At 41.8% G+C, this 60,948-nt stretch overlaps 2 protein-coding genes and 1 pseudogene across 2 annotated transcripts; 2 read left to right on the forward strand and 1 right to left on the reverse strand.

Annotated features, from left to right (window-relative positions):
• Positions 1-19,699: 19,699 nt before the first annotated feature.
• LOC147302366 (uncharacterized) lies at positions 19,700-20,945 on the forward strand. Its single transcript, XM_086284078.1, has one exon. The coding sequence runs from the start codon at positions 19,779-19,781 to the stop codon at positions 20,943-20,945; it is 1,167 nt and encodes a 388-aa protein (XP_086140204.1). The 5' UTR covers positions 19,700-19,778.
• A 3,870-nt stretch (positions 20,946-24,815) lies between these two features.
• Positions 24,816-26,906, forward strand: LOC147302367 (uncharacterized; annotated as a pseudogene).
• Positions 26,907-39,353: 12,447 nt separating this feature from the next.
• slitrk6 (SLIT and NTRK-like family, member 6) lies at positions 39,354-60,651 on the reverse strand. The gene is made up of 2 exons (XM_086282998.1): positions 60,079-60,651; positions 39,354-42,778 (listed from the first exon to the last, which is right to left on the reverse strand). Exon 2 carries the CDS (start codon positions 42,761-42,763, stop codon positions 40,226-40,228), a length of 2,538 nt encoding a protein of 845 aa, XP_086139124.1. The 5' UTR covers positions 42,764-42,778; positions 60,079-60,651; the 3' UTR covers positions 39,354-40,225.
• Positions 60,652-60,948: the final 297 nt, after the last annotated feature.

Below are 60,948 nucleotides of genomic sequence, written 5' to 3' on the forward strand. Positions count from 1 at the left end.
TTCCAGTTGTGATCATGGCCTCAAGAAACTTCAGGCAGGAACACCTGTCAGTAATCTACAATCAGCGCAGTATTCTTCACACGTTTGACCTGGACATGTGGTATAGTTGCTCAGGCCTTTTGATGCTCATCTGTTCATTTGAGCTTAGCTCTGCTTTTAACTTACTCGATTCTCTTCCCCTTCTCCTCAGAGAACCAGCTGGACAGCCTGCCTGCAACTTGCTGGCTCACCTTCTTTGCCCACTCTCACCCCACATGCTGGAACGTTTACCTGCCTCACACAGCCAAGTGCTGCCACCATTAATCCTGTGGAGAGAAGGAGAAAGTGTTTGGTCTGGAAACTGGGCAGTTTAGAAGTGGTTTCCAGAAGGAGCAGATTGGATTCTTTGTGAGCGGGAAAACAGAATCTTGTACTTGTATACAGGTGAGAATTTAAAGAAAAGATATATACAATTTGGAACATGTATAATTGTTAGCTATTTACACCGATTATCATACATAACTTTTCTGTTATTTGTAAACTCTGATCTATCTGTAAATCATAAGCCTAAATAGCGTAATTTGTGCTAAATTACTTACTACTACAGTCACCTCCACAGATTGAAGCAATTATCTAAAAAGAGACCAAACATACAGTCATACATATGCTATGGCCATCATAGTACGATGAAGATGGTGATGATGACCTACATGATTTAAGATGACTAAGATGAGCCCATGCTCAAAGAGATTATTCATTTACATGTTGCTATGTGGTTTGGATTATGCCAAGAGCAAAACCTAAATTCCTATATGAAAATCTTCCTTTGGTCTGAGGGTGATTATGTTCTGATTTATTAAAATATTTGATGTGAAAGATACCAAAAACCCATGACCCTTCATGATCATCAATCATTTTCAAACACTTAGCATTAATAAGAGGCTGAAGAGGCCTAAAATGCCGAGTAATTCCTGTGAGAAATGAGAGGATCGAGCCAGAATTGGGGTCGTTATGCCATCACTTAACAAATGGGTAAGGAACTTGTACTAGCACAGACAACTGCTAATTAGCACTAGCTAGTTAGTACCATTAAACAACACAGTTTCACTCAGTAAAAATTTCAATGTACAATGAACTGGACACCAGCCTCTATTGGTTGTTAGATAATTGCATTAGAAAAGTCACCAGCATCACAAAGTCCAGAGTTCAGCATCTTGAATTAGCTAACATGAACCCGGTCAAAGCTAGCATACAGCTGTAACTGCTGGCTGTCCCTAAGACGCCATAACTAAGTACCAGAGTGTAAATATTTTTACAACAGTCGCCTAAAGGTGCTTTATCCTGTAAGCAAAATATTATAATAAACTTAAAACTTAAAAAGCTCAAAAGCTACAGCACGTCACTTTGGAATAAAGTAATTTCCCAAACAAAACATACAAGCCACTCTGTTCACTTTCATGTCGTTAATAATTCCAACTGCTGGAACATTCCAGATTCTTTGAGCCACTGTGTGCATATGTGCTTCCGCGCCATTAACACACAGCCTCCACCTGAGATACTGAGAGATTACGAAGGAAGACACCGTCCTGAAATATTTAATGAATTGCTCCTTTTGTTCCCTATCTCAGACTTATAGGAAAGGACAGGGAGCTTTAGTTGGCCTTCCTGAGCAGCCGTGACTAAACTGGAAAAGAAACAGTGGAGGAAGACAAAATGCTCCCTCCCACCTCCATAACCCGCTGTTCAGCCGAAAGGTACACAGTGTGAATAAGTCTTAAAATGGATTATGCACAGTGGACCTAGGAGCGGTTAAAGTTGGGAGTCAAAAACAAAATTATGTGCTTCCTTTGATCTGAGGCACATTTAGGAGGCAAAACGGATGTGTCACCCAGAATGTATTTCTACATTACAGTTGGTTGCTGCTCGCTTGCATGATCAAGCGACGACATCAAAGGAAATACAGAGGGCTACTGAACCCCCCCCCCCCCGTTAGTTGCTATTTTATGGTCCAGAGCTGTTACTCTGGAACTAATCCTAATTTTAATTTATGAAGTTGGAGAATTAACCCTCAGCACCACATCACTGGTGGTTATGTGAAGCAATCTGTGACAAAATCGTTAGAAAAGTGGAAACTGACAACGGGTTCAACCCCCCCACCGCCTTTACTTTATGCTAGTCTCCTCTTTATTCCTCTTGATCAGTGAAGCGGGAAATAGATCCCACAGAATCAGTGATGTAACCAAGTTATCTAATAGGCAATTGAAAATGGTCCAATTTACATCAAGCACAACTTGATGTAAATGACCTTCTCCATGGCACGCTCACCGCCGTCAAACATCCTGTTAGCGATACTGCCGCAATCAGCTCTGCACTTGGCTGTGTCACATTGATATGGCTCGCCACGTCTGAGGAAATCATGCGCACGCACATACATGTACAGACACAATTCGTGCCACTCAGACCAAGGGTTGTGACAAGGTGTCGAGACAGCGCTACTTGGCTGATGGCCCTCTGGTCCTCTGGGGATGACTGGGGGAAAATACTGTCACCGATGGTGTGTATGTGTGTGTGCGTGTACACATGTGTGTCCTTAACTTGTGAGAGACGGTGGCTTGAGGACCATTACTGATATAACCCGTGACAGCCATGTAACAACACAAGGTCATTATATCCAAAATGCAGGCTTAATGATAGCTGTGTGTACAGTAGAAGGAGTGAGGATCATAATAATGAGCTCTTTTAGAGTGTTATTCCACTACTTGAGCTAGTGTGCAGGAGTGTGTGTGTGTGTGTGTGTGTGTGTGTGTGTGTGTGTGTGTGTGTGTGTGTGTGTGTGTGTGTGTGTGTGTGTGTGTGTGTGTGTTGTGTTTTTCTTTTTTTCAGAGATCCTGAGTCATTAGTGGTTCGTCTCCAATGATAATTCAGTTCAGTTCAGCCAGATAATTTTGATTTAGATGAAAGCAATGAGCTGACAGAGGGCTCCTTTCCCCCCATGGTCGTGTATGTATTCAAAAGGAAAAGAAAATGAACCTCTAAGGTAGCTATAGCAATGCCCCATTTCTTTTCTTTTTTTTTGGTTCTCATCAAGAAAAGTTCTCAAATGAAGTTGTTGCTGTTTTCTCTGGCAACATCCAGATGATGGTGATGCAAAGGATCGGGTAATAACGTCTGGTGTCCTGGTGCAGCCACAACAACCTGGTGCTGAATGCCCAGAAGACAGTGGAGATTATTGTGGACTTCAGGAAGCACACAGCCCCACTCCCCCCCATCATCCTGACTGACACCCCCATCACCTCTGTGGACTCATTCCGCTTCCTGGGTACCACCATCACCCAGGACCTGAAGTGGGAGCCCACCATCACCTCCGTCATTAAGAAAGCCCAGCAGAGGATGTACTTCCTGAGGCAGCTGAAGAAATTCAACCTGCCAACACGGACGATGATGCAATTCTACACCGCAATCATCGAGTCCATCCTCACCTCCTCCATCACCGTGTGGTACGCTGGAGCCACTGTCAGGGACAAACAGAGACTGCAGCGTGTTGTGCGCTCTGCTGAGAAGGTGATTGGCTGCAGACTCCCATCTCTGCAGGACCTGTACACCTCCAGGACACTGCGGCGTGCAGCCCGGATCTCAGCTGACCCTTCCCACCCTGGACACAGTCTGTTTGACCTGCTCCCCTCAGGCAGGAGGCTCCGGTCCATTCGCACCAGAACCTCTCGCCACAAGAACAGTTTCTTCCCCTCTGCTGTTGGACACATGAACAATAACCACATGACTGTCCCCGCCACTCACACATGACCCTACGCTGTGTCACTGCATCATTTCATGTCTGGCACTGATCACCACCTGCACTCATGTATATATCCTTCTACGTAGCACTCTTAATTCTTATCCTCATGTATATATCTCATGTATATCTCATGCACATATCTTTCTTTCTACATAGCACTTTAATTCTTATTGTTTGCACTGAAGCACCGCAGCAAATTCCTAATGTTGTAAACCTCAACATCTGGCAATAAACCCATTCTGATTCTGATTCTGATTCTGATTCTGAATTGTTGGAGCCGTGTGGAGCTGCTGATGACAAAGGAAATGAAAATACAGGAGTTGTTTTCACACTGTAGACTGTACATAAAAGATGGATGCAACCACTCTAACAACACCCACTGGATTCTGTCAGTATTTGCTGATTGCTTAAAATCAGTTAACAGCATTGCACTTTATGGATACAGATGTTGGTTTCTTGAAAGGCCCAGTGTCAGCATTTTGGTTGTCAAAAACCAGAAGTTACAATGTAGAGGCTGAAATGGTCCATCAATAAATCCAAAGATATTTGCTAATTAGCGCTAAATAACCGATAAAAAGTGTATATTTAATAAGTCAGCAGTCGGAATTTCCAAGTTCAATCTGGAACAACCCATCAACTCGAATTTCCCTCTCAGAAAATCAGACTAGCACCAGCAACTCCCGAGTTAACATGCAGTCCATGATGACTACTGCACTGAATGTAAACAGTAGTAAAACTGTAAAACCTTTTATCTGTACTGCCACTGTTGTGTATTTGTGACTCACTAAATAAGCCATACACAAAGCACCAGGCTATGCTGCAGCTGTGTTAAGGATTTTTAAGTTATTATGCTGTATTGCGAGTGACACACAAATGTTTCTACCTTGCTAAGAACCCAAACAAATCCTGCTTTTCCTCACTTTTCCGGACGCTCTGATGTTGGAACTCAGGGTTGACGTCACTCCCAACTTCCGAAATCTGAGTGAAAATATTACGTTTATACAGCTTTGTCTTGTCATTTACATCCGAGTTCAGGGGTATCTGGAACGTGGCAAAGAGACACGAGGAGTTCTTGAAACCTCTTGCTGATTTTCACCATCTCCATCTTTGCTCATTGACCGAGATAAATGAGAACCATAACTTAGAAAATTATGTTCACTTGAAACTACCAAATGAGCCCATTAGGAAAGCGTTAATTGTAGTATTAAAGCAAGGGTGCAGAGAGATCATTTTCCCATAGACTTCTAGACAACCCGAAGTGGTTTTGCAGCTGCAAAAGTTGATTGTGGGGTGCTGGGCATTTAAAAGACAAATCAAAGGAAAGTCTATTTGGTAGTGGCCAGCTAGCAGTCTGGATGATTGGCAGTAGAATTTCCACTTATGGTACAATGACTTCAACAACTTCTGGTAAGATCTAAATAGAGGATCTTGGCTGTTTTATCGTTCAGACTGTTTTATTTATGTTCACCGGATATAACTGAACTACCCAAGTTTGCAGGAATGCCATTTAGTGTGTTTAGTTAAAGAATGGATTTAGTATGTAGCTGTGGGCCTACTAACAGCTTGAGAGTTGTTTTTTAAACAAGATGTACATGAACTCTGCACGGCAGCCCTCATCGCCCACATTTCTTCCCTTTCCCCCGAGGCTGTATTACTCTCTGCTCTGCACCGTACAGCAGATTGTGTGAATCACATGTTAACGGTCCACGGCCTGAGTCCGCACAATTCACACTTGCTTTCTCCCACTCATGACAGAAATCTTTAAAAATCAGTTGAGAAGTGACACATCATTGATATGATGCCATGGAACTTTCCTTTTCCCTTTTTGACTGTGCGTGACACTCAGTACAAACTGTTAAGTCACAATTGATTCACTGCAATGAGAAGATACATTTTAAAGTTTCACTGTTGAAATGATCACAGATTTTTAAACACACACCCACACATATTATTGTTAGCTAAAACATTATACACATATATACAATTTTAGCTAACAACCAAAAGCTTTGCTGCTGCAAGGTGTTACACTCGGTTACATGATGATGTTAAATCCTGATGCAGTTGGGGGGGTATAGTAAAATCATCTTTTCGATCTGCAAGAATAGTTCAAAAGGAAGAAAATGTCACAGGAGTCCAGTATTTCCCACATATTTCAGTTTTTCCTCACTGAAATATTAAGCTCACAGTGTGAACAGAAGGTCACTAGCACGAGGCAGATGTGAAATTGGTCAGATCAGTATCCCTTAAAATGCACATATGCGCTGATAATGACTTATCAATCACAGGAGAATAATCTAGGGTGTGCTCAGTGACCGAGTTTAACAGTGTGACGTAAATGACAAGATAAAGTTGTGCGAATTTCACACAACTTTATCTTGTGATTTCTTAGCAATAATGTTAGGGATGGAGATTGCTTAAAAAATGGTTTCTGACTGCAAGTCATAAAGTGGCTTTTTTGCTTTAAGATGGTGACAGACAGAGTCAGTAAGCTATTAGTCTGCTATTAATTTACAGTTGCTCAAGTTGTCAGTTATATAAATCTGTTTGTGATAATATAGCAAATAAGTTTTCCAACATGCCCACTCTGCAATATTATTGAGAGCATATCAAGATAATATGATGCACAGAATAGAAATTTATACTGAAAATTATTTGTTTCACTTGATGAAACTGATGATTATTATTTAAAATATTTTATAATAGTTTTGCAGATTAAGTGCACACTACCTTAATTTTATAAATTGTGAGTTTTTAAGTTGATTTGGGAAAAAAAAGTTTACACTGGTTGATCTGTTGAATTACTTTTGCATATTTCTTCAAAACTACAATATTTTAATACAACTTTAATTCCTTGTTGTATTTCCCATTATTTCTCACTTTCTACCTGATAAACTTGAAATAAATGTCTATTTGAAACTGAACCAGAACCTGAAAACCTGTTAGAGCAGCTTGCAGATACCCCTAGCCATTATGGCAGATGGGAAGCTACTAAACACTGTTATCTGTGAGGGCTGATCAATTCCTACAAATAAATGTTTACTTCAGAGTTGTAAGCCTTTCAGAACTCATTGTTACAAGACAGAAACTCCTGGTTTTACTTGTTCTTTACCAAAGTTTCTGTTCAGGAGTGATTTTATTGTTTGTGTTCATTAAAGACTAACACAGTGTTGGTCATGCCAAGCATGTTCTGAGCTCCGGTGAAGATATTTATCACCTAACTGCTCCCCTGAGGTTGCTTTATCTATTCGGTGCCTTATTATCAACAGATCTTTTTCAAATCAAGAATCCCCCTCCAGGGAGATCACGTTGTGTGGAGGGGGTTGGGTGTCCTCAGAAAACCCTCACTTGGTTCTCCACGAGTCTTTTAGGTAAATCTCGAGAGCAAAACTCTCTAACAAAGACGCTTGCTCGCTATAAGTGGTTCTTCTCCGTGAGGTCTTGATTCAAAGGGTAATCGTCGTCTAACTACCTACACTTAATCTCGAGGACGTCATTTAGGAGCCCATTAATAAATTTACCCTAATTTTTGTTTTCTTTAAACAGTTTTTTTCCACATTCAAAACTGTAAGCCCATGATTGTGGCACAGAGTCACTCTGAGTTGCAAAGCATGGAATTAATAAAAAAAAAAAAATCAATCATGGAGCTTGCAGGCTTAAAGGATTTTTCCCCTCCAGATATCCAGGCTTGTTTTCTTCCCTTCAGAATAAGCTATTTGCTGCCACTCAGTTCTTTACTCGAAACAACTTGAAAATTGCCTTGAAAATCCATCAAAGTAAACAGAAAGCCTTCATTTCTGTTTTGTCAGTTTGTTTAATCGGTGTTTCATTGTGCCACGGCTGAGTGTCTTCATATCAGCGCTGCATTACGTTACACTCTGCTTACTGCCAATCACCTGACACAAATGGGAAGGGATGAACGAACGTGTCTGTCTGGGAATAATCCAGAAAAATGTACAGCATGGTCACATCCTTGTTTTTCTATGGAAAATCTCTTTTAAAGCCAGGACAGTATTTCATTTGATCATAAATGGTGGGGGGAGATAATTAAATGAGGTCTTTGCACAGCATTTTTGCACAACAACTACCAGTATGAAGCAGACTTGGACAGTGACAAACTGCACCTCAACAATGTGGGCTCATGCTGTGATAGAAATGACTCAAATCTGGCACAATGCAACATTATAAAATTGTTGAGCTACCTGTGAGTGGGCATTTCCAGGTGCAGTTGTTCAGTGTTGCAGTACTTTAGATGATCTGTTCATGGGTTTGTTACAAATACTTTGTATTTCAGCCAGATAGCTTGGAACATATTTTTTCTCTAAAGAACACATGCTGTAATTATCCTTTAAAATCCATACAAGCAATTTGCAAGACTTGGACAAATATTCATGTTGCTGCACATCCAGCATCACATGGATAGATTTGCAGCATTACTACCTTTAAATTTCCTAGCAGGGCTGCAAGTTTTTTATTACAACATTCAAAGAAATCTAACATAGATTGCAGCTATATTACAATGCCAAGAGTACTGGAAGTGAATAAGGTGATGAAGCCATGCAAAATACCATTTAGAAACTAATGAGCAAGAAATGACACAAATAACAAAATAAGTTTGCAGGACAAATAATGTTTGGTAAAAAAAAAAAAAAAAAAAAAAAACAATAACATGAGGCATGTCATATGATAAAAATTTAGATTTCCATTTATTGTTGGATTTTTTTTATTTATTTATTTTTTATATTTTGCTCCAGTAGGAACTAAGCTGTGATAAGAAGAAACAAGCAATAGAAGAAAAGCTGTGACATGTATATAAATTCCACATATTTCATATCTTGCAATCTGTTTTGAAATCCTGGTCCCTAGAAGTTTAGGAATTTACATAACAAAGAACTACAGTAAAAGAAAACACTGAAAATTGGTTTCTGTTGATAAGTTTCTTTATTCTGTTTATTGGTTTGAAGCCTCGACATTTTGGCTGCAGTCAGAATAGCTGAAGTACCAGAACTACTGATATGTGGACAGGAGGGTGAATATATCAGCTAATGCTAACAGCGTTGATTGCTGCATCTGTACACAGTAGTGGAGCAACATGCAGAAACAAATTCGGGTTATGCAAAAGGTGATTAAAATAGAAGAATTTCACTCACCAGAACTCATGAGACGATGACTTGTGTCCTAGGGGATCTCCTCCAGTTCTGGACCAGGGCATCACTGAGCTCCTGGACTGTCTGATCCTCCTCCAGGAACTGGAACAGGTGGTCAGGCATTGTCCTGCATCAAGAAGACACCAGGACCCACTGCACCAGTATTGTGTGATAGTGGGTCCAGGGATTTCATCCCAATACCTAATGACAGTCAGGGTGTGGTTGCCTAGCCTGTAGAGGTCTAGTCATCTCTCTGTGGATTTGTCTCCACAAACCATCACTGATCCACCGCCAAACCGTTAATGCTGGAGGATGTTGCAGGCAGTACAACAATCTCCATGCTTCTCAGACCCTTTCACACTTGTCACATGTGCTCAGGGTGAACCTGCTCTCATCTGTGAAAAGCACAGTGATACATCTGGCATTCACCATAGAATACAAAAAATGCCAATCAGGCTCCACAGTGCTCATCCTGTTCCTCCTCACACAAAGGAGAGGATACCAGTTATGCTGATGGGTTTGGGCCTTATATGGCCCTGATTAGCTCTCCTAGACTAACTTCCTGTCTCTTGGAATCTCCTCCATGCTCTTGAGACTGTGTTGGGAGACCCAGCAAACCTTCTGGCAATGAAACGTATTGATGCACCATCCTGGAAGAGTTGGACTACCTGTGCAACCTTTGTAGGGTTCAGGTATCGTCTCATGCTACCAGCAGTGACACTGACATTAGCCAAATGCAAAACTAGTGAAAAGGCAGACAGAAGAGATGAGGAGGAGGGAAAAATTCCAGTGGCCTCCAGCTGTAAAACCGTTCCTGTTTTGTGAGGTGTCTCATTGTTGCCCCACTAGTGCTCCTGCTCATTAACACCAAAGCAGCTGAAACAGATTAACAACCCCCTCTGCTGCTTAGCTGACCAGATCAATATCCCACAAATTGAACTGATTTGGTGCTGTACTCTGATTAAAAAATGTTCCATTCATTTTTTGAACAACTTCTAAATCTTTTGAACCAAATTCTTGCAATAAAACTGCTGAAGTATAGCAGGCATCTGGATCCCTTCATACTTTTAGAAGCCAAAAGTAGTACAGCAGTGACTGAACTGCTCCAAAAGCCTGTTCAGGCAGATTTTTATTTAAAATGGCAGCCAGCTAAGGTGTCAAAACCTCAGAGGCTGAACATTACAGCCCCTTCTTAGGACACCGTGGTTCACACGCTTCCCAGTTCCATTCAATCTTTCATTTTACATTTTGGCACAGAACACTGAAGCTCTTAATTGTATATTACAGTGCAGCTGGCTTCCCTCTCCCCTCATCTCACTGACTAACTGTGTACTGAGTGCACAGCGAGGGAACCTGGTAACACCAATATTTCATTCATTTGTCTCTAATTGACAGCTGACATTTTCACGCACTGGCACAAAGTTTTATAGCCCCTGAAAGACGAACCAAAGAGTCACCTTAAGCATGGCCTTATAACCCAGCTTTCTTTATGAAGTCAGAATAATAGGAAAACACCCTCTGTGTTATTAAAGTAATCCTATGCATAACCTTGCAGTGCCTCATTATCTTGACACAAAAGGGAATGGGGCTCATCACTGTACCGTTCCATTTTATCCATGATTTAGCACAAAGCCACCTAGAAGTCAAAGTGACTGCTCTTTACCTGTAGCTTGTGTTCTTGTGTAATAAACTTTAAATTATGTAATCCTCCATGTGCCTTTGTGCTTAATGACAGAGTCCTTGAGAAGCATGATAAAGGAGAAAAAAGTAGCAACTAAGCTCATTTTTGCATGTTCTGAGCTGCACTTGAAAATAGCCATTAAGAGCGAATCTTCCTTTCCTCAAAGCCATTACCCAAAGACAACTTTTTTATAGGCAATATCTCTGTTATTGGGGATGTAATGCTGGCCATTTTTATGAGATTCTCCTTCAGTTTTATCCACAATCAAAGCACCTAAAGAAGCATTTTGCCGATTCATTTAAAGTCTGGTGGGTTTTTTGATGAGGTAGCCTCAGCCACAACAGTTTAAAACCTCTAATATTTTACAATTTGACATGATTGAAATGGCAAACAAATCAACAGAGAGCCATTACACAATGTTAGGTAGGTTACTTTTGAAATACAAGCTCAACTTATATTTAAATGTGCAACATTAATTAAGATTGTTCCAGTACAAATTTCACATCATCGGTGTAATGTGACTTAATTTGATAACCCTTCCGACAAATGACTCATGTTTCAAAAGGAAATTATTGTTGGATTTCTCGCAGTGAAAGGTGTTTTTGTCCAACGACATGGCCACCCACTTCGGCACTGTCGGCTGGTCGCAGGCCTGGCAGACTCCATGCATTAATTAGGCTGGTAGAGAGAGGCAGTGCACGCTGCCAAATGAATGGAGCCTGTCTAGAGACAGCTCCTTGTAAGCTATTCTACCCTTGATAATGTTGCACTCAAATTTGTCTCAGTGGCTTTGCTTACCTGGGTTGTCCAGAAACTTTCACCAAGAGAAAGACGCAAAAAGCAACAGAATCAATGTTGCATTCTTGATGTAAGCTTTTTATATTGAGATAATAATAATAACAATAATATGTAACCTTTTTGCAACCAGAAGTTTTATTATTATTTTATTAAATCAATAACCTTTGTCCTCTTACTAATTACAAATAAGAATATTTTCGTAACTTAATATGATGTTACTTTCTACCTTGATATTCTGAATAGAAGTAGCACATGCATCATTACAATTAGCCATTACCATGTTGAAGATATTTTGCTACCATTGCACTTACCATGAAACATGGACAGATTTTCATGAATATAGGCTCTGGTCATAAACTTCCATGTACGGCACAATATGATCAATAATCAAAAATAGACATGGTCAAGAAAACCCATTGACCGTCAAAGTGAGCATCAGAATGGAAAAGAAAGGTGATTTAAGTGATGTTGGCATAGTTGTTGGTGTCATACAGGCTTGTTGTTCACAATCTTCTGATCTGCTGGGATTTTCTTGCACAACCATCTATAGGGTTTACAGAGAACAGTCCAAGGAAGAGAAGATGACCATGTCAAGTCCACTCCCGTCAAATAAGAACAGGAAAAGGAGGCTACCTAACTGGACAAAATAAGACTGGATGAAGACTGGATGGTCAGATTTTGTCATAAACATCAAAGTATGTCAAACTATCTCCAAGTTAAATATCTGATTGTTTACTTATATACTGAGTCAAAACGAGGCAGCAAGTAAATCTAAAACAAAGCTAGCAATGCTTACCACTGAAAAGTGCTACATTTTAGGCTAGCATATCATTAGCAAAGAGTACCATTTACATCAAGATCATATGTTGATATTAGCATTGTTCTTGCACATGCTAGCACATTAGTTATTAGACTGGTGTCCAATTTTAGTATTTTTTTTCTTTGTATAATTAAATTCACATACTGAAGTTTATCATTTACAAACTATTGTATGTTACGTTTTTGTTAGCAAAAAAATTATTCTGTCTTACTTTTGAGAAACACTGCTATACCACCCTTAGAAACACCAAGCAGGCTTGAACCAGTTTTATTCCTACTTTTTACATCACTGGGCAATTATTTTCTTTTATCCCCAAGAACAACAAGCGTCTGTTGGCAGGCCTCAACCAAGATGCCTTAAAATATCTAGCTTGTTATTAGTGTTGGTACGGAATGAACAGAATGTTAATGTGATATATCTTTTTGTTTTCCTCATTTGTGCACTCTGGGTGTGTTTGAGATTCTAGGTCACTGGATTCATTCATTGAAATCCACCCGTGAAGTCGGCCTATGCAAATTCTTTAGCGCGAGGCTCGTACTTTTTCTGAGGCAAACGAGGTGAGCGACCCAAAAATACATAACGCTGAGGAGCTTGAGCAACATTAAATAAAAGTGAGACAGCAACAAAAGGTCATCCTCTCATTCATGCCCTCAGGTGCTGGCACCCCTGCGACACATGTTAAAAAACAGACAAATGCCTGGACGTGTAATAAAAACAGCATGGCTAAGAGAGAGAATGTCCTAAACCCTTCCCTCGGGGTTAACGAGCAGACTCCGCTTTTTAACAGTGATTGACAGCAAAGAGATAAGAGGACATAGTTTAAATGCCTGGCTGATTTTGGTGCCTTAATGCACAAAGAAGAGCAAGTGTGAGCCAAGTGAGAGGAGATGGAGACCTGGACAACGCAGAGGTACAACAGTCACATTATCCTGATGAAGATTTGGGGACCCGCTCTGCGGCATAAGCTCACTGTATCAAAGAAAGATTTACTCCTCTCGTCTAACTTTCCGAGGGGTGATGCACGGCGCATAATAAGATTCCTGTTAAGTTGGAGGAGGCTCTGGCTCATTTGTGTAGGTGCAGCAAGGCGGCTAAAAATAGCCGCGTAGGGTGACGGAGCAAAAAAGAGGCTGCATGTGAGATGTGCTTGCAACTCGGAAGAAGCGCAGGACAGATAGTGGCACGCCACAGCATTCTGCGTTAAGATGGGAGGCGAGCGAGCAGGGAGGTTGCGTGGAAGTAGAAAAAGAGATGAGGGATGAAGAGTCATGGGGGGTGGTGGGGGGGGGCGGGTAGCAGGATTGAGAAACCAGTGGCGAGGAGAATTGGGAAGAATCCGGCAGAGGAGAGGAAAGAAGAGGCCAAACTCCGGGGGCTCCCCGCCTCTTTTCTCCAAACCGACAGCAAGATCAAGCTCCTGCCGAGAAAAAGTGTGTGTATCCCGTTACACAAATCCCCCTGTGTGCTTGTGCACCTTTTTTGGATGTGCACGTGTGTGGGGAGGACAAAGCGTGCGACCTCGCTCACAGCGGATATAACTGGAGCTGGAGCCCACTAGTGCCAGGGTACATGACAATGCAGTGTTAAAAGCCCCAACAGTGTCCTGCTCACCCCTTGAACACATCATGTAGCCCACTAAAAAGAAAGAAGAAAAAAGCTCCAAGGGATTTAGCCATGATTCACCGTGTCACTTAGACTCACATTTGTATGTTTGTGTGTGGTGTGTAGGTGTGTGTGTGCATTTGAAGTGCTGGGGAGGGTGTTCATGCAACGTGTTCATGCAAAGTTCACACGTGTCTGATGGATGATTCACGGAGGCAGAAGCCCTGCATTCACACTGATTATTGATCTGTGGCAGCTGAGCTGGTGACTGCAAACGCGTTGTGCAGGACCGCATTCTGATGACACACCCAGACTGAACGCTTAGAAAGCCGGTGGAGTGCACGCGTGTCTGTGAATGTGGGCATGTAGGAGTGTGTGACGTCGTCATCAGGGACAAATTAGCCACGGCTGTGAAATTTGGCGGTGGGTGGTATCGAAAAAGCACATGCTGGCTTCAATAGGCATGGAAACAGCAAACTCTAATGGGGGGGCAGAGGGAGGCCTACACACAAACACACATACACATTTATATAGAGACAGACAGACACACCAACACAATCCTGCATTCGTGCCATATGCAACCATGTGTACTGAGCCATGTAGCGTCAAGTCATAGCAATGATTCCAAAACAAGCTGAGACTTGTATGCACGTGTGTGTATGTCTGTTTTTGTGTGTGTGTTTGTGCATGTGCGAGTGGTTTAATATGAGCATTGTGTGATACAAAGGTCTACACTAAGCATGTGAATCTGAGTTTCAGCTGAGCAACAGCAACATAAACTAAAAACCACAGACCTCACTCATGTTTCTGATTATGTGTGAATGTGTGAGTGTGTGTGTACATATATATGTGGCTTCAATATCCATAGGTGGTGATTTCAGGGGGGAAGCAGGGGACAAGTTCCCTTCCCCTATATAAAAACACATGCTTTTCTCTTCTGGTACAAAACATGAAAGACACAGAGAAATTACTTGGAACAACTGTTGGAACTTTTGTGGTAAACTTAACTGTCCCAGCCTCACAAGCACAATGCCGTGATCTCTGTTAGCAACAGCAGCACAGCCTCCTCTTTCTCCTATAGTGTAGTCGGCATGTCAGCAAGTTGATAGTATAAAACATGGGCATAGCTTCTGGATTATAAATGAAGCCAGTTTGGAAGTGCCTTAAAGCTGCATTTTATCTTAAGGCCACAGATGGCGATAGCTGTGGTTGCAAAAAGCCTACAGGTCCTATGGAAGTCTGGGAAAATGGCTTTCTGTCTTCACCTCTGTAAACACTTTCCTGCTGAGTTTATGGGTTCAGTTACACATTGCAGGTATATTTCTTCAGTCTAGGTCACATCATGTTTCAAAATGATGGTCTGTGGTTTAAAACTGCTTGGTCATTGGCCAATCACTTGACTTGATCTTTTTAACCAAGATGGCGATAGTGGAAGTGCTTCGCTTTTGGCTTCAAAACAATACATCAGAGACTAATGGGTGAGTCAAAGTAGCGACCTCTGTATTTTTTACTGGTGATAGCCAAGGTGGAACCAGTAGGAAAAAGGACGAGGCAGTTTGACTCACAAGTTTCCTAAAATCGCTTTTATTACATTAAATTGTCATCACTTTTACTAAAGTGAAGCAACCTTTCCTTAGGATCACCACAGATATGTGCAGTGCCTTTTAAATATACAGATATTTTTCAACATGATCTTTAAAAAAAAGGCACAAAAATAAATTGTGACTTATGTAAAAATGAATGCCCTACTATATGTAGACCAAAGTGTTCTGCACGATGAGCATCATTTGTCACGATCTGGTTACAGGGACTCAAACGCAGAGCGGTTAGGTGTCTCCAAGGTGTAGTTTATTTACAGTGCCAGTGCAATATATGTACAGTGAAGGGATCCAAAACTCCGGGGAAATCACAGGGTAGCTCTCTCACACTCGCTCACGTCTTCTTTGCTCACACTCACACACGTTCACACGGCAGGGAGGTCGCAGGTCTGGGGGGGAAGATCTGAGGCAGAAGAGAAGGAAAGTCACCAACTAATCACAAATCACGAATTACGAATTATGAAGCACAAGTCCACAGGAGCTGTGAGAACACTAACGTCAGTAGTACAATCATCCAGCGACGAGAGGATCTGTGTTCCAGCCTCAAATAGTGCTCCCGGTGATGACAGGTGATTGTTGTCAGGTGTGTGTGTGTGGGCCAAGGGCGGGAGCCCACAGTGAGCTCCGCCCAGGCAGAGAGGGAGAGAACAGAAACAGCAAATGTAGCCTTGTGGGGCCGACTAGGCAGGCACGGAGACCAGACCGGGAGGCTCCCCCCCTCAATGGGAGCCTCCCGGCGACCCACCAGGCTTACCTGGATGCCCGCGGTGGAAGTCCCGGAGCATGGCCCTATCCAGGACAGCAGCTCGAGGCACCCAGGACCGTTCCTCTATCCCGTAGCCCTCCCAGTCAACCAGGTACTGAAAACCCCGACCCCGGCACCGGGAGTCCATGATGCGGGTGATATTGTAGACCAGCTGACCATCCACGAGCCGGGGGGGCGGTGGGGCCCTGGAGGGAGGGCACAACGGGCTGGAGGGCACAACGGGCTGGAGAGCACCGGCTTGACCTGAGACACATGGAAGACATTGTGAATACGCATGTTGCGCGGCAGCTTGAGGCGGACAGACACAGGGTTTACAATGGCTTCAACGGGAAAAGGGCCAATAAACTGAGGGGACAGCTTCTTCGACTCAGTCCGTAACGGCACAAAACAGGTAGCCAGCCATACCTGTTGACCGATGGTGTACTCGGGGGCCGGTGTCCGGCGACGGTCAGCGAGGGTCTTGTTCCGCTCCTTAGTACGGAGTAGGGCAGCCCAAGTCGCCCGCCAGGCACGATGGCACCCGCGGAGGTGAGCCTGCACTCAAGGAACGGAGTGCTCACCTTCGATGGCCGGGAGCAATGGCGGTTGATAGCCCAGGGACGCTTCGAAGGGAGACTTGCCCGTGGCAGAGGACATGCTACTGTTGTGGGCGTATTCGATCCATGGAAGCTGTTCACTCCAGGTCGATTGGTTGTGCGAAGCGACACAGCGGAGGGCAGCTTCCAGCTCCTGGTTGGCCCGCTCCGATTGCCCGTTACTCTGTGGATGGAAACCGGAAGACAGACTGACCTTGGCCCCCAGTGCGGAGCAGAACTCCCTCCAAACACGGGACGTGAACTGTGGCCCTCTATCCGAGACGATGTCCTCTGGGATCCCGTGAAGACGGAACACATGGGAGGTGAGGAGCCGGGCCGTCTCCAAGGCAGAGGGGAGCTTCGGGAGGGCGACGAAGTGTGCAGCTTTGGAGAAACGATCGATAACGGTAAGTATGGCGGTGTTACCAGTGGAGGGCGGCAGGCCCGTGACAAAGTCTAAAGAAACATGGGACCACGGTCGAGCTGGTGTAGGGAGAGGCTGCAGAAGACCCGGTGGAAGGCGGTTCGAAAGCTTATTCCGGGCGCAGGTCGAACAGGCTGCTATGTACTCCTTGGCGTCCCTAGCCATAGCGGGCCACCAGAAGTAGCGTCGGAGGAACGAGCAGGTGCGGAGGACCCCAGGATGGCATGAAAAGCGGGCGGTGTGAGCCCACTGGACAACCTGAGAGCGGACGGCTGAAGGAACGAAGAGGCGACCAGATGGGCCAGTGCCAGGATCTGGTTCGGTCTCTTGCGCCTCTTGGATGAGCCTCTCGATCTCCCAGGAGATGGCTCCAATTACGCAGGCGGCCGGGAGGACAGGCTCGGGGTCCGAGTCCTCCTCAGTGATAGAGAATTGCCTGGACAGGGCATCTGGCTTTACGTTCCGTGTTCCTGGCCTGTAGGTGATAATGAAGTCAAAACGAGTGAAAAACAGCACCCACCTGGCTTGCCGGGAATTGAGACGTCTAGCCGAGCGCAGGTACTCCAGATTCTTGTGATCCGTCCAGACGATGAATGGTTGTGCTGCTCCCTCCAACCAATGTCTCCACTCCTCCAGGGCCAGCTTGACGGCCAGAAGCTCCCGGTCCCCGATGTCATAGTTACTCTCTGCTGGAGAGAGACGGCGAGAATAAAAGGCACACGGGTGCAGCTTACCGTCCGTCTGTTGAGACAGAACTGCCCCAACCCTGGAGTCCGACGCGTCCACCTCCACAACGAACTGCCGTGTAAGGTCCGGTTGCCGGAGTATGGGAGCAGTGGTGAACCTGTCCTTGAGCAGGGCGAAGGCTCGCTGAGCGGCAGAATCTCACTGGAAGGGAACTTTGGGAGAGGTGAGTTTAGTAAAAGGGAGAGCGATCCTGCTGAAATCGCGAATGAACCGTCTGTAAAAGTTGGCGAATCCCAAAAAACGTTGCACTTGGCGGCGATCAGGAGGAGTAGGCCATTCCACCACAGCCCGCACTTTCTCCATAGCATCCCTCTCAGGCCGGGAGAGGCTGTACAGGCGGCTAGATGGCAGCAGAGCTCCAGGAAGAAGATCGACGGCACAATCATACGGGCGGTGCGGGGGAAGGGACCGCGCACGATCCTTACAAAAAACATCCCGCAGATCATGATAAACCCGCGGAACCATCGAGAGGTCCGGGGCGTCCGACGGCGAGGCCGTGGGCGGGAGCGGAACGGGGGAAGCCGCAGCTCGGAGGCAGTTCATGTGGCAGGCCACACTCCAACCCAGCACGGCACCCTTCTCCCAGTCGATATGCGGGTTGTGGAGAACAAGCCAGGGGTGACCCAGAACCAGCGGAGTGAGAGGAGCCTTAAACGAAAAAAAACAAATCCTTTCTGTGTGATTGCCCGAAAGAGATAATGAAAGGAATTCAGAAACATGAGTGATGTCAGGCAGGCGCTGACCCGATAGTGCGTGAACGCGGAGAGGGCGTGACAGAGGCTCCAAGGCGATGTTCAGTTTGGCGGCGAGTGAGGTGTCAATAAAGTTCTGCTCAGTCCCAGAGTCAATGAGAACGGAGAGAGAATGAGAAACAGTCCGAACACACAGTGTAGCCGGCAAAAGAAGTCTGGGGAGAGGGCTTTCACTCGACAGATCGCCCACCAGCACCCTCACGATCACTGGTGAGCGCGCCCTTTTGCCAGCGTCGGGCAGGAGGAGACAGAGTGGCCTTTACGGCTGCAATAAACGCACTCACTGGAGGCAAGGCGGCGCTGGCGCTCCGCGGGCGACAGCCGTGAGCGCCCAAGCTGCATGGGTTCATCCCCATCCCCGGTGTCGGCGTCACACGACCCATGGGCAGCAGTAGAGGTCCCACAAAAATCCAGCGGGGCATGCCCCGAACGCGCGCGCTCCGATGTGCGCTCACCTGATCGTCCACCCACATACACAAAGCCAAAAGCGCATCTAGGGAGGAAGGCAGTTCACAGAGCATCAGTTCGTTCCTTATTTCCTCTTTAATATTAGTGAGCAATGTCTGTGAAGGTTCTCAGTCATCCAGGTCATCGTAGTCAAAGGAGCTTGCAAAGAAAAGCGTCTGGACTTCTTTAAGTTGCTTGAAGATGTTTCACCTCTCATCCGAGAAGCTTCTTCAGTTCTAAGGTCAAATGGTGGAGAGTCCCAGATATAAACCTAGTGGGAGAAACCCCCCACAGAGGGACAAAAGGACCCCCTGATGATCCTCTAATCGCCTGAGCCAAGGTGTGTAACTGGGTGTGGGTCCCAATCTTCCAAGTCTTCCAAGGAGCTGTCTTCTTGTAGTCGTTTTCTGACAGTCTCCATGGCCTCCGTGGTGGGTATGCAAGTGAAGAGAGAGACTACATCAAAGGACACCATGGTTTCATCTGGATCCAGGGTAAGTTTTTGGACCTTGTCGGACTACAAGAAGACAGCTCCTTGGAGGACAGGACCAACTTCACACCTGATCAGATCTGCACACTGTTAGACCTCTGCCTCACCACTACATATTTCAAGTACAACGAAGGCTTTTACAGACAAAAACATGGCTGTGCCATGGGCTCCCCCGTGTCACCTATTGTAGCCAACCTTTACATGGAGGAAGTGGAAAGGAAGGCTCTTGGCTCTTTCAAAGAGAGAGTACCCAGCCACTGGTACAGATATGTAGACGACACCTGGGTCAAAATCAAGACACATGAAGTGGAATCCTTCACTGCGCACATTAACGCTGTGGATAAAAACATCAAGTTCACTAGGGAAGACACAAAGGACAACTGTTTGCCTTTCCTGGACTGCGCTGTGCACATTGAAGAGAACGGCAAACTCAACATCGAAGTTTACCGGAAGCCCACACACACGGACCAGTACCTCCTCTTTGACTCCCATCACCCTTTGGAACACAAACTTGGAGTAATTAGGACCCTACACCACTGGGCAGAACATGTTCCCTCTAAGCCTGAAGGAAAAAAGAAGGAACACACACATGTAAAGGAAGCACTCAAAACGTGCGGCTATCCTAAATGGGCGTTCTTAAAGTCAGCAAAGAGGCACAGAAAAGAAGACCAGACACCAGCGAGGGAGGATAAGAAGGACAGACGCAACAACATTGTCATCCCCTATGTAGCCGGTGTATCAGAGAAACTCAGGAGAGTTTTCTCCAAGCATGACATCCCAGTGTATTTCAGACCCAGCAACACGCTCAGACAAAAACTGGTTCACCCAAAAGACAAAACGCCAAAACACAAACTTAACAATGTGGTGTATGCTGTACAGTGCAGCGAGGAATGCTCAGACCTCTACATTGGAGAGACCAAACAGCCACTTCACAAGCGCATGGCACAACACAGAAGAGCCACCTCCACAGGACAAGACTCAGCAGTCCATCTGCATCTTAAGGATAAAGGACACTCTTTCGAGGATGCTAATGTTCACATTTTGGACAGAGAGGGCAGATGGTTTGAAAGAGGAGTGAAAGAAGCCATCTATGTCCACTGTGAGCGACCATCTTTGAACAGAGGCGGGGGTTTACGACACCAACTCTCTGCCATCTATAATCCAGTTTTGAGATCCCTTCCCAGACGCCTTAACACCCACTCACATCCTGGGCCATCTGCCCTCAGGAATTCGCATGATAAGGTGGGGCCAGGTTTCACAATGAACACACCCGAAACTCTGGCTGATTGGGACCCACACCCAGTTTCACACCTTGGCTCAGGCGATTAGAGGATCACCAGGGGGTCCTTTTGTCCCTCTGTGGGGGGTTTCTCCCACTAGGTTTATATCTGGGACTCTCCACCATTTGACCTTAGAACTGAAGAAGCTTCTCGGATGAGAGGTGAAACGTCTTCAAGCCACTTAAAGAAGTCCAGACGCTTTTCTTTGCAAGCTCCTTTGATTAGTGAGCAATGCACTTTTAAGGGCCTCTTCCCCCCATTTCGCCTGTTCAGCCAAGGTAGAAAAGTCAATAGAAAAATGTAACCGGAAGGTCGCCGGTTCGATCCCTGGGCTCTCTGTCCTGGTCGTTGTGTCATTGGGCAAGACACTTTACCCTACCGCCTACTGGTGTTAGCCAGAGGGGCGGTTGGCCCGATGGCGCGATATGGCAGCCTCGCTTCTGTCAGTCTGCCCCAGGGCAGCTGTGGCTACAACCGTAGCTTGCCTCCACCAGTTTGTGAGAGTGAATGAATAGTGGCATTGTAAAGCGCTTTGGGTGCCTTGAAAAGCGCTATATAAATCCAATCCATTATTATTATAGTCCATCATATGTTCAACTGTCTTGTGCTTTTGTGGTTACTTTACATAAAAACTAAAGAAAAAAATGAATTGCAGTGGATCAAAAACTCACCAGAATGCATGAACGTAAGTGTCTGATGCTCAGAATTTACTGCGCCAGCCTACCCACCTCCTTAGTATCCTCCTCTAATTGTCAAACAAAGTCTAAAGGCATGTCAACATCTCACTATTTACTTTGCTCTCCTGAGGACGCTGACATTTATTGCAGATGTAGGAACAACAATCAGTGTAGTTGATTACATGTTGAAACCCCCTGGAGGCCTGAGAAATAAAGAAGTAGTAAAAGAAAGGAACATGAGTGTGCTCTGTTTAAAAAAATATATATATATATATACAGTGGGGCAAAAAAGTATTTAGTCAGCCACCGATTGTGCAAGTTCCCCCACCTAAAATGATGACAGAGGTCAGTAATTTGCACCAGAGGTACACTTCAACTGTGAGAGACAGAATGTGAAAAAAAAATCCATGAATCCACATGGTAGGATTTGTAAAGAATTTATTCGTAAATCAGGGTGGAAAATAAGTGTTTGGTCAATAACAAAAATACAACTCAGTACTTTGTAACATAACCTTTGTTGGCAATAACAGAGGTCAAACGTTTACTATAGGTCTTTACCAGGTTTGCACACACAGTAGCTGGTATTTTGGCCCATTCCTCCATGCAGATCTTCTCGAGAGCAGTGATGTTTTGGGGCTGTCGCCGAGCAACACGGACTTTCAACTCCCGCCACAGATTTTCTATGGGGTTGAGGTCTGGAGACTGGCTAGGCCACTCCAGGACTTTCAAATGCTTCTTACGGAGCCACTCCTTTGTTGCCCGGGCGGTGTGTTTTGGATCATTGTCATGTTGGAAGACCCAGCCTCGTTTCATCTTCAAAGTTCTCACTGATGGAAGGAGGTTTTGGCTCAAAATCTCACGATACATGGCCCCATTCATTCTGTCCTTAACACGGATCAGTCGTCCTGTCCCCTTGGCAGAAAAACAGCCCCATAGCATGATGTTTCCACCCCCATGCTTCACAGTAGGTATGGTGTTCTTGGGATGCAACTCAGTATTCTTCTTCCTCCAAACACGACGAGTTGAGTTTATACCAAAAAGTTCTACTTTGGTTTCATCTGACCACATGATATTCTCCCAATCCTCTGCTGTATCATCCATGTGCTCTGTGGCAAACTTCAGACGGGCCTGGACATGCACTGGCTTCAGCAGCGGAACACGTCTGGCACTGCGGGATTTGATTCCCTGCCGTTGTAGTGTGTTACTGATGGTGACCTTTGTTACTTTGGTCCCAGTTCTCTGCAGGTCATTCACCAGGTCCCCCCGTGTGGTTCTGGGATCTTTGCTCACCGTTCTCATGATCATTTTGACCCCACGGGATGAGATCTTGCGTGGAGCCCCAGATCGAGGGAGATTATCAGTGGTCTTGTATGTCTTCCATTTTCTGATGATTGCTCCCACAGTTGATTTTTTCACACCAAGCTGCTTGCCTATTGTAGATTCACTCTTCCCAGTCTGGTGCACGTCTACAATACTTTTCCTGGTGTCCTCCGAAAGCTCTTTGGTCTTGGCCATGGCGGAGTTTGGAGTCTGACTGTTTGAGGCTGTGGACAGGTGTCTTTTATACAGATGATGAGTTCAAACAGGTGCCATTCATACAGGTAACGAGTGGGGGACAGAAAAGCTTCTTACAGAAGACGTTACAGGTCTGTGAGAGCCAGAGATTTTCCTTGTTTGAGGTGACCAAATACTTATTTTCCACCCTAATTTACGAATAAATTCTTTACAAATCCTACCATGTGAATTCATGGATTTTTTTTTCACATTCTGTCTCTCACAGTTGAAGTGTACCTCTGGTGCAAATTACTGACCTCTGTCATCATTTTAAGTGGGGGAACTTGTACAATCGGTGGCTGACTAAATACTTTTTTGCCCCACTGTATATATACATACATACGCTTAAAACAATCGCTAATGAGGGTTTGTTTTAAACCAACCCCAACATGGATTCTAAAACCACAGCAGGAATAAATATTTAATATGTTCCAGATCTTCATGAAAAAACAAAAAGGCTACAAAATGTGCCTTTGTGCCTTATGTGTGTGAAAATATGCATGCGTGCGTTTAAATTTGCCTCCTCTCTCAGCTCTTGCAGCCCCTATATTGCGCAAGCCTATGGGTGAAGGGTGACTTAATTGTTTTGACTTCTAGCGTCAAGAATACAACAGCAGGAACACATGCAGCCCAAAGCCAAGGATGCTCAAATGTTCTTGTATGGATTTAAAACCTTGCAAAAAAAAGAAAGAAAGAAAGAAAGAAAGAAATCCTGCAGTTCATGGGAGAGGCATGCTAAATTTGCACTCCTTAAGTTAAGAGATGAAAGTGATTCAAGTTCAAAGATGGTAGGTGAAAGCTGGGATAGGTTGGTCTAGCAGATTTCATGTATGAGCACTGCTTCCTTTTTCATGAAAAAAGAGTCAAAATAACTTAAAATAGGACGATGTTTTCTAGAGGCTTCATAAAAGGAATCATCCTGAAATGCATTTTCCTTACAATGTGCAGTATTTTCCTTTTCTTCGAGAGCAATCTGCTTGTCTTAAATCCATAAGATTAAGGACAGGCTATAATTCCAAATAAGAGGCTTCAGAAATCCACATAAAAGTCTTCAGGGAATTAATGATTTCACCGGGGGGTGGCCTTAAGCCCCAAACACTCAGTAGAAGTGGGTCTCTAACGCTGAGACAGTAGGGAACTCCAGACGTATGGGGGGTGTAGTCAGTGAGTCACATCTGATTCATGTTGGTGGATGGAGTTTGGATCAGGTTTTTTCATTGCTTATTTGGTACATTGTTGATTGTTTTATGGCTGTTTTAACAGATCTAGTTACCGTGTTTCTGGTGCTATATTAGATTTCAATTATTTTCGCATTTTTTCAAATATAAACCAGGGTTTACCCAAGTCTTGGGAACCCAAGACAGTGATGTTGGCACACAAAAAAAATACCATACCCCAATGTTTCACTCATTCTCTATTAGCAACACAGCATTTGGGATTTTGAGGCTAACAAGCCAACTTGATTGATAACCATTAAATTCATGTTTCCCAGAGGGCAAATTGTTAATGATGTTTTCTTCAGTTTTTCTTTTGGCATCATCACCAGGTCAGGCTTTATGAATGTTACTGTCATACCAAAGTACTGAGTGTAATAGGCTGTATATAAAAGATGGATGTAGCCACCACAGCATCAGTCAACAAAACAACATTATTCTGAACTTCTGTTTTAAAGACTTTAAGCGTAGATCATGGTCATCTCCATAAGGGTGCCATGATTTTTTTTAACACTATCCCTGCCAGTGACAAACTATTGCATCAATCATTGTTTTCAGTTAGCACTAATAGCAGATATCTATCTAAATTGCTAAAATTGTTACCAAAAGTGGAGCATAAATTTCTTGTATGGGTTGATGGTGCAGTTAACCACAAGTCGTGCCTCCACACTGCAGCTAACATGATTCAAAAGGCATAACTTTTAGTTTGAAAGTTAATTGTCTCAATTTCCTGTTAGTGTCACACTTTTCCTAATACAGGAAAAGAAGGCCGTCGCTTCCCTGAGCAAGGACATCACTGTTTTACCAGCTGATAAGGGAAGATGCACCGTGGTCCTAAACACTACAGATTACCATACAAAGATCACTACTCTCCTCAGTGACAACAATACCTACGAAGCCTTAAAGCGAGACCCCACAAGCAGCTACAAAAAGTAAGTTATAGCTTGCCTTCAAGAATTTGAAAAGGACAAAATCATTGACCGCCTTACATATCACCGCCTTTACCCAGGGGATGCCATACCCTGCATTTATGGACTTCCTAAAATCCACAAGGAAGCTGTCCCACTCAGACCCATAGTCAGCAGCATAAACTCAGCCACTTATAACATTGCAAAACACCTTGCTACCATCCTTGCTCCTCTCGTGGGGAACACCCAACACCACATCAAGAACTCCACCGACTTCACCGACAAGGTCCAGAAACGTACCCTGGATCCAGATGAAACCATGGTGTCCTTTGATGTAGTCTCTCTCTTCACTTGCATACCCACCACGGAGGCCGTGGAGACTGTCAGAAAACGACTACAAGAAGACAGCTCCTTGGAAGACAGGACCAACTTCACACCCGATCAGATTTGCACACTGTTAGACCTCTGCCTCACCACTACATATTTCAAATACAACGAAGGCTTCTACAGACAAAAACATGGCTGTGCCATGGGCTCCCCCGTGTCACCTATTGTAGCCAACCTTTACATGGAGGAAGTGGAAAGGAAGGCTCTTGGCTCTTTCAAAGGGAGAGTACCCAGCCACTGGTACAGATATGTAGACGACACCTGGGTCAAAATCAAGACACAAGAAGTGGAATCCTTCACTGCACACATTAACGCTGTGGATAAAAACATCAAGTTCACTAGGGAAGACACAAAGGATAACTGTTTGCCTTTCCTGGACTGCGCCGTGCACATTGAAGAGAATGGCAAACTCAACATCGAAGTTTACCGGAAGCCCACACACACGGACCAGTACCTCCTGTTCGACTCCCATCACCCTGTGGAACACAAACTTGGAGTAATCAGGACCCTACACCACCGGGCAGAACATGTTCCCTCTAAGCCTGAAGGAAAAAAGAAGGAACACACACATGTAAAGGAAGCACTCAAAACGTGCGGCTATCCTAAATGGGCGTTCTTAAAGTCAGCAAAGAGGCACAGAAAAGAAGACCAGACACCAGCGAGGGAGGATAAGAAGAACAGACACAACAACACTGTCATCCCCTATGTAGCCGGTGTATCAGAAAAACTCAGGAGGGTTTTCTCCAAGCATGACATCCCGGTGCATTTCAGACCCAGCAACACGCTCAGACAAAAACTGGTTCACCCGAAAGACAAAACGCCAAAACACAGACTTAACAATGTGGTGTATGCTGTACAGTGCAGCGAGGAATGCTCAGACCTCTACATTGGAGAGACCAAACAGCCACTTCACAAGCGCATGGCACAACACAGAAGAGCCACCTCCACAGGACAAGACTCAGCAGTCCATCTGCATCTTAAGGATAAAGGACACTCTTTCGAGGATGCCAATGTTCACATTTTGGACAGAGAGGACAGATGGTTTGAAAGAGGAGTGAAAGAAGCCATCTATGTCCACTGTGAGCGACCATCTTTGAACAGAGGCGGTGGTTTACGACACCAACTCTCTGCCATCTATAATCCAGTTTTGAGTTCTCTCCCCAGACGCCTTAACGCCCACTCACATCCTGGGCCATTTGACCTCAGGAATTCGCACGATAAGGTGTGGCCAGGTTTCAAAATGAGCTCATCCGAAACTCTGGCTGATTGAGACCCACACCCAGTGTTTACCAGTCATTTGGGGTCTCCCATGCTACTATGGGCAACTGCTGCAATGTGCTAGTGACCAAAGCTATCCAATGGAGGTTTTCCCCAACTAGTTGGGGAATGTTCGTTTCTCCCCAGAGACCATTGGCTGTCAGTTAGTCGAAGACTCCACTAGCAATCTCTAGGTCTTTGTGACTGGAGTCTTATTCACTTAATTTTATCACGTCCAACATGTTGGACAAGTTAGCATCGCATGGTTAGTGATAGCACGACTGTAAAATCTGAGTTAAAAAACATTTATTTGTAACAGCTTTTAAACACGTTTATTTGGGCTGAGGATTGACTGACTTTGGGAGACAACCTCAAGTGGTGGTTGAGGGAACTGCATTTAATTTCTTTGCATTTCACACGTAGTTTTGTTTTTTAGGCCTAGCTCTGCTTGCCACTTGGTACGATGAGCCTTGGCAACATTGACTATTAACATGATGCAAGTTAAAAAATGGATGCAACAATGGTGTTGATGTAAATGATAGAATCATGGTTATATTTGGCAGGTTAGTACATAAGAAAATGTTTTCAATAAAACAGCTTTGGAAGTGAATCCACCTAAGCCCCTGGTCTTTATGGTCACATAATAGTGGAAATAGTGGAACAGAGAAACCAACAAACACAAACACTTTTTTTTACATTTAAATTTGGGAACAACTTGGATTTCCCTTGAAGTGATAATGTAGTTATCCAGCTGTGCAGCTGCAAGTTGTCATTCAGCTGCAAAGCCTTAGCAGTCTCTTAATTGCCCATCTGTGTGTCCTGTCTAAACCCTTTTAAGATATTTTTATCTACATTGTCTTCTTTCTGTTAAAAAAAACAACTTTTGCTTATGTTGAAGCACTGTCAATTTTTAAAACCAAGTTAATGTTAGTATTGTGATAACTCCTAATTAAACGCTTTCTTAATGTACAGTCAAAGGGTAAGTATGTATATTTGGTCGTTTTGAGTCCCAAAAGCACTAGCGTGTTACTCTTGACTTTACATATCGTTAGCTTCATAGCATAAGTGCCTAAGTCATCGACTTAGTCAAATGACTTAGGCAATTATGCTATGAAGCTAACGATATGTGTACAATAGCAACATGGTTAAAGCTCATGGCCCTTCACGCACCTTGTCTTTAAGTATATGTAGCATATGTTTAACGCAGGTCAACAAGCACTTGCTTTGCCCTTTGGCGCGTTTGAGCAGTGAGTGTTTAAGGCCTAAGATTGATGTTCATGTAGATATAATGAGCATAAATTTATAGTTAAACACTACATGCTTAATCACACTTGTAGTAGAGGTCCAGATGTTTTCATACATTGTCTTCTGTAATTGCATTCGTCTTGTTTATCCCAACAAATTTGTACATTTCAAGATGTATTTTTACCTCCTTTTTTTGTCTTGCCACGTTATCTAACTATCCGCTTTTGATCACAGACTCTCTGACTGCTTACCTTCTTCTCTCAGAATTCTTCAAAGGAACAAAGGCGAAAAACTGGGATCTTTTCAGCACTGTTATTTCAAGTGCTGGTGTTTTTCAGCACTCTTGAATTCATTATGTTGTGATGGGGGGGAAAAGCATCCTGATTGATAATGCATTTGTTTCACAACAGGTTTTCACTAGACTGGTCTTACATCCACACCTTATGGAGCGCACGAGACAAAAAGAAGCAAAGAGGGGAAAGATTTCGGCAAACTGAGATTGGGATAATTCCATGGACCAAGGTTTAAAGTCTCCTCCTCTGTTTGACTTAATTGTGCTTTTTCCACGGCAGACACAAAGGAGAGAAAGTTAGACAAAGTTAAAACTAGGCAAACAGAAGAAAACAGAATAGGGAGAAATAGGAAATAGACTTACATCTCATCTCTTTGTGCTTTGCATGACAGCTCTTTGAGGAAAAAGAACAAGATAGCTGGAAGCCACTGCAGTGGTAGCACTGACGTTGGCACACTATGAAACATTTAATTGCACCATCATTCAGTGGAGGAAGGAAACGATGGCTTTTGCTGCTCTGACTGCATGTCTTCTCAAGCCGTGAAAGCCCATCAGTGATCCTGTTCGATGTTCCAAGTGGGCCGGGCAAGGCCCTTTTTTTTTTCCGAAATGGATCATTAGCTTATAATATTATTAGAAACACTTTGGGCCACCATCTCATATTTCTGCAGTGTGATCACATGAGGAAATTTGTTCTAATGCGGCGAGCACAAGTGTGACTTGTGACTCTCTCTCTGTCTCTGAGGGTATTACTCTCTCTCTCTGTCTGCTGTGTCGCAGTCAGTCCTATCAGGCCTGTCTTCGCTTCATGCTCAACGAGCTCGAGCCGTGTTTCCAAGACAAACCCGGCAGCATTCTCTTATGGGACATGCAAACACGCAGCATACATATTACATTTGCATGAATGAGGTTTTCCTCTGCCTGTGAAGTCCACTTTATTGAATCCATACAGAGGGAACAACCCACACCAGGGATAAGGTTCACTGACCTTTTCTTTTTAGAGTGTTTTTTTTCCTCATGGTGCTGCATAGACAGGGTCATATGTGGACTCTCACATGTGTTACATCTGTGGCTCAGTTCATTTTCGGCTTGTGGCAACTTGCCAACTGGGCAGAATGAACATATACACATATGTAAGAGCAAAGAGGAAAGAAACGTTGAAGGGAGAATTTATGTATTCTTGTGCATAAAAACTTGAATTTGCACTGATGGTGTGCAGTAGTAAACTTGATATATCGCTATGAATAGAAGCAGTCACAGTATTTGGATCTGTTTTAACATCTGCGTCTGATGACCTCAGATATTCAGGCGTAAGTCATACTGGAATGCCTCAGGGTCCTACATAAACATGAAATTTGCCACAGCTCAGAGGATTTTAGATCTGAGACACCAAACTAAATTTAAGTACCTTAAAATGACAAGAACCAGGAAAGAAAGGGCAAAGAGAGAGAGAGATGCCACACTTGCATCTATGCACTGGATTATATATTAAGCTTTTAACTGTACAATCAGTGCTTTTTACTCATAAGCATTCATAATTCTTCAGCAATTCCTCTAATACAACCAGAATCATTAGCAACTTTTAATTTTTACTGATTTACTTTAGTTCTTAATGTTTGAAGCAATTGCCAGCTACATAGCGTAAAAGTGAAGCCAGTGCAGAAGTGCCAGAAACTTCAGTTCTTCTAGTGGCCACTCGAGGCTGGCTCCAAAAGTGAGCCAATGCCCATAGACTCCCATGTTAAAATTTCCGACTTCAGAGCAGAATTTATTTTTATTTTTTTATTAGTCCTTTATTTATCCAGGTAAAAATATCATTGAGATTAAAAATCTCATTATTTCCAGGTCTCTCTTGGAACTATCTTTGCAGCATTGCAAGAAGAAAAAAAAAGTCATACTCTTTATAATCTTTTTTAGCCTACTAGCTGTAGGCTAGGTGTCACATTGGGTAGTTAGTTACCAAACTGGCCCTCTCAGCTGTATTTTTGATGTAAGTACCATCTGGGACAAATTTAACTGTACCACTCGTGCATTGGTTTTGACAAGTGAAAATCGAGTATTTGTTCACCACTTAGCATTAACTAGCTAGTGTCTATGCATACAGGCTAGTAAGCCTGGTTAGAAAGATGCATACATAGTGTTAGACAACTTGTTCAAAAACCCTGATGGCAGTGGGTGTAGTGCTAAACGCAAGGCTTTAGAACCAAAGATTATAAACATATTGTTGGATGTCTATCGGTTAAAGTGAGAGATCATGGTTAAAGCCACTGAAAACATAATTTGAAACCAAATATACAAATTACAGCATCGCGTCAGCAGGCAGCCTGTTTCGGCAGCCTAATCACCTCTGCTGCAAACCCCCCTACCTTTGACCAGTGCCTGTTTTTTTTCCCCCACAACTTCAAACCTCTCAGCCCTCAGCAATCACCCACCCCCTCTGCTTCAAAAGACTTCATCCCAAAGCCTTCTTCCTTCACCATCATCCCATCTCTCAGCACTTCAGGTGAGTAACGAGCTGCAAAAGATCAAGGTGTGAAAGGCTGCAGGTCCGGATGGCATCAGCTTTAGGCTGCTGCAATGCTACACAAACCAACTGTTTAGCATCATGGAATACATGTTCAACATAAGACCAACACATTCGAAGGACTATAGCAGCTACAGGCCGGTAGCACTGACCTCACTTCTGACGAAGACCCTCAAGAGGCTTGTTCGTCAAACATCCCCACTCCCTGGTGAGGTCTTCATTAAATCTGCTGCTGTTTACCAGCCTGGATTCAGGCAGGTTGGCATCAGGTAGATGATGATGCCATCATCTACGTCCTGCACCAAGCTCTGATCCATCTGGAGAAACCTGAAAGCACTGTGAGGATTGTGATCTTTGATTTCTTCAGTGCTTTTAATATCATCCAGCCCAGACTTCGGAGGGACAAGCTGGAGCCGTCAGGAGTGGACCACCACCTGTCCCAATGCAGTGTAAAACTGCAGATTTCTCCATCAACTACCCAGGATGCCATCTACAAAAGTTCTCTGATGTCTCTGCCATAGTTAGCCTCATCAAAGGTAAGGCAAACTTGGAGTGCAGACAGTAGATTCAGGACTTTGTGGACTGCTGCCAGCTGAACACATTTTTTGAATACATTTCTTAATAACTGTATTTTTTTTCTTTTGTTGTACAGTCTCTTATTTCTTGTTTTTATTTTATATTCTTTACTTTTGTGTGAATTTGCATGCTCCATCTGCCTGTCACTTTGCTCCTTGAACACCTGAATTTTCCCAATGAGGGACAATGAAGAATATTTCTGTTCTATTCTATTCTGTTCTGTTCTGTTCCCTTACAAAATCCTTGATATTGGCATAGTGCTTGCAATGTTGCTGTCTGAGCTTTTTTCTTATAAACAACAAAAAGCACAAAAGTCCTCAAAAGGTAAAATGTGTTACAAAAAGGATACACTTAAAGAAAAAAATGGGGACTTATCAGGTAGCTTAAATTTTGAACACATGTGTATATTTAAAATACAGTTTCTTTACATTCACCCACACATATATGATACATTCCCAAACAAATTAAAAAGTCAATGTAATTAACATTCATTTGTACATTTTTAATGAGTAAAAAAATAAGTGTGTATTTGATTTATTCACTGCTACTTTTAAGTTGTATCATAAAAAAGAAGCATGATAATAAAAAAAATATTTATAAAGTAAAGGATATTTTTGTAGCCTAAGAATCTAACACAGTACAGTCCAATCAATCTACACCACCTCTTTAAAGATCTGTAAGAATTTACAGAGCCTAATCAATAAGAGATAATGGCTGTACTTTGAATGTACTGTACTTCATGAAAGACCGTTTCCCAATTGATTTAAAATGAAAAAGGTCCTTTCAAGAGAAGAGAACAAATCAATGCTCATAAAACACTATATATTTCTGTTCTTGTCCCAACGTCACCCACCATTTAATCCATCAATTGGTCACACGGTACATTTTCTTCCATTACTACTTTCCATCTCTCTCTCGTTTTTTTTATTTTTTTTTATTTTGCTTTGCTGCGTTATGTGATGCCTAATAAAATCCTGCACACAATCCATTAAAAGTAGAAAATCCACCCTTAGATACGTTTACTCTTACATATCATCAATCTGGGATGTGCAGCACATTCCAAGAGCTATTAGGTGATGAAGTGTCGCAATTTACTTTTTTCAGGCCTCTACTTTCTCTCAGATTTGTTGGTTACTAGTTGACATGGTGACTACATTTCCCAGAATACTGGAGAAAATGCTAAAATATACAGCTCTGGCATTTGCATTACGAGAAAAATACTAGAAATAAATGTGAAACAAGGTTATGAGACTTTCCCCCCCATGTTTGGATGAAATGAGGCCCTTGAAAGTTATTGTCTTTCAGTGCTGCACTGCATTGCTTTCTATTGAGGTTATGGGTGGTAGGGAAACCATTGTTTCCACACAGCAAGAAACAGTCCTCTGCAACAAACAAACAGCAAAACAGACCCAGTTAATTTGAAAATATATTGTCAGTGTATGGTTTTGGTGTTTGGTTTGAGCGAGTTCTCTTTTCATATACATTTTTATCCTCTTTACCTGAGAGGCTGCCCACAACAAAAGATTTAATACAATGCATCCCATGACTCAATACTTCATGCAAAATTGGGTCACCGGAGTGTTTAAACTGTGTGCCAAGTGAACAACAGGATAGTGGTTCAATGTCCATAGCTTCATAGCAAGCTGCTCTGCTTGGCAGGCAGCATCATAAGATCACCCCCAGGGAAAAGCTCTGCAACAGAGTACAGAACAATCAGGAATTGCAAAGACAAAGTCATCCCTTATTATGGGGTTTCATTCATGATTGGGGCTACTAAATACAGCATGTGGACACTTGATTGGTATTAATGTCACCGCAGTGCATTTAACGCATTCCCTTTTATATCTGCTTTTTCAAGTTTAGAGTTTTTGATTTCTGAATATGTTTTTCAGCCGTGCCAGTAATGTTTATTGAATACTGAATGCATCACCTGGCAGTAATTACAGCATCAATTGACATTTTAATGGACAAATCTTTCTGCTCCAACATTCTCAGTCTCTATCACTTTACATAAACAAGTGCATTTCACGCACGTCTGCCTTCCATTACCCTAGTGCATGCTGGGATAGACTCTGGCCCCCTGTCACGACCCTGACAAGCAAAAAGTGGGTACAGAAAATGGATGGTTGTGTGGATCGATAGACATGGGCTTCATTCTAAATCTTGGGCCATTAATTAAAAAGACCACATGTGGACTCAAACCAAATGATAGAGACGTTATGAGGAGAATTTTAATGCACCTAAAGTCAAGTGTATTTACTATTCAAACAATTCACCAATAAATCACAGCAAAGTATTGGCAGCTAAATTTCCATACAAACTTTCTTGATTTTCCACAATAATAATGGCTGCACTTTGAATGTACTGTACTTCATGAAAGACTGTTTCCCAGTTGATTTTAAATAAAAAAAAGGTCCCTTCAAGAGGCAAGAGCAAATAATAATAAAAATAATACTTGAGTTAAAATAATTTACTTTGAGTATGTAACACATTGCATGAACTTCTTAAACATAAAAAAAATCATAAAAATAACTTTATCCCTGCTGGATTGTTTACATGTATTGCTTACATGTATAGTATTTACTAGTGGGTGTTTTTCTCATTATATTCTTGGTAATGGAGAATCCTCACTAGCTGACTGTGCTGACAGTTCTACTGCCCAGAGCAAGGCCTGCAATCCCAGTGGAGCTATTGAGGAAAGGACAGGGTTTCAGTGCAGGAGCTGTTCCAGCAATCATCATAGGGAATGTGAAGTGTTTGGCCAATAATAACTGAGTAGGCAGATTAAAACTCAGAGGGAACACAGTCTAGTGCATCATAGAGTATCACAGCAAGACGTTGCCATACTCGCACTTCCTGGACCACAGTTTGAGTGTGCATAGCTTCAGGACTGTGTGAGTGGACTGGGATGTTAACTTGAGTGGTAAGATAAAATGTAGAGGAATGTAAATAGCTATGACTGAAAAGTGGTGTAGTCCCAGACAATACTGTGAAACAACATTTTTGTTGCCTAAACATCTCTATATTACTTACTGAGGGGCTCTGCCATTGCTGTTGATGTTAGAATCCAGTAAAAATCAGCACACTGTTCGGATTCCTGATGCTTTTTACAGAAAATGTTTTCTAACACAATACACACACTCTTGTTAGATTTATCATATTTAGATTTTACTTTATTGAGCTCTTTTTTTCATTTATAATTTTGATTTTATATGAACCCTTTCTTTGGTATATTTTTTGACCTAGCTATATTCTGTGATATTGTATTTATTTTAGTCGTTTAAGTTGTTTTGGCTGCTGTAACACAACTTCTTTGATAAATAATTTTAACAATAAATCATTAACATTTTCAATAAATATACACAGAAATTGTTACTATATATGGCAAACAATATCAAGATTACTTCTCTCAATACATAGTTACTTCATCAGGAAAATTGATTGTCCTACTGTCCGACCAAGACCTGCAGTCCCAGCGGAGCTATGTAGGAAAGTACAGCATTTCAGTGCAGGAGCTGCTCCAGCAATCCTCATGGGGAATGTGAAGTGTTTTGGCAATAATAACTCAACAGTAACTTGGCAGATGAGGTTAAGTTTACTTCTCTCGATACATAGTTACCTGATGTGTTAACAGACAGATGTTAGTTCTTGTGCCCTATACACCGCACAATTATAGAAACACTATAAACAACCTTAAAAATGATTAGTGGCTAAAAGTCACTCATCGCTACAACACAGTGGCATGTGAAAACATTGTTCTTGGCTAAAGTCTCAATAAATAATTATAGAAAAATCACAATACTAGTAAATGAATGGCTTTTCCACTTGATATTGTAGACATTTATGAAAAAAGTGCATAGAAGTTAAGGAAAGTGATCAAAACAACACAAAATAACTTAAATGTGGTAATTTAAATTAGATAAGGGCATTGTTTACACATACAGTATAAAGACATTTGCCATAGTGAAAAGGTATTCAATGATGTGAGAGAGCACAGATGAACTATGTCAGGCTACCAGCTTTTGTCTCAGTGCTCTACTCCTTGCACTATTATGAGACATCTGATTTGTTCAACATTTTAACAAATACCCCCAAGATAAATGCTGCCTCAAAGTGATTAATTTATTACAGAAGGCTCAGTCATGGTGCTCCATTGATAACTAAACCTTAACATAATTCTTAGACATGCAAGCGCTGCAAAATAAATTGCCTTTCCCCAACAGAGACAAATCGCAAATCAACTGAAATAACCTTCACGAATAAATTTACATTCCCACATTAGCATGCTTTTAATTTTTTTCCTCAATGGCATTGCTATTTATGGTATTAAGTTCTATTTTAAAAAGAACAGTAAACTATTATATTGTTTAAAAAAAAGCACGTCTTTGACTTGTACACTGTATTGCTTTTTTAATCTTTTTTATACAGTACTTAACATCTTCACATTTACCTTCAAATGATAACCAGATTCATAAGTTGTTTTGCACCTAAAACAATTTATGCTCAATTTTGATATTTAACATTTAAATGCATGTGCCTTCATTGAATTATTGCATAGTTTCTCAGTACGTTTTCCACCCCTGAGGAACAGGAGCTAATTTCTCCTATATCCTATATCCTTTCACCTCTCGCTTTTTAAAACCATTTTGGTCCTCTAGCAATTATATCCAACTGTGTGATAGTTCCGTATATCTGCCACTTACTGTTCATTAAATGTCAGTAGGAATTAAAGGCAAGAAAGCCCTGCAGGATGAATAATGTAATATGTGAGGCATTAATTGACTGGTGTTCACTACAAAGAACCTGGTGAATCTCTTGGATGCAGAAGAGCGATCGATATTGTTGCCCAGAAGAGATGTTCTGTTGTTGTGCTCTCAGATATGAATATTAATGACTTGTGGTTGGAGGCACGAAGTAACAGATCGACCGTTTTATAAATAATAACTGGGTGAGATGATATGGATTTTTCAAGCCTCTCTTAGAAACATTTTGCTAATAAAACTAATACATCATCTGCGCTACAAATGAGACGTTGGACACTCCGGTAAGACCACCTAACTGAGCTGTGTTAATGGATGAACACAAATACTAATATTGCACTCACACAGTGATATTTGGTGTATTATCTGCATCTGAGGTCACAAGATGTTATTCTTTTCCGGCTGTGATGCAAAACAAACATATGCACTGTTCAAAATTAACTGCAAATAGTCACAGCTGGTTACTGGTGTATTATTCAAGTTCAGGTCTGTGTTTGTTTGCCTCCACGAGTCTAGCCTATGTGTGCTTTATGTGTGTAAGCCTGTAAATAATGCATTTCATGTTTAACTTTTACCACTGCTTCCCGTTCCATTTTCCAGCCTTATTCCGAGTCCGACAGCTGGCTTCATTGTTTGCGCTTCCACATAATTGCGTTACATGTGATTACACTTGGTGTGTGAACAGCAGTGTTACTTCGCAGGCGTTCCATCTAAACATGAACATCCACAGTCATTAGAGCTAGGTTAGCTTATACTGATGCAAGAGGTACTTAGCCCTAATGTACCACCATTTTCATCATTATTGTGCAAATTTATGCAGCTAAGTGCAGCAAAAAGTCCTCTCATCACCTACACTGGGAGGAACCTGATTGTGATGTAAGGTTTTCCACATATTGTTGTTCTTGAATGCACAGAGTCTCAGAGGAAGATGTTATGTTATACAGGATACGTAAAACATTTATTGAAACAAATGTTTGAAACTGAGTCGTTGTTCTGCTCAGTGTTCTCTTTAAAATACTCCGTATTTTTCTAGGTTTCTTTTTTTTTGGTATACTGCAATATCCTGGGTCCTGGGTAAATTACAGAAGACTTTGAATACTTTAATTTTACTCTGCCTGTAGAGTGTAAAACAGGGGTGTTAAACATAAGGCCTGGGGGCCGGGATCAGCCTGCTCCATTCTAGCCCACTGGGCAGCTTTAGAAAATGTGAAGATGGGCATAAATTTTGGGCTTTTAACTGCTTTGTCATAAATTTTGCAGCTTTACAATCTGGGCAATGAAATACTAGAACTTTTTCTGTCATTGTACACATTTACTTTTTACAATTTAAGCCCAAAGAATCATACAGATAGACTTCAACAGCATTTCTTTACCCCATAGAAAAACTGTATTGTTGACATTGCGCTTCTATTTCTTATGTTAAAATAATCTCAGGGATTAAATGTGTTTTTAAAGTTCTTTACACTGACACAAAGAAGAATTTCGCTGACCATTTTACAATGTAAAATGTGTTTGAGATTTTGTTTTGTTTACCTCGCCTACTAACTATTCCATTGTGTTACTGGTTCCTTGGTGAACTTTACTCACATGACTGGATTCACTTATTTGAAGTCGTCCCCTGAAATAAAGCATCCTGCACACAGTTTTGCACTTTGCTAATGTCTCACCTTTAGAGGAGCATATTGCTTATGAGTCTCATAGGATCAAGCAGCAGAAGATCATTTGTCTTCCCTGCTGTGTGCATGTCTGTGTGTGCCTCTGAGAGTTTTCATACCTTAAATGATGTGCGTGCATACAGAGTTTATGTATTTAGATGTCAGTGGCAGTCTGTGTTACGTGTGTATTCTTGGAAAGCAGTGTCGGATACATCAGTTATGATAGAAAGTAGAGGAATTACAGAAGATCCACTGTTTCCCCAAGTGGAAAGAAAAAAAAAAGTAATGCAGTAGAGCATGGCTGGACAAAAAGCCTGCCGCCACTGTTGTGTGATTAAGGACAAGGTCTGAGCCATTGCGGGGGGGTAAATTATTCACATAGCTGGAAAAAAAAAACCCAAATGTTGTTTACACAAGTACATCCTCGCACGTATGCTGTGCAGGACTGATAGCACAATGAGAGAAAATGTCTTTTTCGAGTGCCTGGTGTGGCAATTAGCGCATATAGGGTGCGGTGTTGAGAAGCAGCAGCTTTGAATTCTTTTATCTTGAAGGTAAAACAGGCTGGATGTATACATGAGTTAGCCATAAATTACTTACAAACCATATGTATACTGCAATTCTTTATTTCCTCTTTCAATTACAAGTTCTGTTTATAGTCTGTACAGCACTGAAGGCACACAAAAAAACAATAGATATAATGGAACATAAGTATATACAAAATATACAGAATAAATAATTAACTCTAGTTAAGTAGAAAAGCTACAGAGTGTGTGCTTACATGAACCGTTCCAAATGTTGAGTTTCCAAGAGTATGAAGAGCAAACAGTATAAATGCAGAATAACGACAATGTCTACATTGCACATGTCACTCGCCAACTCGTCAGCTGTTTATAATGTGAGCTGGGAAACAGAGAGAAGTCGGCTGGAGTCTGTTTTCTATCAGGCTGTCTGTGGAAAACTGGACCTTCGCTCGCTTTCGGGCAATGTTATGTTCCAGGAAGTTAATAAATGTCAGCACGAGGAACGAACAATGTTCCCAAATGCTGTTGTCAGACAGAAAATAGTGGCACACGTCTCACACACAGACACTCAGACACACACAGATCAATGATATTCCACATTAGTGGCTTTTTCATCAAAAGCTTAAAAAAAACAACAAAACAAAACAAATTTCAGCAGGACTCTGATTGTCATGCACCATCTTATGGCATTTGATTAGTGCAATGCATTTTTACAACATTACAGTGGTGTATATACTTTACTTGAAGTGCTCTACTTACTGACTCAAGAAATAAAGACGTAGCTTGTACAAAAATAAATAAAGTTCCTATGTCGTGTCAATTAACTGACAGAAGGATAGCTTTCAAACTGCACTCCTATCCCTGTATTTTTTTTTATATATATATATATATATATATTTTTATGTACATGTTGGCAATTTGCTGACTCTTCGGCACAATGAGCATTCTGGTTGCGGCAATCCAGCTGGCTTATGTTGACAGAGGATGTAATCAGGTCATACCCAGAGTCAGGGTAAACTGATTAAACAGCATTTCTGGGTCAAGTGATGATTGAAATTCACTCACTTCTTCCCAAACATCTGCTTTATTCCGTCGGGATGTTGGAGCGTGAGGGGGATGGGGAGGGTGCTATGTGGATCGATTCATTTGGCTGCAGTAACACAGCAGAGATGTAATTAATCATTTAAAAAAAACAAAAAAAGTTGGTTTCAACACAGGTCTGTTCAACAGACTGTGAGTTTTAACCTCTTAAACATCCAACAGGGTTCGTATTAGGGTTGGGGTTTAGGGTATTTTCATAAAGCAGAAGCTGATGCTGTTTAAATGAAGCTCTGTAGTTTTCATCTAACAGTCTGTGTGTGAATGGTGTGTTCCCCTTAACCCTAATCCTGAACTCAACCCTAGACAGCACACGCTCATCTCGCGTTAGGTTCGGGTTTTGTTTTGGCCACAGCAAACTGAATCTTTGAAGATGATGTTATATTTCAAATGACGTCTCAGTGGTCCTGTGGAGATTAAGCGGTTAAGTTATATTTGGCCATAAATAATGACACCTTTTACCAGCTACATAACATGGCTGTCAACAGATGAAACAAAAAAAGAATCAACCAATTACATTCTGTGCTACAATTTAAGAGATGTGCCCATCATATATCTATATTTATATTTTACACTGTGGCAAGTACAAGAGGGCAAAAAGGACAAGGCACTTAGATCAAACATTTTATGTATATATATTTATTATAACTTCATAAGCTCAGTTAAATGCAGTTTGATGCTCCAGAACTTCCAAATAGTCTGGTTCAGTATGCAGGTTAGCTTTGAGTTCAAAGTACTCGTTTTTTGTTTGCTCAAGCATGACCTTGTGTGGTCTTGAGTACATAATTGTCTCCATTAGTTTCACCTCCTCCTGGTGCCCTGGGACCTGCATGTCTACAGCAGGCTGAAGCTGAGGCATATTTTTTCTCAGGTATTCTGTTATTCCCAGCTGCTGCAGCTCCTTCTCCCTCTCCAGAATGTTCCTGTACAAGGAGTTGGGGTTGCTGAGAGTGACAAACTCCGCGGGGCACTCTCCGGGCATGGATCTGAACTTTGAGCTGGGGTTTCCCGTGAGGGGCGACGTGTTCTCCTTCTCCATGATGCTCCGGCAGAGGTGATGCTTGGAGCTGGGCTCGTCGAGGTTATAATCCATATCGGCGTCGTGCTCCTTGTGCTGAGAGCAGTAGGTGGGGTTGCGGCAGATCTGCACGATGGGACTGTGCGACCTGTCCTCGTACAGAGTGGTGGACCCCGTCCTCTGTGTCAGAGTGTGGTGAGTGGTTTTCTGCCCATACATGCTGTAATGCAAGTGAATGGGGGAGCTACTGCTGGTGTTTTCTCGCGGCTGCTCCTCTGCTGCTTTTTTCTTCGCCCTCCGCCGCCGCCGATGCACGACGAACACCACCAGCCCAGCCGAGCAGAATATGACCATGAGGACAAAAACAAGAAGGCTTAAAATGAGCACAGACAGTGGGATAGTGTCTGTGAGTGAGATGAGGAGACTCCTCTCATCGCTGTTGGGCCCCAGGGTGGCTGTCACACTCTCTTCATTTGAGGGCAATGGGTGGTAGGTCCCTAAACCGGGACAAAGCACCTCATGATGAAGGCTTCTCAGGTCGGTCTGCATCACTTTCTTTGGCATGTGACACAAAATGGAGCCCACCACTGTGTCCTTTCTCAGTTTCTCTACCCATTGTTTGAGGCTGAGCAAGTCACAGCTGCAGTCCCAGGGGTTGTCCTCTAAATAAATCTGCTCCAGCGAGTCGAGTTGATCGAGCACGTTGCTCACTGGCAGGTGCATAAGCAGGTTTTTTCTCAGGTTTAATTTGGCGAGAGGCACGTTGCGAAATATCTGCGCTGGAAGAGAGCTGAGCAGGTTGTTATTTAATGACAGCAGCTTCAGGTTTGGCAGGGGATTAAATGTGCCTGGTGCAATCTCTTTGATGAGGTTGTATTCCAGATATAGGTATTCAAGGTTGTGCAGTCCTACAAACATGGTAGAGAAAAGCTTTTCAATTCTGTTGCCATTTAAGTAGAGCTTTTTCAAGCTGCTTAAGCTGAGGAAAGTTTCATTATCAATGTAATCGATTCTGTTGTTTGCCAAGTTGAGCAATTCTAAACTATCATATGTTACAAAGTCGTACTTCAGAAGTTTCTGAATCATATTTCCCGTCATAACGAGCTTAGTTGGGCTTTCCTTAAGTATTCCGATATCTGACACCTTTTGAATTCCTCGGTCTTGACAATGCATCAAAAACCCAGCCACGGGGTGATTGTGACAAGAACAATGCTCCACACAAGGACTGCTGGGAATGTGAGATGGTGTCGGGATTCTGCCGTCATCCTTGGCATTGACCAACTTGGGAATCTGAGCTACTTTGGATGAGGGAGTAACAACCATATCCAGTGACTTTGACGGCTCCTCCAAGGGAATATTGGCGTGGGATGGACAGAGGATGTCCCGCTTCACCTTTGCCAGAATGGACCCCTTGAGGTCATGTGGTGTGGTGCAGATCACATCGCTGATTGATGATTGGGCTCTCATGTTCTCCATCCAGATTTTTAAATGTAAAATGTCACAGTTACAGACCCAGTCATTGTCTTCTAGGAGGAGTTCCATTATGCGCCCAATATGCTCCAAAAAGCCGACATAGGGCAGTGTCTGGAGCTTGTTGCCACGCAGGTCCAGGTGGGTGAGTGGTACAAATCGGAAAATGTTGCTGGGTAAAAACTCGATGGAATTGTCATTGAGGATGAGGACCTTGAGGCGGATCAGTTTGTTGAAGGCCCCTGGCTCGATGACCCGTATGAAATTTGTGTCAGCTTGGAGAAATTCCAAATTCACCAGGCCTTGAAAAGTGTCCTCTTTCAGTGTGACAAGGAAATTGCTATTTATATGGAGTTTTTTCAGCGAACCGAAAGTGCTAAAGACCCCTGGCTCCAGCTCTTGTATACTATTACCCCCGATGTGCAGTGAAAGGGCACTCTTAAGCCCTTCCATTTCCTCAGCACGGAGCTCAACCAAGTCATTCTTGTAAAGGTTCAGGTGGAAGGGCACACCTGCTGGGACTTTGATTTGGGAGATTTTGCTGATGTTTCTCTGCTCGCAGTTAAGATGAAAGATGCCGTCTTTTCTCTCGCAAGAGCACAAGGAGTCACAAGACTCACTAATGGAGGATGATGCCTCTGAGGGATGGATATCTTGGGATTGGACCGCAGCGAGAAACAAGCCGATGAAAATGACACAAGGCAGCATTTCGGCCTGAGAAATCTGTGAAGAAAGGATGGGCAGAAGGGGTGGGGAGGAAAAAGAAAAGTGTTAAGCAACTATGTTGCAGAAGGTCAAACTCAAACACGATGTCCTAAATAACTGTGCCACTTACACGTAGCATTAAAATTATATTCAGTCTCATTGTCAGTGATCCAAATGTCATTTAAGTTTCATATGTTACAACAGCAAGTTTATGTTATGTATGTGTAAAAGTGTAAAATTATATTTATGAGTGCATCATATGCATGACGAGTAACACAGTTCTTGGGTCAAAGCCTTTATGTAGTGTAGAACTGTCCTTGCACAGCCTTAATTGCATGAAAAATATATAAGACTAGAAAACAATGCTAACAGTGTCCAGTATTCTCTACACATTGTGTTCAATTTATATGAAACGCTCATTAGTTTTAATACAATTTCCCACTCCCTCTTATAGTCAGCATGCTTTACCTATATTTAGATTTATACTTGCACACTCTGATTTATTTACGAATATTCTCTTGATTTATTGACTTTTTAACGTATGACTATGCTGCAATACGAAAGAGACCATCTTTGTGAGTAAATTATATCGTATTAATTTCTTATGAGATATACAATACATGAATGAATTTCATGCAAACTTGTGAGGCAAACAGGACAACCAGATCTCTGTTGATCATCCGTGGCCATCACAAAATCCAACATCTACTGCACAGCAAAGGTACATATTTTGTTATTTTAGTGGAATTGGAAGCAGCTTCACACACTTTATTTTTACTGGAAAAAAAATCTTGGAGCTTCATGTTCTCATCATTTTTTCTTTCACTTTAGTGTGTAATGAATGCACAGCAGTGGGCTTATTTTTCGCAGGCTGTGAGTGTGTGTGTGATCTGAAAACACTGTGTGGTTTTTGAGCTCTGACAAAGCTGTTTTGATGCGACTGGTTTCGCCAGCATTGTCAGAGGTTTAGTAAGGTGTCGTTAACAGTTTTACAAAAAGGGGTGGAGATGTCTTAGCAACTGTGAAAACTCTAAGAAGTATTCTCTTCTTTCTGAATGTTTACACCTATGTTGCCTTTACTCAATATATGTAGCATCATCTCTAGCTAATGGCACGCCTATTCATCCAATAAAACACTTCAGAATTAAGACTCCCTCCCGGGGCACTGCATTTTACCGATGAGTAAATAAATTCCACAGGGTGAGGACTGAGATCAGACAGCAACTCTTCCCAGTGACTCAGTGGGATAATGGTACATTATTTAAAAAAAAAAAAGAGGCAGAGCGAGAGAGAGAGAGACTCATTTGACTGATTTCTCTGCCCTTTATATGCAGGCTCGTCTGAACAAAGACGTAGTGTGAGTCATGCAAATGCAGAAGTCACTTCAATCCATGTCAAAGCAACATTTAGAACAAGCATTCTACATTTAGAACGTGAAATAAATGACCCCGTTTTATTGCAAAACCAGCTAACTCACATGAGGCTGGACTCAAAGAGAATTAAATCTGAGCCAACCCTGTATTCATACATCTGAATTCTTTCAAATACTCTTGACTGTATTATTTTACAAACTATATTAAAGCAATAAACCGAAGCGTGTGGAGGGGCAGCTCGGTCCACTGAAAACCAAATCAAACTGTGAGTAGGATTTATGTTGAATGACAAGGGAAAAGCTGAAATCTGATTTTAATGATGAGCAGCCTGCGCACCACATTGAAATCTATTACATTAAGTCGACTAAAATCCCGATGGATCAAAGGCTAAATCACTCTTGGGGGACTGGTGCAGAAGTGTAGACATCTTCCCTAGATCAAGAATCATCTAGATATTCACTGTTAACGAATGGGATTCTTCAAAGAGGAAAGACGTGAGAGATGACAGCCGTTCTTGTTAACGAATGCGATTAGTAACTGGAAAGCTTCATTCTGGCAAGACGGGGCAAGCCAATCCAGCCTGTGTTTGTCAGAGAGTGAAAGCTATGACTCAAGATATCTATCGAAATAATACTCAACTGTCTCTCTTTACAAAGCTGAGGAAATATCTCCCCTTTACGCAAAGTCAGAGACATGTGGGGCATATTTTCTGGGGGTGTTTGCAGTTGCCTGTGCCCTAAAGCAGTAATAGAAAAAAATATCTTTTTTGGTGTGCAGACTAGAGATACACCCTGTGAATTCATCATCAAAAACCACTCTACTGTTTTGGGGAAAACAACAAAAAGACTTTAAAAAAATGTGAAGTTTTTGATGTGTCAGTTTGGATGCTCAATTTTTTTTTTTGTCCTCTAATTGTAAAGTTTTAGAAAATTACATTTTCTATATAGCCTAGAGATACAGACCAAGGGACCAGCAGGCATTCATGTACCAATTAGCTTAATTACTGTTCTGAAACACATCAGACGTTCAGATTTTAAATGCTTACTACAGTCTGACTATAAATATAACAATTGTTCTGTTTACCAAGTCAAGCAATCCTCACACAACACACACCCAACCCAGGGAGACAACAGAGAGAAGATATCAGCTCCATGAAGCTAAAACATCTCTGAAGTTATTCCCCAACCCTCTCCGTGCCTCTTCTTTCCTTCTTTCAACTTTTTGCCTCCCTCACCATGCCTCCATGCATTTTTGGTGCCACAGGGCAAAGTCAACAGTATTGATGAAAACCAAGACAACTCCATCTTCAACATCTTTGAGGTTCAGGCATATACCCCAAGGTCATTCTCCACATACCTGCAATAACCGATAAGAGACTTTACACTCCTCACTCCATGGACCCGGGAAACACTGAATAGCGAGAACTCTAAGAAATATAAAAACCCTAAGACACTCGTTACATTACCAAAGTAATACATTACTGGTAATGTCACTGAACTCTTACCTAACTCAGATGGCACCAGCTTCAACTCTCATAAGTGCACAAAGAGCCAAAAAGGAAGCTGTAGTAAAAGGAAATGTGTGGACAGTTTTTTCTTTGGCTAGCTTTACAGCATATCTATTTAGACAAGTTTCTGTTTCAGACTGCAAAATCTGGCCTGGGAAGTATTTAAATTAAAGCACATAATGTAATGTTATTACAGTAGTTGAGCATGTCCTCTGCTGCAGCATTTTACACTTTACTGTAACACTTGCAACCGTGAGCAGGCCAGAACACAAAGTGTGCCGGTGAAAAGATGTGTTCGTTTTTTTGGGGGGAATGAAAGGAAAAGCGATATACTGAATGCCAAGGAATGGTATTCTTACATTGCTTTGGAAAAAGAAAAACAATTCAATAAAAGGCACAGAAAATTTGCAACACCTATAATTCCTGCAGTGCTTAATAAAGACAAGTTTACAACGTTTGGGGGAGGGAGGTGAAAAAAAACCCATCAACCCACCAAGCAGAAAAACGTAGTCTAACGAACACAGATATTCGATGTCAAGTTTTTAACTGATGGTATTTTTTTGCGACTGAGTGATTTCTGTTGTTTTAATTATAGTAAAAGTGCAACTGCTCAACAGTGGTTAGCCACAAGTGGAAATTTTTGATATACCAAACCCAAGCGGCATACAGGTGAGACAACCGTAGTAGTCCACAAACGTTTCTCCTCAGGTCATTTTAAAAATTTCCTCCATGAAGCAAGCTTTCTTGCTAATGTATGCACCTCAATGCTGTTACAAGTGTCCCTTTAGTGAGCAGGTTGCATGTGGGAGATCCTGAAGGGGAGAAAGAAAAGATGGCTGGATGGATATTACATTCCTCCAATAACACCTCTGATTCTACCACAGAAAACAGCTTCTTCTTCACTTCTTCCCTGCCATGCTGATTACTGAGAGAAACAAATGCTTTCAAACCCATGCTAATAACATATTGCAGATTGCAGGTAACAAACCGCACCTGCATCGTTAGCCAATTCCTCACACCCTCATCTGTTCTTCTCGTCCGTGACCCTACACAAGTTTCTGAATTGGATATTACTAAAATACACTGTCTGTTTCTGTGTTAGCAGATCAACAGCAGACCTTTAAACTCCTGTTGTTCTCAGATTACAGTCTCCTGTTAATTTGACCTGCTTAGTAAATCTGGTCCTGAATGCACTAATAATCTCATGATCCCCTCCCTTACTCATTTCTACAGGGAATCACCACAACATCAGGCAGAATGCACAGGAATAATTAGTTGAATGTTCTTGCCTCGAGGGAAATCTGGCGCTCTGAATCTGACTGGACGGGAGTACAACAATAAGGAGACCAACCACTCTTTGAGAAAGACAAGTTGCTCATTATAGATCACTCACTGAGCTACTGTTTAGATACACAAAGGATGAAAATGTCTCTCAAACAGTGATGATGTCTTTTAAACTGTAGACTATTCTGCATTTATGTTCCTGTCATCTATCCGGTATGTCGTACAGAATTGAAAATGTCAGATTATTATTTCCCTTTTGTCCAACCAACAATCCACAAAGCAAATAGATTTGAATAATGTGTTGTAGTTTTAAACTTTGTAATAGTTGAATGCAGTTTATAAAATCCCAAATATAACACATCATTCTGGTGTTCTGCAGTCTAAGTTTTACTTAGTGTGATCTTAATAATCTTTGGCTCGGTTTCTATGATTTCACCTCTTATGATTCTTGCTCAAATGAGGTGAGGAGGAGGGAAACTGAGGAAGAATTAAGGACTTTATGGATTGGCGTGAATTTGAGAGTCCAGCAGGTGGTGGACAGAAGACTGCTCTTGAAGCTGAAATCAGCCAAAGGGACTGCACCCTTTATTGGCTGTTTTATGTATTTATACAGGAGAACTTTATTAGGAATAGTTATTGTTTTGCTATTTGGGATATGTGGTGTCATATCTGTGTTGAACCTGCCAGGTCAATGTAATTTCCTGCTAAGGATTAATCATGGATATATCTGTTTATGTTTCTAATTAACATCACGTTGGCATGTCTTCAAAACACTGCAGTCAAGCGGTCACTAAATAAATAAAAACGTAGATTAAGAATCAATAGACATTTATCATTTAATGGTCTCTGCAATAATTTATCTTTACAGATGGCTAAGCAAACTCATTAAAAGAGGAGGTAAAGTGATGGAAGAGAGGTATCAGAATTGGCTATAGGCCACCAAATTTAAGCTTTCAAAGCCAAAATTTTCTCTGAGTGGTGGAATTGCCCTTAGACCTTTCCAGCTGCTTGCCCCCCCCCCCACGTCCATGTGGAAAGGCATGGCATTTATTTTAGAAATCAGTCTTTCGCTTCTGAATTCTTATTGCAAAAAGCAACAAGAATGAAAGAAAATATTTGAATCAACTTTTTAAAGTCTGTATTTGAAAAGACATACTCACAGATTCCATATATGAAAAGAAGATATTAATGTAAAATCAAACATTGGCAAAACTTCTAAGCTGTGAACAACTTCCACATTTATACAGTTAGACATCACTGGGAGTTAAGCAATAATCATTTTCAAGCATTTCTATGCAGAACATTGAGAAATGTGACTATGTACTCGTGTTTAGCAATTAAAGATAATGTGACAAACCAAAATGAGACACAAAAATCTCATTCGTCAAACCTATTAAATTTACATTGTTTAGACAGCGATAATATTCAGACAACATCTCCCAAATCTAGTGCTGAATAATAACTGCAGCATTTCCCTTTTTATTATTTATATACATTTGATTGCTCAGGAGTCTGGTGGAAGTCATGGGACCCAAGGCGCTCACCTTTGTGACCCTAATGGCTTGTAGGATAATATGAAATGGAAAAAAAAAGACTATTAACAGATGTTATCGCGTGCTGCATGATAACACTGCAGAGAGCAGATAGAGAACGGCAGTAGTTTGATGCTCTCTTCCTACTGGATTTCAAACAGACTCCTCTTAACTGATCCATTTTTCAAGCAATCAATGTTGCATGGAAGTCGGTGTGATGGGCGCAGGAGATGAAACATTCTTCCAGTGCCAGTCTTCTGCTGCACTCTCTTTTTTTTTTTTTTTACACATTCAAATGTTCATCTCGTGCTGTTCAGACAATTCAATTAGAGATCTACTGAAGCCCTATGAGATCGGAGTGAAGCTGTGGAACAGACTAAGTAAAGATATGAAGCAATGTCCAAGCATGGCGCAGTTTAAAAAGCGGTTTAAGGATATGGTTTTTACAGGGTACAGGGAAAAGGTAGAGATTTGATAGGGTGTTCTTGTCTAATATTTTCATGTGTGTGCGCATGCACGGGTTTGTTGGTATGGGTATATGGGTATATATGTATGTGTATGTATGTATGTATGTATGTATGTATGTGTGTGTGTGTGTGTGTGTGTATATATATATATATATATATAAAATTGTAGGTTGTGTATCCTTCAGGTGTTAATGGGGTTATTGAAAATGTGTATATGTGCGTATGTGTGTATATACGTAGGTATGGATAGATAGAAACATATATGTGTATATATTAAAAAAAAAAAAAAAAAATTACACATAACATATAATGTAATTACAAGGAGGTATTTCTGTAGTCTATTGATACTAGATAGTGGAAAAGGGGTGGGATTAAATAAGCTTATGCTTCTTCCTGCTCCTTTTTGAACATGGACGTTATTTGGAGTTGTGGTTGCTCGTTTTCCTTTTGTTTGCTTTGTTCATTTGTCTCTTTTAATTCTTTTTTTTTTTTTTTTATACTTTTTCAACATAAAGATTCAATCAATCAATCAATCAATCGCTCCTCATGCATGCGAGCGAAGCCAACTCATCACCCAAAATCGAATCAGATGAGTGAAAAAAAAAAGAAAAAAGGAAAAGCAGCATGGAGCGAAGGAGAGTAAGACATCAGAGAGAAAGTGAGGAAAAAGTCTGTTGATGGAATATTAATCATAGGCCGGGTTCTTTACCATCGCTGGAACATACACAGGAGGCTTTGTCCATTTATAAAACCAATAAACACCCTGTTAATGCTTCTGCTGGACCGGTTATAAATTGTATTGTTCCAGTGCAGTGAAACACTCCATAATATCACGGAACACCCACAGTGAGTCCACTGCCCCCCGTGGGTATAATATGTCAGAGTGACAAGGCCTCTTCTATGTGACTGTGCGAGCACTCTCACACAGAAAGCCATGAATACACAAATGCTTATCTTCCACGCAGACTTTTACAGCACTGCTGTAAATAAATGTTGTCTTTTTATATGTTCATTAGTGTGTCCATTCAGACAAGTGCACGCATGATATCTGAGATGATGTAAGCAGCCAAATGACTTTAAATAACCAAAGATAAGTATATCCAAAAACTTTTTGCATGCATTTTCAATATGAAACTCACTTTTGTGTGTGTTATCAATGAAGCGTATCCCTTTGTTTTACACAGGAGCATTTTCATCTTGACCCTAAGTAATCTTTCTAATCAGTGTAAAGGAAGTTTTAAAAAGCCTGTGGAATGATCACTGATGTCTGCCTGCAGCTGCCTTTGCCTCAAACACTTTGCTGGTCTCTCAGTCCACTTTCAGTGGCGCTCGGCAGAGGTGCCAGTTATTTGTTGGTCTTAGTTCTCCATTGTTTCCCCATAGCTACTATACAGGTCCCCTGAAGCACACAACAGCCCCTTGTTTCCCCCATAGACATCCTCCAATGGAGGCTGTAAGCCAGGACGTCTGGCTGCCCTTGCGAAACTGGGTTTAGGGTCAATAACACCCGCTAGTGTACGCCTAACTCCATAGAGGACAACCATGCGTCACTCTCACTGAACCTAAAAAATTAAAAAATTCCTCTCCTTATATGAAATTTGCTCCAACTTTAAAGTTTAATACATGCAGCATGTTTGATCAGGTGACCAATGTGTTAAATCATCAAGATTTCAATAATTGAGCTAAATGATATGGTTGCCATAATCACGCAGCCCTAGAAACAACGCAATCAAGTTTTATTCTTATCAACATTTCTGTAGGACAAGTCACTTTCGAACAGGCAGATGAGTCCAGAATTCATTACTTGGTAATCTAATGTATCACATAAGTAGTGTGAGAAAGCGATGCAGCTGAGCAGACCTTTGCTGATAAACTTGGAGCATGTCCCTTTGCAAAAGTCACCAAAAATCCACACTGCTATGGATTCTGACAAAGACATCTCACTGCTGACAGCATTTCAGTATGAATGGACTGAATGTGGCTTTATCACAGCTTGACTGTGACAAACTTTAAAATGACAACTGTATTGGGCATTCCTTTGCAAAGCCAGGGTTCATACTAAGCATGCCATCCTTACTGAACAGCTCGTGTGCCCTTGCTTGCCATTGATTTTTGCACTCTTTACGCCCCTGACAGCACACTGCAGCACCACTTATTTACCATCTGTACATTTGTCATAGTTTCTAGTGGACTGACAAAGACACACACACTATAGATACAGTATATGACAACAAAACAAGGACCTGGATTTGCACTGTACTAAGTATGAATGCACACCATCCGGTTGACAGTTCCGAACATTATTTTTAGATAATATGAACACAGTCATAGTCGTGTTCTGTCCTCGTCACTGTCAAAGTAAAGCACGCTAGAGCCACAAATAGCCCATAAGGCATAATTCCTTCTTCTGTTGCAGGAGGCAACCTGATGTAGCATGAAAGACTTGTTATCCCTAGTGGCACCCCGATGGATAGAGCCATTCTCTTAGCTCGCTCAAGAGTGATAAAAGTCACTCCAAATTAGTGTTTTGGACATATCATGGAGATGTCTTGTGGATATCTCACAATATTATTGGCTTTTCACTTGCTCTTAAAAGCATTAGTCACCTCGGTTCTTAGCATTTTATGACCTTAGTCCTCCTCATTGCTAGGCTACCTGCAGCTGCGATGATTAATGGATCCTGACAACAGGGTGGTTGAAAGAGTAGAGTTTAATTCACTGAAGTCTGAAGTTCTCTGACAGTTTAATCCACCTGTTCACCACCCGCAGCAATAATGTAAATATAATCTGTACCAGCACCGTGAGACTGAAATCCAAGCAGGTTTAGAATCAGGATTCTACAAAACAACTTTTATTCAAACATATGAGCCAACATCTGACATGTATTGTATTGTTCTGCATATGGTTAATGAGGATTCACACGTACAAGGATCAGGTTTCAGAGCTCTTGCCTGTCAAGTCCCTGTGAATGGAGCGATATCATGTGTTTCCCAACGGAATTGTTGATCTATTGCTTCATTTTGCTTGCGGTGCTTGTGCTGAAACGTTTATCAAAACTTTCCGTGTGCCAGCGCAAGTGAAAGTGACTGTATTGCATTTATTCAAATTTGAATCAAACATGCATAAAAACAAATCCAGTAAACCAATGTTAAAGACATTTCAGCTGTACATATTTAGTTGGATTTTAGTTTTGTAAGTGCAGTAGGTATGACTGATTTAGATTTTAATTTAAAAAATAAAAGTTCAAAACGTTTTTTTAGCTCCTAGTTTTAGTTTTAGTTAACTAAAGTGCATCCACCTGTTAACGGTCTATATACATCTATTTTATAAAATATATATATTAACACTGACTGAACTTTCTGGCCCTTTGTTTCAGCATGGTGGAGGTTTTAGTGGAAGTATTGTGCTTTCAAACAGGCCAACAAAGATCCTTTTAGCTGTGTTGGAAGCACACAGCCTTGGTGATCAGGGGAGCGAGGCTGATAGCACACGCTCTGCTGGCTGCTACAAGGATTGCATCTTTAGAAACATCATCAGTGTCCCGATGAAAAAAAAAATGAAAAGAAAGAAATTCGATTGGCTCTCTGCTTTTCTCATGTTGTCCAGTAGTTCTAACAGCTGGGAGCTCATCCCTATGGTAAGTCATAAGCAGATACTGAACTTCATCATGCATAGAGACCTAATACATCTTTATGGCCATTAACTGACACAGTTAATGCCACAGTTTTGCTTACTCACTACCTTGTGTAACTGCATAGCTTCCTCACTTTCTGCTCTCTGCTGGTGGGCCTTAATTTCTGATAGAGAACATATGCATGATAGAACTAATAATAGAAACACAAAGGCAGTGTGGGATAGGGAGGGAAGAGGGGGTGGCTCAGCTCCCCTGGCAAGCTTGATTTAGAAGGCCTGCATTTCCAATGGTCTGTTTAACTAATGCGCAGTAATTAGTTCTCCTGAAATGAGCAGGCGAGTTACGCCACTGTATAGTAGGATCAAGGTATGTTTTGTAAAAAGACCCATCTGCACCAAACAGATGTATGTTTCTGTATACCTTACTGTCGCTTTAAAAAAAAAAAAAAAAAAGGACACTTTCTATTCAGGAGTGACTCACCAGCAGGACTGGCAAAGTGTAGATACATTTGTTCACTATGCTCAATCTAGTTTCAGTGCTACCTGGAAAGTCAGGCAACTGAAAGCAAAGCCAATACTCTAAATAAAGTAGAAAACAGTTTTAATAGAGATTGTTGTGTTATATCATTATGAGATAGCTCTTTGAGAATATTCAGTGAGTGTTTCATATCTTTCTATCTCCAGTGTAACCATCCTTAGTCCTTTCAGCCTTTCAGTTGTTTCTAATGTCGATTTTAAAGCATGCCCTCCATAAAAAAAGGGCCACAGGGTAATGGTAATGACGGTCTTATGATTCGCTCCATAAATAGGTGTAGATCAGCCACTTGGAAAAAAACAAAAACTTCATTCTCAAAGGAGTCACATATTATAGGTAGACAGGCCTGGCTACTGAGAATAAACAAAAGAAAGGGCACCACCTAGAACATTCTGTCATGTCAGTTAATCACAGCTTGGTTTCTGTGGTCTACAAAAATGCAGGCAAGTTTATAGACAACCTGAAAATCTGAAAATAGAAACTTAAATTATATTAAATCTCTAAAAATACTAACTCGCAACAAAAAACGATTTTTATATTTTCATATGCATTCTAGTTAGATATCTGCAATATACCAATACTGGTCTATTTTGAAACTTTCAATTTGAATTTATAGAAACTTCCTTCCAAACAAACTACAAATACATAAAGTGATTGTCAAACACAATCGAGCTGTAAGTACATTTTTCATATGACATGATGGATTGTCATGTACTGTGATCACGCTGGATATCCTAACTGTGCAATTATGACTGGTATCATTCAAAAACTAGAGTCTTCGATTATTTTTAAAGCAAGGATTAAACAATATGTTTTCCTCACTGTTAAAATTGATCGTTAGGATAGAAAAGCTCCATTAAGAAAGTTATTTTACCATTTTACACATAGGAGCAGTTTCAGAACATAAAAACATACCCATTTACGCATTTATGTTTGAGATCCAACTCAGAGCTGTTTTACAACATATTCATGCAAATATTTAAAAATGCACAAAAGCCAGGAATTAAAGGGGGTCACCACACGCATTGCAGTAATGTTACAATTAGTTAACAGTCGTCCTCAAATTGGGCATGTGGCTATTTCTGGGAAATGTGAAATGATTTTCGAAAATCCGGTCCTGGCTGATTAATTGTTCTTACAGTCAAACACAGAGCAGCTTCCTGCTCTCTTATTTTGCTCCATTATTTCAAGAGTTTCATCAAATCTGTCATACAGTCGGCCTTGGTAGTTGCCTTTTCTTTAATGCATGCATTGCAGTTTTATGATATTGGCATCAAATCTAATAATTTTTGTACAAATTTCTCCACCTGCTATCTGATGTAAGCCTTTCAAAAAAAAACAATCGATGCATGTGCGCCTGGAATTGCCCACCCCTGGGGTAGTGGTTTATCAGTATGTGTTTTCAGATGTCTCTTGGTTCTTAACCTTTATATAACTTTTTTAGCTACCTCCCAGTTTTTGACCACCACCATAAATATGAATGTATTCATAATGACTTGCCCGGTTAAAATATTGTGCAAATGTTTATTGCACAACAGTGCAGACTGGCCCAAGTTCAACTTCAGTGGATATCCTATCAGGACAAAACAAACATTTTTTGGATGTAGAATCAAAGCAGTTGTTTCTTCACATTTGGTAATTAGACTTTAGTTACTCGGAGAAGATATGAAACTATTTTTTTAAAACACAGCTTACAAATAAGTACTTGTAACATAGATTTTCTCTGTATAACTCTGCTACACATTAGACAGCCAGTCACTGAGATCATTAGATCTTCGCACTAGTATGCTGTCTGCTGATTGGCTCTTTAACACTGATGAGATTTACTTCAAATATACTAAAATTTAGTATCAAATAACAAGACATTATCCAACACTTGGTAGGATGTAATCAGTCTGATTTATCAGTTTGATATTCAGCCTTATGTACTACACTCTAGCTTACTGTTCGTCAGCAAAACCATGACGAGTTTACTAACTGAACAAAGTATTATAAAGTCATAAGCTGTTTTTTATGACCACATCTGTTAGTGGCTCTGTTCATTAGTAACAGCTGAATGGTATGTGATCAAGTGACAATTCATCAAGACGCCTACTAAAAGCAAAGAAAGAGGGAAGAAAAATCTACAAGCCATATGTAAACGTTGCCTGTATGTGTTTTATATTTACCTGACAGGATCTAGACTATGATTGTCATAAGCGACTGCACATTTTCACATATGGGTGCAAACTTTGAGCCCATGTGTGTTCATGGGAGAAATGGAAAGATGGCGGCGCAGCTTTTTTAGCTACGTTGAAGGTAATAGGATTAGCACAAAGTCACAGATTTATCTTTTACTGTTTGGGAAACATGGAGATGGATCATACACACACACACCCCCACCACCAATTCTGATTCTCCCTCTGCTCTGCCCTTTCCCTGTTTATTCACCAGGCGCCTCCATAATTCATTACTGTGTCATACTAGAATCAGTATAACTTGCTTTATGATGCAGAGCCAGTAGAGCTAAAACTCCACCCTATCTGACACTTTGGCTGATGCAAATTTGCCTGAAGGAAATCCAGTCTATGGTCAAGGGAAATAAGAAGACTCATTGGAGCTGCCAGTATCAGATGCAGCAGCAGACTTAAGCAGTACACACAGACAGAGGCAGAGCTTACGGACCGATAGTCAAAAACATTTTCAGACTGGCACCATTGAGCAAGAGTGGATGGTTAGATGAGAAGATTGATAGATGTTATGTCTGTTTGACTGCATCAGTAACACCAAGGTGTAATGTCTTTTTAAAAGGAAGATAAAGCTGGTATATTTTTACATAATTCTTGTCTGGACACATAAGACAGCAAATTCAATGCAGATTAAGTTCAAGGTGTCTTGCTTTCAGCCTGTGCATTTTTTTTGTCAGTTAATTGAGTGTGTGACAACTTAACTGCAGAGACTCGAGCTGACCTGCGCCGTCCAGCTAAACAAGACCTTTCAAGACCAATTAAGTGGGAGAGCCACAGCGGGAAGTTAAAGAAGCTGGACAGCATTCTAAGCTCCTGCTAAAACCTGTTATCAGAACAAAAGCTTCAAAGTCAAATATAAGACTCAACGCCACCCATAATTCCCTGTTTGTTTTTGAGATGGATTACTCCGAGCCAAATGAAGTTCCCGGAATCACAACAGACACTGCAGATTAAATGCATATACAGGCAGCACAGCACACGCTGCACGTCTGCCACAAGAAATGTGTACACATCACACGTGACGCTGCTGCAACAGAAGGGAGTGTTGCGTTTCAAACAAAGGTGGGGGGGGTGTTATTGTCCTAAATAATCTGCTCGCTGAGCATTTCATCAGAATGCTAGCAGCAGCCCATCAAATTCTATGTGCTACTTTTCCAGCAGAAGGTTTTACAATATTCATAAAGTGCTTGGCAAAATATAAAGATGGATAGGTAAAGGCTCAACAGCTGGCGATAATGTTTGGTGTCAAGACAATGAACAATGCTGAACTTGTAAAGGTTTTTGAGGTGTGTTGAAAATGTGCAGTACTCAATAGCCAGACTATGAGAGATCTATGGGGACCAAGCTCCGTTCTCATAAATATATAAACATATTTTAGAGCGTAAAATATGCTCTAATATAATTTAATCCCTGCTAGACATTAATGTTTTCCCCAAAATGTGGCCAAAGTATGCACTTTTTTATTGCCCATATCTGGCGCTGACTGACTGCACTGGTCCACCTTAAACAATTCTTATATTAAATGTGTTACAACATTTGGGCCACATCTGGTCCACACTACACTAATTATAACCCACATTAATACCATGTCTGGCCCAAACATCTGAGCTGTCAGTGCCAAAAAGATCCCAGATAAGACCCAGATGTGTTTACTATGTGTAGCAAGAAGCACTTAAAAAAAAAAAAGAAAGAAAATCCCTCTCTTCCTTCCCTCAGCCCCAACTGGTCACTGGTCTTATGACCCAGTGTTTTGACTTTTAGTTCATTTTGATGTTTATAGTATGTTTAAGCTCATTAGGTTTCCTATGTTCATTTGCTTATTAGTTCCCCCTTGTGTTTTCAACCCCTGTGACGTCCCCCCTGCCCTTTCATGTCTGAGAGTCTCATGTTGTCAAGTTCATGTTGTCATGTCTGCGTCTCATTATGGTTCCTGTTTTATTTTGAAGGGGTCCTGTGTTCCTATGTTCAATGTTTTTAGTTTTACTCTCCTCTTGTGATGTCCTTATGTTCATGTGTGTCAGCTGTTTCCCCATGTGTTTCCGTTTCCCTCATTATCCTCCTGTGTGCATTTAGTCCATGTGTCTTCAGTCATTCCTTGTCAGGTCGCCTGCTCATGCACGTCACAACTTCAGGTATCCATGTCAGTTCACCATGTTTAAGGTTTTTTCATGTTTAGTTTTAGTTCACCCAGTTTAGGTTATTGTTTAGTTTCACCTATGCTCTTTGTTTGTACCTTGTTTCCTAGCCTCAATAAACGGCTTGTTTTTTGTAAATCCATGTCACGTTCAGTTTTTGGTCTGCGTTTGAGTCCTCTCTTGCAAACACATACAGTCTGCCTCAGCCAGACTGTGACAATAACTTACAATATAAAGCGCCTTAAAGGTGACTATTGCTTTGATTTGGAGCTATATAAATAAAACTGAACTGAAGTGAATTTTACAGGTGTTTGTGCTCAGTCACTCCTTTGTTATGTTGTGGTTACTCAGGAATGTGCTACCATAAACATGCACTTTAACTGCTCCTGATTGCTTTCTCTTACAATTACAAAGTATTTTAAGAACTTTTTTATCGTGTTATGACAAGTCCTGCCTGCTAATTTACACCTTCCTGCTGTGACACACGACCACGAAAAGCCAGCAACCTTTCTCCACTGAAGGAAAAGAGAGCCTTGTTTACTCCCAGGCTTTTCTCCCCATTTCCCTTGAAGGTCTCCCACCAACAGTTGCGTGCGTCTACTACTTAAAAGTCAGGCGGCTTTTAGCCTGGGGGGCTGAAACAGAATGAGGTGGAGTTTGGGCCGGAGAATGCGAGACAGTTGACTTGTTGCGTCAGGCTAGAGGTTGTTTCATTTCAGCCCGACATGGGATAGCACATTAGAGCCCCACCCCCAAACACCCTAGCAGTCCATGGCTTCAGAGTGCGTATGTGTTTCTGCGCTGCCTTGTTTCTGTGCTCGCTCTGACCGTCTATCAACTTTCCCCGAGCGCCCCTGCAGTGTTCCCAGGCACCAATTACTCCAGGACTTGTCCCTTTCCTCCTCTGGATTGGAAGTGATGCGGCTTGCCCCTACAGGGTCGACACCACCACTACACCCACATATCAGTGAGAGATTCTGCCAGCGCCCGCGGCCCTCCTTCACCACAATCCTGGAGAAATGATAATTATGACATCCACCCACTCAACAGGCATGAGATAGTTCAACTCCCTTGCTCCTTATTCCAGCATTTTTTTTTCTTCCTTTTTTTTTTTTGACTGATTCAATATTACGTGGGCTCACGCTGCCTACTTCATCTCCGCTCTCTGATACATAACTGCAGGATTTCTCAATCTGACAAACAGCACACTAATATAGTTTCACCATGGCCAGAAGCTCTACCCTCGACCCAGAGCTGGCTCTGAAATCCGCAGACCACTCACACCTGTGGCCAATTTCCTTTTGGCTACTCAACTCATTACAGACAACACCTACCCTATTCAAACATATTTGTGTTTCCCCTTCACTGCAAACAGTTTGTTCAGTTGTAGGGGACTAACCACGACTGCACCACCTGATATCCACAATTAACATCAGCTCTTGTTTCCCCTCTCTCTATAATTCCCTGTGCCTGGGTGACTTTTTTTATTTTATTTAGGTATTATAGCAATGGAGCTACAAAGCTGGAGGGGGGAAAAACAAAAGAAAACTCTTAACACTAGAGAGCCAGACAGGAAAGTTGTGATTAAAAAAATAAATAATCAAATGTTATGCCATCCAGGGCCTATAACTGGGGCATTACCTTATTAACCATTATTCATCCAAGCAAAAAATTGGGGTCCAGACTCAATTAAGCAAACTTAAAGATAATCAGACAGGGCTTTCCCCATTAACTTGCACTTCCTCTAATTGAAGGGGGAAAGCTGATTAGAAGTAAGGCACAAATGCAGTGCAGATCTATTGAACTGCCTGTGATTAGAGTGTGAACATGCACGCTATAACAGCGCCGTGTGAAACGTAACGAGATTAATTGGCTGGCTCTGCTTCCTGATTGGCTCGGTTCTGTCAGAATTTATGACGCAGCGCCCATTAAAAGACACCTGTGACCACTAACACTAATAAATATTCATACGCCACAGATATAATTAGTGATGGCCGAACGCCAGGAGGGAAGAGCGAAGTGTGAGGCAGCTTCAATCTGTTACCGCGCAGAGCTCTTTTAAAAATGAGCCACTCACTCCAAAGTTTTGTCTTTTTTTTTAAATATATTTTTCCTTGTATGTAATACAAAGCAGAGCACAGGCACACCAGTCCGAATTTCCATAGGGGAGAACAGCGCCGTAGGATACAGTAACTGTGTGTGGCAGACAGCCAGGTGTGCTCGAGGTAATGGAGCCCCCTCAGGAAAACTCACAGCTCCTTCTCTGTTCCTGTCAAGTCCAGGCACTATTTTTTATTTATTTTTTTCTTTAAAGCTGTTTTCTGCCTGTGCTTTCTGACAATCTACACCCTCTGTTTTATAGCAGGTTTTTAAGGGGGGATAAAACTGGATGGTTACGGCACTGCAACATTCTTTAGCTAGTTAGAACGTGCCCGTAATGGACGCGGATTCCTTATCATTTAAGCTAACCCCAATAAAAAAAATAAATAAAAAAAACAAAGGGGGGGGGGGCAGTTATTTAATTGCAATGAAACAGAAATAAACTTTCCATAAATCACATCTGATCCATAACTGACAGAACATTGACAGAAAAATATTTACATTCACCGTAAAGTGACACTTACCGGATAAAACTGTTGAAGAAAGACGATGTTTAAGTCCAAATTTCACTGTACTTGGTCCATCAGTTAATGCGGGTAACCCACCACCTTTAAAAAGAGGAGAGGGGGGACGCGCAGGCTAACAGTTTCACTACAGTCCACGAAGCTCCTTATAAAACAGGCTGACACACTACAAAACTTCACAGGTTCCGTCAGTCCTCTCCCTTTTCCTTTGCGGTTCCTCACACACACACACTCTCACACGCTTAATTATTCCGATACACCAGGACGCTTTGCGGTGAGGTTTCACTCCGGTCCCGGGATGATGAGCAGCCCGCAGCCTTCCTCCTTCCAGTCTCTCCACAGTCAATTAGGATTAAGTTGCAGGTTCGAGGCGACAGTGTTAAAACATTGTTGCCATTAAAGCGGGGCTATTCTTTAATCTCTCTTTTTTCTAATTATGCTTCTACGGTCAACTTAAAATAAAATAAAAATACAATGCCAGCGCGTGCCGTACCCTGCTCTCGCGCTGCGCCGCGCGCTCTGTGTAGTTAACCAATCTGCGATATATTGGAGTTGCTCGGTAATTTGCATGTTGTAGAGGTGGACTACAAGGAGGCAAGGCGGCGTCAAGGCGACCGCAGCACGCGGCTCTCCCGGAGACATTCAGACTTTCAGAATAAAAGCCTGGAGTAGATCAAATGCATTTATTTATTTTTATTTAAGCCTCTTTAATGTTTTGATCAATTTTACGACTTTTATCTATCACAAAACATAATTTAAATTTAATCACTCTAAAAAATGACCATACAAATATTTTTCATTTCTTTCCAACAACTGCCAGCCAACCAGAAAAAAACAAACAAACAAACAAACAAAAAAAAACGTTTATTC

The sequence above is a fragment of the Aulonocara sp. 'chitande type north' Nkhata Bay genome, linkage group LG23 (assembly GCF_057382095.1).
Source record: "Aulonocara sp. 'chitande type north' Nkhata Bay isolate Kocher_YH1m ecotype deep benthic linkage group LG23, A_spYH_male_GT1.1, whole genome shotgun sequence".
NCBI classification, from domain to species: Eukaryota; Metazoa; Chordata; class Actinopteri; order Cichliformes; family Cichlidae; genus Aulonocara; species Aulonocara sp. 'chitande type north' Nkhata Bay.

Bases quoted from the DNA above. Each gene is read 5' to 3' on its own strand.
- slitrk6 (XM_086282998.1), bottom strand. From the start codon at position 42,763: ATGCTGCCTTGTGTCATTTTCATCGGCTTGTTTCTCGCTGCGGTCCAA.
- LOC147302366 (XM_086284078.1), top strand. From the start codon at position 19,779: ATGGGCTCCCCCGTGTCACCTATTGTAGCCAACCTTTACATGGAGGAA.